This window comes from Neopsephotus bourkii, unplaced genomic scaffold, assembly GCF_033783945.1.
Source record: "Neopsephotus bourkii isolate Nb327-2 ecotype Australia unplaced genomic scaffold, CSIRO-AGI_Nbou_v1 NB_994, whole genome shotgun sequence".
Lineage (NCBI taxonomy): Eukaryota > Metazoa > Chordata > Aves > Psittaciformes > Psittacidae > Neopsephotus > Neopsephotus bourkii.
The window spans coordinates 2,822,848-2,893,401 of NW_026901486.1; the positions used below are offsets into that span (position 1 = coordinate 2,822,848).

At 41.6% G+C, this 70,554-nt stretch overlaps 4 protein-coding genes and 1 long non-coding RNA gene across 5 annotated transcripts; 1 reads left to right on the forward strand and 4 right to left on the reverse strand.

Moving 5' to 3' along the window:
• Nucleotides 1-242: 242 nt before the first annotated feature.
• Nucleotides 243-8,978, reverse strand: LOC133215667 (histone RNA hairpin-binding protein-like). The gene is made up of 8 exons (XM_061359796.1): nt 8,600-8,978; nt 8,089-8,220; nt 5,358-5,462; nt 4,765-4,824; nt 4,094-4,225; nt 3,366-3,515; nt 2,269-2,350; nt 243-1,205 (listed from the first exon to the last, which is right to left on the reverse strand). Exons 1-8 carry the CDS (start codon nt 8,833-8,835, stop codon nt 1,089-1,091), a joined length of 1,014 nt encoding a protein of 337 aa, XP_061215780.1. The 5' UTR covers nt 8,836-8,978; the 3' UTR covers nt 243-1,088.
• Nucleotides 8,979-13,576: 4,598 nt separating this feature from the next.
• LOC133215672 (uncharacterized) lies at nt 13,577-16,457 on the reverse strand. The gene is made up of 2 exons (XR_009726452.1): nt 15,877-16,457; nt 13,577-14,954 (listed from the first exon to the last, which is right to left on the reverse strand). It is a non-coding gene; the product is annotated as an uncharacterized LOC133215672 (long non-coding RNA).
• Nucleotides 16,458-17,299: 842 nt separating this feature from the next.
• LOC133215690 (uncharacterized) lies at nt 17,300-27,960 on the reverse strand. Its single transcript, XM_061359843.1, has 10 exons — nt 27,824-27,960; nt 27,562-27,684; nt 26,111-26,239; nt 24,323-24,424; nt 23,470-23,589; nt 20,822-20,971; nt 19,628-19,765; nt 18,821-18,937; nt 17,738-17,842; nt 17,300-17,382 (listed from the first exon to the last, which is right to left on the reverse strand). Exons 1-10 carry the CDS (start codon nt 27,958-27,960, stop codon nt 17,376-17,378), a joined length of 1,128 nt encoding a protein of 375 aa, XP_061215827.1. The 3' UTR covers nt 17,300-17,375.
• A 4,369-nt stretch (nt 27,961-32,329) lies between these two features.
• Nucleotides 32,330-39,787, reverse strand: TMEM129 (transmembrane protein 129, E3 ubiquitin ligase). Its single transcript, XM_061359797.1, has 4 exons — nt 39,477-39,787; nt 38,001-38,475; nt 35,539-35,698; nt 32,330-32,962 (listed from the first exon to the last, which is right to left on the reverse strand). The coding sequence occupies exons 1-4, from the start codon at nt 39,679-39,681 to the stop codon at nt 32,714-32,716; spliced, it is 1,089 nt and encodes a 362-aa protein (XP_061215781.1). The 5' UTR covers nt 39,682-39,787; the 3' UTR covers nt 32,330-32,713.
• Nucleotides 39,788-46,217: 6,430 nt separating this feature from the next.
• On the forward strand, nt 46,218-62,518 carry TACC3 (transforming acidic coiled-coil containing protein 3). The gene is made up of 16 exons (XM_061359806.1): nt 46,218-46,423; nt 46,563-46,708; nt 49,129-50,208; nt 51,364-51,451; nt 51,523-51,534; nt 51,899-52,091; nt 53,107-53,159; nt 54,035-54,168; nt 54,799-54,910; nt 55,467-55,619; nt 58,049-58,125; nt 58,213-58,256; nt 59,192-59,352; nt 60,707-60,813; nt 61,009-61,129; nt 62,347-62,518. Exons 1-16 carry the CDS (start codon nt 46,235-46,237, stop codon nt 62,410-62,412), a joined length of 2,736 nt encoding a protein of 911 aa, XP_061215790.1. The 5' UTR covers nt 46,218-46,234; the 3' UTR covers nt 62,413-62,518.
• Nucleotides 62,519-70,554: the final 8,036 nt, after the last annotated feature.

Here is a 70,554-nt window from a genome sequence, read left to right on the forward strand (position 1 = left end):
TACTCGAGTTGAAAAGTGTGTGTCTCCACTGAGCCCAACACATGTTCTAACACCATAAATTCCATTTTAGAGATAAAATCATGTGAGGGGACTTTACCAAAAGCTCCTGCATAGTGAATAGGACTGAAGTGCTCACACACACACATCCTAGCCTCTTATCAGCCCCAGATCCATGACTTTCAGCGTTTTCCTGCATTTTGTTATCCACAGAACATCACTAGTAGGAAATGAAGACTCATGAGTAAATTCAGTTCCATTTATTTTCCAGCAACATCCCATACAAAAAAAGTGATAGAAACATTCACTGCTTTCAGCAGAAAATCTGTACAGTGTGATCATTTACAACAGGTTTACATTTAAAATCCGAAAATTAAGAGAATCAAGCACTTCCCCCAGGCACTGTTGCCTTGCCTGTATTAATAAATGACTCCTGACTATTTACAAGTTTCAAATTCAGGCTACTGCTTCTTAAAGCATTATTGCCCAGGCTTTAGCACCTTGACCTCCAGTTTCTTGAGAGTATTTAGTTTTCAATTGTTTTTGAAGCATTTTTGCAAATAAAGGATCTTTTTTGTTGTTGTTAAAGGCAAGGCAGTTAATCTTCCAGCACACAACTGCAGGAGATGAGTTCAGGGGTACTAATCTGCAGTATGGTTCAAGTACCGCTTGTATTACTTCAAGTCAGATCGTTGTAGAAGAGCTAGATGGAAAAGCAAGGCAGCATACAGATGCTCAAAAATACCTCCCTACATTGTTTCTGATCAGATAATGGACACAACTGGGGGGAATCAGTAAGATCTTGCCGAACTATTTAGAATTACTTGAGGGAAGCACTGCCTTTGGCTAGTTTTCTACTGACAGGTTTGATAAAAAAGAAATCTGATATACATAAATAGGACATTAAAAACCCCACACAGATAACTGTATTTTTACATAAGCTTGGCCCAGAGAATATATCAACCCACCACAACTTCAGAGAACAATCTTCAACTTTGCTTAAGCTTTCTTATTATCAACAGCTTCTGAACCACGCAAACCTCTTAAATGCCAAAGAAGCTTCATCTAAAACACTTTTTGCATGGGACTGTTTAACTCACAGTATCGAAATCTTTAAGTGGTTCACTCAAACACAATTCCAAGTCAAATTCACCTTCGGCTTGATAGTCAACGTGTCTAACTTTGGTGGGAGTGCCAGAACAGGTATCCTGCAATACAAAGTCAGTTAATAATAATTAGCAGTTAAATACCAGTTTAGTTATGCAACAGTTGGTTTCACTTCTGTAATTCATTTAGACCACCCTCTAACAGGCTAGCAAACACTTTACAGGCCATACAAAACCCCAAGGCTAGTTTTAAGGTTAGAGATTTAAACAAAGGCTTCTGCCCATTTGACCACATTCTAAGACTCCTTTCATGTTTTAAGGCTCTATATATGCATACATTAAAACATTATACAAATTCAAAGAAACAAGTCCAATAAGAAAAACACTAGAGCTTTAGAAGGTTACTGCTCAGGTGTACTAAATGCTTTCTTGTTATAAAAGGAACCTACTTCAAAAAGCCTGAACGTGGCAAGAAAATGACATCCTACTTGAACATCAGACATTGCAACCTAAAGTAGTATTTCCACTGTATGTTACATTCATAACTGACATGCTTTGAACATATAAATGTTGCTTTTGCACTCTATGAAAAATGAGAGATTTGTCATTTGAGATGGTCACTTCAGTTCTAACTCTCCAAACTCAGACTACAGACACAGTGGCTACAGCTAGGAAAATGTCTGAATCTTATCACACAATCCCAGACTGTTTTGGGTTGGAAGGGACCTCAAAACTCATCCAGCTCCAACCCCCTGCCATGGGCAGGGACACCTTCCACTAGAGCAGCTTGCTCCAAGCCCTGTCCAACCTGGCCTGGAACACTGACAGGGATGGGGCAGCCACAGTTCCTCTGGGCACCCTGTGCCAGTGTCTAACCACCCTCATAGTGAAGAATTTCTTCCTTGTATCTAATCTAAATCTACCCTCCTTCAGTTTAGAGCCATTCTTCCTTGTCCTATCACTACATGCCTTCATCAAAAAAGTCCCTCTTCAAATTTCTTGTAGGGCCCCTTAGATACCAGAAGGCTTCTTTAGGGTCTGATCTCAGCTTTATAAACAGCCCCTAAACACAGCATATTATGGAATTTCTCATGTATTCAGGCTACTCCAAGACAGAATTCTAAGTACCAGACCAAATATTTATGCAAATGACAGCTATGCTTACATCATTATCTTGACAGCTTGTTTGAGATTCAGAATTGCTTCCAACAGATTCTGTCTCCATCTCACCAAGGTCAACAGGACGTCTGTAAAATAATTAAGACAAATACAGCTTAAAACAAATTCATTTTTTTCAGTAGGAAGTTGCACTTTGTAGGTGCAATTCTAAAAAGGATGGAATCATGGCAAAACGAGCAGAGACCCCTACAGAGATTACAGGGACAGTGGTGGCAAACTGCAGAGGCCAAACAGAATAACAGGTCAACTCAATGCAGCCCAAGTGAATTGACTGTAAGTCTTGAGATCAGCATCAGTGTTATGGAAAAACAGAAGTTTATTACCATAAAAATGCTGCCCTGATGAATTAGTTACATCTGTGTCCCCTTTATTATGTCCCATAGTTGTATTTTGGATGTTACCTGATCAGCTTTATTGCTTCCTATAGAGAAAAGTAACTAGGTGTATTATTGTACATCTTCTAGACTAGAATACCACAGAAGCTTGGACTGTGAACACTTTGTGGCCATGCTTTCAGTTTAGTGGTACCTTAAGATGAATTTACAAGTACTTTCCTCCTCTCTGTTCAAGAAACAAGAATTTAGACCACTGTTCTTGAACTAGCAAGTGAGAAAGTGTGGAGGCAGGTTCTCATACGCTGCTCTGGTACAAGCTCAATATTCATGAGATCTGTCAAGTTTGTAAGAGCTCTCCAGCACTGCTTCTACCACAGATTAATCTCCTGACTGCTCTGAAAGAGTCAGCTTGCCCCAGTGGTGTGGCATTTCCTTTTATACAGCACCGCAGAACAAGCTCAAATTTCACCCAGTGGGCATACATGAAAGAAGTGAGGGATATATATGAACACCCTTGCAAGGACACTAGGTAAGTCTAGTCCCACCAGGTAGGTCCAGAAGATATTTTGTCCGAGAAGGAAGCGAACAGCACTAAATGGGGACAAGTAACTAATGAAAGCTTTCGGCAATCACTGATTTGTCTCAAAAAGGGCTATGCTGGGTGAAATGCGTGTTTCTGTTTTCCTTTTTTAACATGAGATTTTATCTATTAATTTCTATAAAGGTATCTTGAATACTGTGTACATACATGTCTTGCAGATCGCATCCCTCTTCAGTAGGTGGATCCCAGGAATGCAGCGCAACTTTCCATAGCTTAATTTGCTGGTCCCATGACCTACGGCTGTACTTCTTAAACTTATTTGGAGTTCTGGGATGGACTCCTGGTATACGATGGCATCTATTCAGATTAGACATGAGAAATTCATTAGTGTTTTGCACACACCTACATAACATGTAGCTTTAAGCATTAAGGCTGAAGTCTGCTCTACAAACTCATTACAATGCAGCAAATTCCAATATGATTAATGAGAAAACATTAGGCAATTTCAGCACTGAAATTGTCAGCTCCATACAAATGTCTTAGTTTTTCTATCTTGAAGTCAAACAGAAAAGTCATAGGCCTGAAAACCTCATTCTGAAATTCAGAGCAACCATAGTCCGTTTTGTCTTTTAGCTTACTAATGAGAAAACTGACTGCAAAATGCAGTTTCGTTTCCTCTAGTTGAGGAGCACAACAAAGAACTTTCACTTCCATTTCTGCAGCATGAGAAATGTGAGGGGACATCCCTCATGTGCTGAGCAGTAAAAATATCTGCATCTCATCTGATTATTAGTGCGACTTAATGGTTAGTAGAAAGGTTAATTTGTAGATGCCTCCTATTTTGATGTGTCTCAGATACCAAATTCAGTACATTAACATGCTTACAAAGAACAGGTATGACTTACAATTGAATGTTTAGTTTCCCAGCAACTCACCTAGGAACTTCTTTAATGTATCTATCATATGCAATTGTGTTTTTTCCATAGTTTATCTGTTTTTGTCTTCTCATCAAAACCACTTCATCTGTTTCAAGTTCTACTGTCACAGTGGACTCCTTTGAATCAGAACTAAAGAAAAAAACACTGTTGATTTAGGACTAGCAGAAAACAAGCAACGCACAAACCAACCCACGTGTAGAAGATTATACAGAAACATGTTAAAGCTTCTCAAATGAGTACTTGAGATGTTACTGGACTATAATGTCAGAGCAGCCTGAAGACAGAATCATAGAATGGTTTGGGTTAGGAAGGACCTTAGGATCATTCAGTTCCAACTCCCCTGCCACAGGCAGGGGCACCCCACACTAAACCATATCACCCAAGGCTCTGTCCAACCTGGCCTTGAACACTGCCAGGGATGGAGCATTTACCACTGCTTTGGGCAGCCTGTTCCAGTGTCTCACCACCCTTACAGCAAAAAACTTCTTCCATATATGTAACCTGCACTTCCCCTGTTGAAGTCTGAACCTGTTACCCCTTATCCTATCACTACAGTTCTTGATGAAGGGTCCATTTCAAACTCAGCATTTTAAGAAGCCACATGGTACATGTGAAAGTTCAGGCCTATTGTCAGGATTCCCCTCAGCTAAGCTACAGATTTAACCTACCTTCCTGAGGAGGACTTCCTTTCTCTTGCAAATTCATTTATCAGGAGTTTTCTTCTGTATCTGTAAGAGTTCAAAGCAGTATTAAGAACATACATACACAAAGAGAACATGTAAAGCTGCACTGTCACAGCTCACAGGTGATTTTACTTCTCAGCTAAGCAGCAGTCTTGAAGTCAACCCAGACACTGTAAACATCTTTCTACTGTGGAATGGATGTTTCAGTTTTTCCTAAAATAAGAATTCTGCAGACTTCCTGTTTCTAAGTCTTTTCACTAAAAATTGTTTTACAGCATTGACATAAACCCCCTCCAGTAATTACTGAAAGGGCATTCAAAGTAGTCTAATCTAAGAGATTCAGGAAAATATCTCTGAAAGGGAGATATTTAAGTTATACACACCAACCCTACAGAGAGCTGCTCTGTAATTCCTGCAGGACTTAAGCCAAAGCTGACCTCAATGCAGCAGATGAGAAGCTGAGGTTGGTCTGATTTTATCACAATAGACAAGTTGAAAAATCAAAGTCCACACAGATTCTACAAGACAACTGTCATTCCCCTTCCTTTCCTCACTTCATCTTAAGCATCCATAGGTACCTTGCAATTTCTTTATTAACATTGGTCCTCATTTCATCTTCCTCCACTGCGGTTCCCCAGTCTGCACACCGGGAAAGGGGTCCAGGGCCTTCTGGTGTTGTGAAACTAGAAAGAAGAGGGGAAAAAAAGGAGAAAGTTTCTACATTAAAATTCTATCGTATTGTATTTCCCAGCCTAGCATCTCCCTCATTCACAGCTTGATCGTTATTTAAAGTATTCATTTACAGGACTCACAGTGGCTGTGAAAATCTTGTATTGTTCTATTAAAACGTCATCACTTCAAATTAAGCAGTTTCATATGAGACAGAAGTTAGAATACAATTAAATTTTACAACTAATTAAAATTACATGATAGCACCAGGAGTTTCTCCACTTGCAAGCACATAACTCTCTATATAATACAGAACACAAAGGCACAAAAAAGGGCAATTTTAGCTAGTAAACTGAGATTTGCTATAACTTTGCAAATCGGTATTTAACAACTTCATTGTAGCCCATTAACATGACAAGCAGATTCAGGCTGTTGCAGGGGAATAAGTTTATATCCCTTCCCAGCTATCAACAGTTGCCCAAATTCAGATTATTTCATGTGTTTTCCAGTTTCTGTCCTCTGATGACCACTTACGCTAAAATACAAACCCCAGACCAGTACATCTGGAAAGGCTTTGCAGGCTTACCAGGATTCTGTGCAAAGATGTCCCTTGAAGTCAGGGAATTAGATTAACCTGTGCTATAACTAGTCCCAATGCCCTGCTTCCAGCTCAGAAACCAGCTTACACTAGTTACAAGTTTCTGTTAAATTCAAACTGAGAGTTCTATTTAGATGAAACCCAGTTATCAGCTCAGAAAAAAAAGAAGTCCAGAGCAAATCAGAGAATGGTCAGGGTTGGAAAGGACCTTAAGATCATCCAGTTCCAATACCCCGCCATGGGCAGGGACACCTTCCACTAGAGCAGGTTGCTCCGAGCACTGTCCAGCCTGGCCTTGAGCACTGTCAGGGATGGAGCATTTACCACTTCTTTGGGCAACCTGTTCCAGGTCCCTCTGCAAGCATTTGGTCATCCCCCAAGGATGTTTAGCATTTCCTGATGTTGATGTCCAACTGCAGAAAATGACGGCCACATTCAACTATTGCTCTCCCATGATGATGGGATAACCCAGAAGTGATAGGTCAGTCCCACCACCTCAGCACTTTCTTCAACACCTTATCACCCCTTTCTATACTTGACTCTTCATTAGGGACTGTAGTGATAGGACAAGGGGTAATGGGTTCAAACTTAAACAGGGGAAGTTTACACTGGATATAAGGAAGAAGTTCTTTCCTGTTAGGGTGGTGAGGCACTGGAATGGGTTGCCCAGGGAGGCTGTGAATGCTCCATCCCCGGCAGTGTTCAAGGCCAGGTTGGACGAGGCCTTGGGTGCCATGGTTTAGTGTGAGGTGTCCCTGCCCATGGCAGAGGAGTTGGAACTGGATGATCTTAAGGTCTTTTCCAACCCTAACTATTCTATAATTCTATGCACATGGGAGCACATGAGAGGGTCTACAGCTTTTTCTCTTGACTAAATTTGCTCTGGTGCCAGACATACTGACCTCAGCTGTCTTTCTCAAGACTCTCATCCCCATGTGCCATTTAACACTTGGTGAGAACCTCTGGTGCTGTGCTGGGACTGCAGAGGGTTCTCAAACCCTGCCAAGCGGGCAGAAAAGCAAGGCTATAAGCACCACCAGTCTGTTGTATGATCCAGCCTCCAAACCTGACCCCCTTTCCATTTTAAAAACCTTATTTTGACAATGTTGAATTGCCATAAGCAATGAGTAGCTTCAGCACAGGAAGAGAACAACTTCAATCAGAGGCGAGTCCAAACTAAACCAGGGAGTACACCCGGTCAGTTCAACACTGAGAGACACTCAAAAGCATTGCTTATTTAGGTTGAATCCGATGAAGTAGCCTGTAAAGTTTCTTCCTTGTATTCCTATTCAAGCACACTTTCTGAAATTGATTTCATTTATGCTGGATATCATCATTTGAGCTATCGGCCAATGTCTTCCCTGCTTACTATCAGCACAGAAAAATCGGTAGTTGTAGTTAAACATCTTATTTTAGATTAGAAATCTAGATGCCATCAACTGGGTGGCAGCCACAGCTCCCATGCACTGATAAAAGGGACTAAGGGGACTGTGGCAGGAATAGCTCAGATGTAGACAGTGATACGAAGTAGGATCCTTTCCCTAAACTGAAGCTCATCTGTGCTGGAAAACAAAGAAGCAGGAAGCAGCACTATGAGCAGAGTGAGTGACCTTGGGGGCAGAGCACACCACACATGGGCTTCAGACACTTTAAACACAACTACCCAAGGCAGTCCGTGCCCCATTCGGAAACATGAAGAGATGACTTTTAATACTTAAATATTTAATTTGCCATCTCCTTTGATTTTGCCACAACAGTATGCACCGTCTATATCCACAAACACGTATAATGGGCTTCTGCAGTTACTGCTTAGTGATAAATGACTATAAGCAAACATGAAATAGGTCAGAAAACAACAAAGAATGTAACTCAGGACCTAAGAATGAAAAAAGGTTAAGGAGCTCCAAGCACTGGATCCTTTTCCCTCCTTGAAGACCAGCTATTTATGGTCGGCAAGTGATTTTTATAGACAGGGACTGCAAACCCAAGTACAACGGTCAGCTCAGCAGCTCTCGATGAACAAAGGCGCTCCTATGCCTTACCTGTCCAGCCTGCCGTCAGAACCCCCGCATTTGCTTTCATCGAAGACGGATGACTCGGGTTCGTGCTGCTTTCTCCGCTTCCCATCGGCGCCACGTTTCCTTCCCTGGGACCAGCGAGGCGGGGGCTGCGGGCTGCAAGCGGACAAGCCAAGAGGTGAGCACACCAGGTCGCTTTATCACCCTCCTTGAAGCACCGCCGCGGGCAGACAGCGCAGTTTACCTGCCTTTACTTCCACAAACACCAGCGGCTGCGGCCCGCAGCGGTCCCACACGGAAGGAGCCCTCGCTGTTAACGCCACCCTCCATTACAGACAAGGGAACCTCACCCCGCTCCTCTCAGGCGGGCCCGCACCTCCCCAAGGGGCACAACATGGCGGACACCGCTCAACGGCCGCACCGGGAGCGGGGAGGCCACGCAAAGGTGCGCACGGGCCGCCGCTCCCATCCGCTCCCCCCCCACACCGCCTGAGGTACCACCGGTACCGCTGCTCCTGGGGCACAGCGGTCCTACCTGCTCGTGGTGCTGCCGTGCGGGCTCCTCTGGCGGAAGGACATGGCGCCGGGTGTCTCCGGGAGGGCTGCGGGGGAGAGGCGGGCAGCGAGAATGCCGCAGCGGGCTGCACGGAAGGGAGAAGCGGTGAGGTACGGCGGCTTTCCTTCCCGCTCAGCCCCTTCGCATCTCCCGCCGGCGCTGACTGACGCCGCTCGCCCCGCCTCCCTGAGGGGAACTTGCGCCGGACTCTCCATTAGGACAGGTATGCGGGGGGGTGAAGAAGGGGAAAGCGAAGCCGCCAACCGGAATCCTCTCCCCTCATAACCCCGCCGAGCAGAGCCCGCTGCCGGGCATGAAGCGAACACGCTGCCAGCCGCAGCGCTCCCTCATAGACAGCCCCAAAATCACCTCCCATACTCTCCCTCCCCCGGGGGTGCAATGGTTTAGCCCGCTCCCCCTCCCGGCCCCGCCCCTCCACGGGGCGTGTTGGCGGGAGACTCAAGCGCGGTGGCGCGCGGTTTTGGCGCGCTGTCGGGGGGCGGGAAGGCGGCGGTGCTTTAATTAGCGGGGTTTGTTACCGCACACGCGTGGCGCTTGCGCAGAGAGATCCTGCCCGTGTGAGAGATGCGGTGTGCGCCGGGTTTTACATCGGTCATTTGGGAACAGCCTAACTCCTGCGGTAGAGCACGCACCTGGACCAGCGGGACACCTGAGGCATGTACGGCTGAGCAGCGTTTTATCCTTCCGGACTCAGAATCACAGAATCATTTAGGTTGAAAAAGATCTTTAAAACCATAAATCCAACCGTTAACCCAACACTGCATGTCCACCACTAAACTGTGTCCCCTAGTGTCACATCTACCTGTCTTTTAAGTACCTCCAGGGGCAGTGATGCTTCCCTGGGCAGCCTGGTCCGGTGCTTGACAACCTTTTCAATAGATATATTTTTCCTAGTATCCAGTCTTAATCTTCCCTGGCACAACTTGGTCATTTCCTCTTGTCTTATCACTTGTTACATGGGAGAAAAGACTGACACAGACCTCAGAGAAGCCTCTCTTGACTTCTAACTTCATCACTACCCCCCCTAAAAAGTCAATACTGGATGGTAATCTGAGGGCTGTACCAGGGATAAGAAACTTTCTCCTCACATCTTTAACCTGGGCCCCAAGGGAGGCAGCAGACTTCCTAGGAAGTGGGTTCTGTCTGCTGCATATTGGGCCTTCTGTTCTCTGCAGATGGGATTCTCCTATGACCACGACCCCATCTTCTTTTACGCTGTGGAAGCAGTTTTGACACAAACGTGAAGTGAAGCTAATTGTCATTATTTTGTTATATATTATATATATATTTATTGTATATATATTTATTGTATATATTATATATTTTTTGTTATATATATTACTGTTACTCAAATAGAGCCTCTGAGAGGCTCTATTTGCATAACACTTGCAAGATTGGCAATGAAATGTATTGAATGAATGGCAGAAGTAGCAAACAAAAGTGGTGTTGGGTATTTTCTGAGCAGCAGGTATTTTCTGACAAAAGCAACTACGAAAGCCCACTAGTGAGAAGTGCCATTTACAGGTGGCACTTGTTTTCATTTGATTTTATGAAGATACTTCCTGCGTCGCAAGGTTGAAGTAGATGCTGAAAAGGAGAATTTGCATCTCTGCTGGTGAAATGGAGCATGGTTTCACAACTGCCATGTAATCAGTTATAGAAATGAAAGATGCCTGCTACTTTGGCTTGTGTTTCTGGTCATAATTTACACAGATTCAGAGCTCCTGTTGTCCACAAGCTGCACAGAAAGAAGAGAAGCACCAAGCAGGGTGGGTGGCAGTACAAACCTTTGTGCACTAGGAAGAATGAATTGCCTGTACAGCATAACTGTAGCTGAAACTAGTGTTGCTGCACACTCCAGTATGCAATGCATTTTAGTATTTCTGCCTCTCTTCATCACATGCTCCCATTAACTCCAGGTCTCTAGACTCAGATCTTGAGCAGTTCCAGGAACTTCTTCCCATTTCCTGATTAATCTTGAGCATTGAACAGAACAGCCTATAGGAACATTTCACCTGAAATGTGGCAAATAACTAGTCCTTCTTAACCCCTTTTCAGTTTGCAGATATAGAAGGGGGCTTTATTCAAGACAGTACAAAACCATACAGCACAGTATCTACAGCTGTGTTTAACTCTGGGCATGAGAGCAAGGGTAAGGCGGCAGATGAGGGTGCCAGATCAGCTCAGTAAAACCTGAGTTTTCTCCTACCAGAGATCACTGCAGTGTTACACATCTGGTCTTGAAGGTCAAGAGGAAGCACCTGCTGCTCAGTGAGGCTCAGGATCACTCAGATGTGTCGGAGATCCTCTTCATGGTGAATTCACAAAGCTCATTGCACATTGTCGTGTTAAAAGTGAGAGAAATACACACTTTGTTCTGAAAAGGCACAAGATAAAGAAGCCATTATCAGACTGCTCCCTGCCAGCCTGCCTTGGGAAATGTTCCAACAATGGTTTGCAATGGCTTCAGCATTTGAGCACTAGTGGGGTCTCACCAGCTGGTTTACTGTCTATTGTTTTTCATTACTTTTTCCTCAACTTTTTAATAGTTTTACACTTTTTCCCCCCACTGAAATGTTTCACTTCTACAAATTGCATCTGCATTCACGTTATGTATGTGCATCTCAAAGACTCCTAGTAAATATGTGTTTGGAAATGGTGTTTTCCTGCAGTTTTTGCCCCCGAGAGCTCTCTAGTAGGGTATCTCCAAAACCGCTGTCTCTGGGTGGTAACAGTCGCTGGCTCTATGCACAGTGAAACACTGAGATCTGAAAATGGTAGTGTAAGAAATTATCTTGGGCATTTGATTCCCTTTGCCTGTAACTGTACAAACTCTCACACCTTCTGTGTGGCATCTGCATAAACACCCATGCTCCAGCAGGGATGTTTGCTATGCTAGCACCAATCCTTTCCCACACACTGCTATGGAAAACAGAACTGTGTTGCTGCACCAAGGACATGCTGGAAGCACAATGTAGGCTCAAAACACGTAGGAACTCCCTTTCCTCCAGCCTTGCTTGCAGATAAACTGACTTAACAGCATGTTTAACCCAAACACATCCAAGCAAGCCAGAGAAAGGACAACTCCAGCATGCGCATCACACAGTACTCTTAGCATATTGCTACTTACAGGTAAAATTCAGTTAATCCAGAACTATCCACTGTAAACACATCCTAGGGATTCCAGCTGCCTTCCACCTTGCCATCCTTGTCAGCGAAGAGAACCCTTCAAAAACACTTCACAGTGGGAATTTTAAGGGGAGGAGGGAGATACCCTCATCACTGTGACCCCCAAAGAGCAGCTTTAAAACCAGAACAAAGTACACATAGCAAATGTCATTCCAGAATTGCTAGGGAACGACTGTTCTTACAAGCACAGATAGCATGTCACCTGTGAGGAGATTCTCCCAGCACAAGCATGCCAACAGAAGATACATGGAAGAAATTTCAAGCTGGCTGATGAAGTTCAGAGCGCATTTCAGCTTAATTACGAACTGAGCACAGGTTTATGCAAAGTAGATTTAATTAAAACGAGTATCGTGGTTTAAGCCCAGGCTGTAAATCAGAACCATGCAGTTTACTCCCCCCTTGCTTCCCCCCCACCTGCTCCTGGAGGGACAGAGAATCAAAAGAATGTAACTCCCACAGGTTGAGATAAGAACAGTCCAGTAACTAAGGTATAACATAAACCACTGCTGCCACCAATTATAATAATGGTAAGGGAAATAACAAAGGAAGAGAATACAACCGCTCACCACCCATCGAAACCCAGCCCGACTGCGCAGAGAACGCGCCCTTTCGGGTAACTGCCCCCAGTTTATATAGCGGGCATGACATGCTGTGGTATGGAATACCTCTTTGGTCAGTTTGGGTCAGGTGTCCTGTCTCTGCTTCCTCCCGGCTTCCCCTCCCTGGCAGAGCATGAGACTCAGAAAGTCCTTGGTCAGAGTAAACATGACTTAGCAACAACTAAAAACATTGGGGTTATCAGCTCTGTTCCCAGGCTGAAAGTCAAAAACACAGCACTGCACCAGCTACCAAGGAGAAAAATGACTGCTACAGCTGAACCCAGGACAATAGGTAACATTGATGTAAGGCTATCAAAACCAAGCTGGGGGCAGAGTGACAGACTTCAGCTTTGCTTACCTGTTGTAAGCTCATCTCAAATTGCCTTGGATAGATAAGCAAGTGGAGGGACTGCATTCCAGTTTTAACTGCTCTGTTGAGACTGATGTGGTTACTGCTACAAATTAGATGTGATGATGGCTCTACATCTACAGCATGAAATGATTTCAGCAGACCTCAAACCTCATCTGCCCAGTTTCACTCCTCTGCTTTTGCTACCATAGCTTGTCCAAGTGTACAGAACCTAGATTAAAGAGTAAAGCTGCCACCATTTAACTGCAAGTTTAACTGCCAAAGGCAGACTGGTTATCCTGTTTCTAGTTTAAGTATCTTCAACCAAAAAACACAAGATCTCTTAAGGACTGCTGAATAAATCCTATGGATTTGTCCATAAATCCACTTCAGGCTCCACCCACAATAGGCAAAACCTTAAGGGCTCTCATATTTAAACTGAGCTTAACTATTTCACGACAGCCTACTACTGTCACCCAACTGCTCCATACTCTTGAGGAAGACATCTTCCTCATGGCAGAATGAACACTATGGCTTCAGCTGCTCCCTTCCACTAGGTTACAATGCACCAAATATAACTTCATGACAAGATACCAAAATACAAACTGAGGGGTTGGGTACAAACCAAGGTGTGAACTCCCTTTAAAAGTCTGACTTAATCTCTGAAGCATCCTCCTTCCCCGTTTTGGCAAGGGCTAAAAACCAACCCCAAATAAACAAAACACCCTCACACAAAGAGGACTCCTGAACCCACATATTCCTTTTATAATGGAACTCAATGTAACAGCAAAAGCAGAGTAACAGGAATTTTTAAAGTCTTTAATTCTTCTGCATAAAGACAAAAATGCCAAACCGTACCATTCCCTTATTTACAGTCATCATAAATCACATGAGAGCATGCACACTGGAGCAAGAAGGTGCTAAATATTACTTCTTTAAAAAGTGCTGTACAGGTGTGTTCCTTGTATACACACACCCCATGCTCTGTGGTGTGCAGCTGAGCCCCCCTTGTGCTGGGACACTACTGAACCCCATGCCCAAGCAGCCTGGAAATAATGTTTTGGAATGAACTGGGAGTAGTTTTGGGGAAGCAGCTTAGTTCCACATCAAGTAGCACAATGGGCTTTAGGGCCTTGGGTACACTGCCAGCCCCAGAGCAAGGCTGCTGTGTGACATCCCTGGCACTGCCATAGCTCTGCAGTGGCCCTGTGAAAAGCCAACCAAACTCCTGCAAAGAGCCAATTCCCAGGTCTAACACATTTGTGTCCCAGTACATGCTACATAAAATGCCACGCCACAAGGACTGTAAAACATTCTTGTAACTGGCATATGAAGCCGGTCTGAATGCCATTATAGGCACAGCCCTCAATGAGCACAGTGCTAGGAGAATAAAACAAAGTAGAACCTCTGTCAACACCATCACAATCCTTAGTCTGGATAAGAGCAGCTCTAAACCTGCAAGTACTGCTGCTCACCTCCAGTTCCTCTAGGAACAACAGGCACTGAACTCATTCTCTTATACACTTAGCAGTAGATCGGCTCTTAGCATTAGGCTGCAACACACACAAAAACAATCCCAGGTATTTAGACTGTGTTGCTGTTCAGTCACTCATACCCCTTGAAGAGAAGGATCCGATTTTGATAAATCATCTGCCTTTCCTTTCTCTTCTCTCACTAGCATAGGCAAATTCTAACTTAACATATCTTATGTCAGAGAACGGTAAATAAGCCAAACAGAGGATCACCCAATCCAAAAGCTAAGAACAGATTGTCTTTAACAGCTGGAAAAAGGTTGAAATTATCTACATTCTTTTGAAACAGTTCTTCAGCTTGGATGTACAATTCTGGTCCAGTAGAGGAAACAGGGTTTGAACTCCTTGGTTTAAGGGGTGACATTCTTCAGTTTAACTTGACATTGGACCAGTTCACCAGCGTAACACCAGCGCACTATAAGTAGCATGATCTCCAAAGAGCAACAGCAGGATCCATCAATCGAAGCAGCCTTTACAATATGATGCACGTCATCTGCCAACGCAGGTACAGCAGAAACATTCTCACAAAAGCTTTAAGGAACATCCACCATCATTGTAGCACAGGCTTAATGAAATCAGAAGTTTTACACTTGAGGCAGAGGTTGCAGAAGAAGTATAATCTATCCTTAAGGATCTTGAAAAACCTAAACAAAAAGATAGATAACAGTGGTTTATAAGTACTATATATCAGAATCATAAATTGCCTAGTCATTAACAACACTTTTAAGTTATAGAGTTATAGTCTGGAACAGAGCACTGCATATGGTGAGCTTAAAGCATTGTATGAAAGAAAAAGCCATACTGCCCATATTAAAGAAAGTGTTACAGATAGAACGGACATTTTGAGAACATAAGTCATTGGAAACACAGAGTACTACATACCCTACAGTCCTAAAGTATCTATCAAAGCAAAGATGAAGCAAGCGAGCCTATCCTTCCCAACCCCTCACATCATTTTCACATCATTATTAATTCATAATACACATTTTTCTCTCAATTCTAATTAACATATTCTTGCTATATCTTAAGTGTCCTACTGACTAAGGTTTTTTCTTTTAAAAAGCAGCCAGATATATTAAAACTTATGGACATTTAATTGGGCTTTAAACCAGCCACACTGATTTTTCCTGCTTTAGATAGAAATTCTATTCTAGCAAAAAGGCAGGTAGCGTGGAGTTCTACCACATACCCACTATCTGGTTTTCAAGCAATATTCACCTTCCACGCATGAACATGAAGTTTCTGCCATCTGAGAGTTAGAGCTCATCGCATCCAAAAACCACGGTTAAAGGCAGCATCTCTCTAAATATTGATCTTTGCATCCCAGGAAACCAATGTGCTGCTCTACAGAGAGGCTACGTAAGTCACTTAACATTACTTTACATTTTACATGTCACAAAGACCTATTTTAAATTCAAATAAGTGATTATGAACCCACCAAATACATACACTCCTTAACAGAGCCTTATTTACAATGAAAACAACTGCAAAGCACCTACACATCAACTAGCCAGAAGATCAGAAAGGCTCTCCTAACTGTAATGTGTAGAGAAATGCTTCCTTTACCTGCACATTTTGCCTTATGTTGATTGCACATATGCTGACTGTAAATCTCTTCTTCTTTCAGTGCAGACCATATGCGACTGCACCAGTTTTCCAAGACTTGATCAGCTCACCTCAGACTACATCCCTATCCTTCAAATCATTTTCCATCACAGGAGAAAGTCCTTCTTCGATACTTCTATATACAAAGAGAGACTAGATAGTTCAAATACTGAATTAGCACTTTAGGAAAATGAATTCCCAAGAAGTCTTATTCATGCTCAAAGAGTTTAAATTTAAAATATCAATAAAGTCAATAGAAAAATGCCATCTGCACGATTTAAAGGCTCTGCTTTTCCCTCTAATTGCTAGAAATCAAAAATCTATAGTGTAAAACTAATTGCATGCTATATTCTTAATGAGTTTTGTAATGTAAAAATATTCCAAGATCTCTGTTAAACAGACATTTATATCCAAGTCCATAATGCTTCAGAGCCTGTCTTTGATCTACATTTAATGCAATCAAATTACACAAAATGCTACCTGCCAATAAAAGCTGCTTGACTCAAGATTAACACCCATCCTAGGAATCCATACAGGAATCTAAGGTCCAAGAGAAAATTTTCATTTAAATCTACAGCTGCAAATGCACAGTAGTGACTTCATGATAAAAATATTAAAAGGCAGAAAATCTGTTACTGAAATATCTCAACCTGGTGCGTTGCATTTGGGTGATAAAACACATTTTTTTTTCTGGCTGAACAGGTAAATATTTCAGTTTACCAAATCTGAAGTATTAGATCTTTCAATTAAGGTGATGCATTAAATACAAGAGAATGGGATAAAATACTAATACATGAATAAACAGAGAAACTGATCTGCTTGAACTGAACAGCTGGATTCCATAGAATGATATTGCATATGAGCTACTGAACCAGAAGGTAAAATAAGTAGTCAGCTTGAACTCACCTTGGTATTTAAATGTTCTTCCTCATTATTCTCTCTCCAGCACGTCCCCATCCCCTTTCAGGGTATTCTGACTGATGTCCTTCCAACAAGCCGCTACAAAGTTTAAGCCTACAGATATAAAAACCCCCCGAGACTGAGTGACTTTCTTATGGCAACCTTTTTATACTAAATACAGCTGCAACCTCTATTTACACTAATACAGACTGCAGTGTGAGAATGTGACAGAATTTTAGCATGCAACATATAAACATTAGCCAACAGATCCGTAAGCAACATAGGGGAAAAATACATACCTTTATACTAAAATCTTGGATTGAAATACAGCAATAATGCAACTATGCTTCTAACCTTCATATGCAAAAAAAGCCCCCCATTGATGAGCTGCATTTTATACCTCTCAAGCCTGCAGTCTGTATCTCTCCAAGTTTTGCTGTCAGGCAGAAAAAAGTTGGGATTTTTCTGTTTCTGATTGCTCCATCCTGAAGAACAGCTGGCTGGAATTGGGTCACTGCATGAAGACAAATAACTGTCATTGTGGTCAGCTACAAAACAACTTAATCTCTAGGGAGACAGAGAGGAAGCTTTTAGCTCCTAGGCTGAGGAAGTGAGAGGCCACTAAAAACAATAGGGACCAATTCTGTGAAATGCCATTGCTTTCCATGCAACAGAGAGGGTGAAAGGGGCTCTTCATCTTCCAGCATTACTTAACGGCAGAATTGGCAGGAAGCAATAGATGGAGTTGGACTGGAAAAAGCCAAGTAAACTCAACAAAAATAACCAGAGATACCACATGTTAGAGGAAATGTAAGGGGAAAAAGTAGTATTAAACAGTGAAAGAAAAAGATAAAAAAAGCAAAGGACAGGACATTCACAGCATAAGCAATAAAAGGAAAGTCACAATCATAACAGTATTTACCTTATTTCAATACCATGTTGTACTGTCATTACTTCATCGTGTTCACCAAAAGCTTCCCACTCTGAGCACTTTGAAAGAGCCTCCTGATCTCCTGATTCAGTAAGACTAAAAAGAAAGTGAAAAGGTCTGAAACCATAGACCTCTGTAACAGTTCCTCTTAATTCTTCTGAAGCGGGGTAAGCAGAGAAAGAAAAATACACCTCTATAAACATTTTTACTCAGACTAGTGTGAAAACCTTTCAATCACCGTTCCCTTGGAAAAGCAGAGCTGACAAAACTGTATAGAGTTAAGCCATGCTTTCCTCCAAACAACCTATCATTTCTCAATTATAGAAAGATTTCCTATGCAGCAGCTAGGAAAGAGAAGCCTAAACCACTCGACCCTTCTGTTACCAATTTTTGAACATTAACGTCACTTTGATCCAGTCCCAGGCTGGGTGACCAACTTCTTGTTGTTCTAACAAGTATTTTCTTCCATAATATCTTTCATAAGGCAAAGAAAAGCTTAAACATACACAAAGCTTCTTTCACATCCCTTCACAGATACATATTCTCTGTAACAACTGTAGCAAACATAACATGGCAATAGGTAGTGAGTCTCAGTATTTGCTGACCAACTTCTGAGGGCACACTGGGCTCCATTCCCTTATTGTAATGTTCATCGACTTGTACACACTCTGTCTGCCAAAAAGCAGAATGCAGTGCATGCAAAGCAGAATGCAGTGCATGGATGAGGTATGAGAAATAACTTGCAGATCCCTAACAATGTCAAGAATTACAGCCTCTGAAGCAGAAACTAGATTTTGTGAGAAATCAAAACCAATACATTAGTATTGCCTAAACCTACACACCCAGAATTACCTATGTTGTGTCTTCTGACACTCCAGTATCTTCACTTTTGCAAGGGACCACTGTAAGTATTTGCCATCATATAACACAATTCTGGTATGATATCCCTTCCTCATTAAATTACATGCACATTTAGATACAGTTAAAGCTATTAATAATTTGAGGGATAAATACGAATCATATTCCAAAATTCAGTTCATGGTATCATTCTCCATATGGAGAATCATTTCATACCTTCCCAGTGTGTGGTACATCTGCACATAATGGTTTTTGCTCTTTGAAATCACGGAGGAGTCAGAATTGTTTCTTTTTCTGCGTTTCCATACAGGAGAAGAACCTGGAGAACAGGGACTATGAGAAAAGACAGATTTTACACACAAAACAATCTGTGTGTCTATCAGTGTTCTGCTTATCAGGGCTTATCAGTATTCTGCAAAATAATGGCACGTGCTACACAGGAAGACTTTTTTTGAGGTATGATTCTTCAGTCATAGCAGAGAAATAAAGAAAATGGCTCAAATTCTGGTAACCACATCACTGTATTTTGGAAACCAAACTCAGTCACAACCACAGAAGAAACTTTGAATCAGAGACCATTTCAACTCCACAAACATGCCCCCGGATCAAGATATCTCAGTGAACAGGGAAGCGTGTGAGGTGCTTCACTGTCAGTCTCCTCACTGTTCTGTGGATAGGTGTAATACTGTTAACTGAGTATGGTGACTCTTGCTTCTGAGAAAGGTTTCCTACTTTCAGCACTTGCCAATAGTGCTTAGAGAAACCTCAGCACTCCGTTGTATGAACAGAGGAGCTGAAAAACAACTGCTGTTTTCTGCTGTTTATCATGCAATTCTGCAATGCCCCTAATTCTTCCTCATTCAATGCTCTGTACCAGCGATGGCTTACATTCCACAGCAAAAGTGCCAAACCCTGAAGTTGACCATTAACTGTCCTCTCATTAAACACTTCCTACAAATAACTGACAGCATCAACACGTATTCAACCATTCAGTAAGTTAACCATAGAAGTTCTCTCTCATACCTCCCTGGTGTGTAGTCAGTCTGTCTGCACTCATCTTCACACTCATTTTTCTTCTGCTTTTCATCAAAAACAAAGGAGCCAGAAATATCCTGATCCTTGCAGAACCATTCCTGGGAATTACCTGAGGGTTCTGTACTACTAAAATCAAAGAAAAAAAAGAAAGGATTTTAAATACCAGCCATCTGACATGCAGTTTAAGCTGCAATAATAATTAACAGTTCAACTCATATGACATCCAAACGGTGCAAACAACTTCAATTTCTACCACAGGTCAACTACCCCACAGCTAAAACTATTTACACAACAAGGTTACAGAGCTAATAGAATTCCATTCACTCTTTTTCTCCCCATGTAATAGTCTAAATCTTGCAAAGTATTAGGTGGCATCAATTTGGGGAGCTAGCCTTGTTACAGAAATTCATAGTTCCAAAAGGTAAGAAATCCCCCAATTTCCATCTTGAACACAGTTGCCACTCTCCTGTAGAGAGAACACGGAAAGCTTTCCTTAATATTCTTACACTTTCCAAACTCTGTAACATACTGTTATTGCAGGAGAAAGGGGGTTCGCAGACATCAGTAGAAGGGAAGATAGACAGGTTATCAAGTTCAGGTAACAGTAATCACTGATTTCCTGCTTCTGCCTATCCTTTTCTAGTAAAATATTTTCTCGCTTTGTGCTCATCACTGTAAACCCACAGGGGAAGGGAGTGTGCTACTGCAGACAGACCAAATGCATTCCTCCCCAAAGCACCTTACGGGAGATGAATCTAGACTAAATAATGGGAATATCTCAAAAGACTAACAGGAAAACAAGGCTTTCAAGGAGACTCCCATTTCCGAGCCTGATAGCTTCTCTTGCTCCCAGTCAGCAATACTCTAAATGAAATACAGGGCCCTCCTGTGAAGTAAGAGACATGCTAATTTAATTCAGCCATGACTTTAAACAGAAAGAGGGTAGATTTAGATTGGATATTAGGAAAATACTCTTCACTATGAGAGTGCTGAGGTGCTGGCACAGGGTCCCCAGAGAAGCTGTGGCTGCCCCATCCCTGGCAGTGTTCAAGGCCAGGCTGGAGGAGGCTTGGAGCAAAGTGGTATAATGGAAGCTGTCCCTGCCTATGGTAGAGGACTGGAACTGGATGAGCTTTAATGTCCCTTCTGACCCAAACCATTCTGTGATTCTGTGATACACACACAGGCTGGAGATCCCAGGTTTCTTCAGTAGGAGGATCCCAGGCATGCAGTGCTATCTTCCACAGCCTGATTTGCTGGTCCCAGGACCTACGGCTGTACTTCTTAAATTTGTTGGGAGTTCTAGGATGAACTCCTGGTATCCGCTGATTCCTGTAAATATACAATATTTATTATTTCAGAACATGATTTTTATTCTTAAAAAAAACCCCAACAAAACCCAAACCAATCCTCAGTCCATCAGATCACACAGGCATCAGTGGTCTTGTAAATAAAATGCTCCTATTTTAAACTGAAATGTGTATACTGTAGAACACTGTCAAAAACACAGGCAACAGCTAACAATAACAGAGTCACACCAGAAGGTCATCCAGTCCAGCACTCTGATATCTGCCAAAAGCAGACCTCTACTTCCCATGGACAAATACGAAACAAGAAGCATAACTCATACTCCTTCCATAGTGTCCTAGCCTCCAGCTACTTCTACCTCAGTGTTCCTGAGTCAAACTTAGTTTCCCTGTATTTAGTATTGTACTGAGTCTGGCTGGGATGGAGCTAATTTCCTTCACAGCAGTCCCTGTATTGATTTATGGCTAAAACAGTGCTAATAACACTCTTAATTTTTGGCCACTGCTGAACAGTGCTTGCACAGCTTCAGGGCCTTCTCTTTCTCCCATTCTGCTCTGCCCCCTTCTGCAGCTACTAAGCTGAGGATGAACAAAAATTTGAGAGGGGAAACTACTAGGACAGTTGACTTGAATTACCCAAAGGGACATTCCACACCAGATAATGTCATGCTCAGCAGTAAAAACTGGGGTGGAGGAAGATGTGTCTTTCAAGGTGGCCATTGCTCAGACTGTCAGGGCACCAGTCTGCTTGTGGGAGCTAGTGAGTAATTGCATTTGCATTGCTTGGCTTTTCCTTCCCCATTTCTTCACCTATTAAACTGCCCTTATTTCAATCCATCACTTTTCTCGCTCTTGCTCTTCCTATTCTTTTCCTGTCCCACTGGGGAGAAGGAGGGAGCAAGTAGCTGTTTGGGTACTTGGCTCATGGCAGGGATCAACCCACAACTATCTTCAGTGAACTTTTATTTCACCATTGTCCATGCATTATCACAATGGGGACTGCTGTAATTCTAAACAGCACTTGCCTCTTGGGAGTATAGAAAACAAAGCACTCCATTCTCTGGATAACATGCAAATGATACCCCTTCCCACCGAAAGGACAGACACTGTAACAATGCTGCTGTCTGGGATCATGCCACGGCAGGAAGTGCTGTTTCTCAGAGGCTATCTCAAATCTGGACCCTGAACATCAAACATCACCAGAAAGCTCACTTAAACTGTCTCTTCAGAACAAACCAATCCTGTTTATAGTGCTACCATACTGGAGTCAGCTTTATGCCTGGGAGGAAGCTTACTACAGTAAGGTTTTCAATCACACCAAGTACTTTGGTCTCAAGTGGTCCCTTACCAGCTTCACAGATCAATGTTCTTAGCCATAACACTTTTTGCAAGACAGAGATCCCTGTTAAGGAGCAGTATTATAAACTACCCTGTTAAAACAGCACCCCGACAACTTGTTTTTCTGAAGTTTATCCCATGTTTTTTTTTTTTAACACTGTTCTCACCCTTTCCTATTCTCCACCTGTGATTCAACTGATGATAGCAAAGCTGTGCAAGTGCCAGGCATCACCCTAAGACTGGCTGCAGTCCTACCATTGATGACAAAATGACAAGCAAAACTAAAATTCACAAAGCAAGCCAAGGCTCTTTGAAGAAAGTGTTATTAAATATATAACCATGATACCATGTAGTATCTGATCATTTACTGCATTTGTTGTTGATTTTTAGTCATTAAATCTAGTCTTTCAAGTTTTGCTCAACAACACCCTTGCAGTGTCCATTGTACTTAGCTGCCAGTTTTCATAACAGATTCTTACAGGTAGAATCCATAGAGAACTAGCAACTATATGTAGCTAGCCACATGTAAAAAACACCTCTAAAAATAACCCTCAAAACAACAACAAAACCCACACAGACCAATCAAATGAGACCCATCAACCCCCTGCCCCCCCCCAAATGCACATCCACACAGTAGTACAGACTAGCTTCTGAATCTTGACAGCTCTGTAGTAAGCAGAGGGGGCTGGCTAAAAAATCTTGCTTAAAGTGCCACAATTCACAGACTCTGAAGCCCAAAGTATAATGACAGAGAAAGGGAAAAAAAACAGGTTTTGATCTGCCAGTTACTGATAAATCACTGAAGACTGGTTTTCCTTACCAATACTTAAACGCAAGGCTTTGCTCAAGCCTCATTCAAAGCTGACATTTCTTGGTAGCAATTAACTTCGCATTGGCCTACCAAAACAATCACAAGAAACTGGGATGATAAATGCAGAACTTATTTAAAGCATATTTGCTATTAGCAACAGCAATAAACAAAGGAAACATTCAGCTTTGAATTTTCCCTATCTAAATTTGCTCTTACGCAGAAAATACACGGCTTCTCTTTCATAGAAGTCGATTATGTTTTCATCACTTACTGTTCATACAATTCTAAGTGCACTGAATATGTGTGCTGATCTATACAGATGGCAGGAAGAAGTAAAGAGTTTATTTAGAAATGCGAAATGTAGTGCAACTTACTTTGGAACTTCTTTAATGTATCTGTCGTAAGCAAGAGTATTCTTTCCAAAATTGATCTGTTTTTGTCTTCTCCTCAGAACCACTTCATCTGTTTCCCTTTCAGCTGGATTAGCAGAATCACTTGAAACAGAATTTAAAAGCAAAAAATTAGAATTAAGTTGAAAAGAACCTTAATAGCCTTGCAGCAAGTTATAAAAACACATACTCTAGAACTGCGTTTATTCTTACTCTGACAGACAGTAAGCAAAACTCTTACTTTATTAGTGAAGTGAAAACTGTGCTAAGCAAATTAATCACTCCATGATTAGGTTTTGCAAGTTGATGAAACTGCTCAGGTTTGTAACAGGTAAACATACATCTGAGGGTAGTGGTGCTAGAGCTGCCTTACTAGAAGCTTACTGCTAATTCTACAACAAGCAAATCAAAAGATACATGATTTTTGCATGTATGTGTAACAACCTCCTAATACAAATATGAAAAAGCTTAAACTCAATAAAACTAAGATGGATAATATAAAGGAGGCAAGCTTGAAAGATCTAACAGCTACTTCTCTCTCCTAGCTTCAGTGGCTGGTTTTCATTTGTCCTTTCACTATTACACTATTTTCTGTTATGGAAAGTTGTAATGAATAGGCAACCTAAGCTGAAAAAGAAGAGAATCTAAATGATCAAATAAGTAGCTTTTGAGATAAGACTTCTCAGTACTACTGTCTCCTTAGGGTTCCTGCAGGCTTGAAATCAAACCACCTGGCTGTTTTTCAAGTCCTCATTAATGCATGCAAAGTAGTCAGAGATCACCAGATGGCTATTGCTAAAACCAACACAGCAAGAGTTAATAATTGTCCAATACCCACTTTGTCACTTTTTTATTTGATGTTTTCACAGCTTTGCCTTCTTCAATTCCGTCTTCCCAGTCAGGACAAGAGAAAGTCCTTGAATGTTCTGGTGTTGTAGAGCTGGAAAATAATGGAGAACTGAATATGAACATTTGTTGCTTGCAACATACTTAATGAGCAGAAACTTCAGTTGTGGACAAAACCAGTTCCACAGCTGTAAAACCCTGGGCATGCCCCTACTCTATTTCAGTTCAAAGTAAAAAAAATTAAAACCTTTCAGTGTTGTGATGCAAGATTATCAGTTTTACTTTGCAGGTAAAGAAAATGATCATGAATCTCCTGTCAGAACACAGACCTGACTATCTCCTAATATACTCAAGCTCAGTTAATGCAAACCCTTCTCCCTACTGCTTGAGGACCTCCCCAAAGAGCACAAGTCATGAAACTACTTGAGGTCAAGTAAGTCTAGTTACTGCTCTCTCCCATTAGCAAAAGACTTTGTAAAGGACAAGGTTGATGATTTGATGCTCAAGAAACACAGAAATGCCCATCACATGAGCAGAACTCAGATTTTGCCAGACACCATCATATCCCAACACAATCATTTGAAGAACGTAAACTGTTGCGTAAAGCCAAAGATGGAGCCAGGAAGCTCTTAACTAATCAGCTGGATCACTGACATTCTCCGAGTGGAGAACTGCCAGGTTCTTCATTAATTTAAAAACGTAGTAAGTGACAGCTGTACAATGCTATAATATTGTGAAGCACTGAAAACTTCTTTCAGTCTGTCCACTTCTTTCAGTGCCAGTGCCTCAATATTCTGTAAGTAATACAGAAGTAGATTTAGCTTACAATCTTACATTCCCTAAACAGTTTCACACCAACAAATGAAACTATCATCCAATGCTGTCAATGTCATTTTAACACAGAACAGATTCCATACTAAGAAGGAACATATCCACTTAGCAGAAAGAAACACAAAATGCTGCTGGCACATCCAGTTTGACTCACAATCATAACACAGTGTTAGTATTTTTTAATGACAACAATAACACTGAAAACACTCCTGAATACAAGGGCTTTTGTAAGCTCTTCAATAGATTCATTAGCTAAAGCAATATTAAACTTGCCATCAGAAATGACAATCACCTTCATTCAGGGTAACACACAGAGATGTATAAATCATATTAAAAAAGTTTTCTTGTGCCCTCACTAAAACATTTCACCTCTTCTAACTTACGTTCTACCACAGTTTTCTGCACATATCCAAGCACTCACAACTTCTCAACCTTGGACTATCCGAAAAAAAAAGTATCTACTAAAACTGTAGTACAGTTGAATATACCAAGTGCACTGTGAAGTAAAGAGACAAACACCATGGTATACCCACATTTACACATAAAGATGAGTAAGCAAAGTGTAGAAGTGCAACAGCAGAGTGGTTCAATGGACATTTTATACTAACACTGAAGACCAGCAATTAAGGCTTAAACCACAGCCTCGGAATATGCAATTTCTCTCATTCATATGGAATACTTCCTAATATTATGGCATATATTTCAATTAGCCAAACTGTATTACAGAATCATAGAATAGTTAGTGTTGGAAAGCACCTTAAGATCATCTAGTTCCAACCCCCCTGCCATGGGCAGAGACACCGACTCCTGCATAATGCAGATAATAATTTTCTAACTGTGCTACTGTGTTATTAGAAAGCCTTCAATTATATCCAAGGTTTTGCTGGATTCCTAGAGAGAAGAGCCCAGCAAAGAGAAGGTTTAAACAAATTTCACATTTATTCCTTACCTCTCCAACCACTGGTCTAAATGTCTACATTGATATTCATCCAACACCAAAGAATCTGAATCATTCCAGCTCCTACATTCCTGTTCTTGACGCCAGCAGTGTGGTTGCACAGAACTAGAAACCAAGAATTTTCATCAGAAATCCAAGTTACTGAACACTGTTTATGCAAAACAGATACGGACAATCTGGGTACCATGGTGTATTTTAAAAATGCTGATTTGGCATGCAAATACGTGATTTGTGCCACCTTATCTGAGCAATACTAACTTACCAGAGGTGTCAGACAATGCAGTTTTGTCTTTGCCTAATGCAAATGTCTTTGCCTAATGAAACTTTTAAATAAACCATTAGTATTGAGGTAATTTGCAAACGGAAAAGAGAAAAAACCAACAGAGGGCTGCCAACACTGTTTATGGAACTGCTGTCACATCAACACTCACAGAATGTTATCTGTCAGCAACACATTATTTGACAGTTATATACCATTCTATCCAGTACTTAACTTGCAGAAGTGGTGAAACAAAATCAGCACGCCTAAGAAGTAGGTCAAGCAGTTATGTGGAACACTTTTATACGCAAGTAAGCATGGGAGAAGGAGCTAGACTAGGGCTGCTTGCAACATGCTGGAAGGACAACCAGAGATTGCTTTAAAATTAATAAGAGATATCTTCATTTTTCTCCTCAGATCTGGAGCAACTGAGGAGGAGCTCTGACATTTTAAATGACAGGTTACTAAACACAGCACTGTCACAGCACCTACTAACATCAGACCTGGTTTCTGGGCTATGGACCATACCTGCAGGTCCACCTCTGCCTGCCTGAGAGTATAATCCTGTATTACAGACCACAAAGCAAACATACTGCTGTTCCTTCAGTGCAAGTGAACACACTGCTCTGTGTATACAAGATCTCTGCAGGTTTTAAGTCAACAAGTGAGAGAGAAGGAAGGTTTTGGTTATTTTAATCTTGCATTTACAACTTATGTTTTCTTTCCCTTCCTCCTTCACCCTGACTGGCTGCCGAAGTTTCCTGGTACGGACAGACAGTGAGCTCAAAGTTGCAAACACGCAGCACAAATAGCTCACTTCCAATCACGGACCTAGGCAATGGGGCACTTTCAACACATTTGGTTTCTGCAAAACTTAAGTCACTGGATAAAAACCCTTCTCTAACCACCCTCAACAGTAATCGCTCAATTCAGAGACTTGAAAGAAAAGGGGAATGGGGGGAAACACACAATACTTACTGTGCCTTAGGCACAACACTGAAAACCTAGAGAAAAATGCGAGCCGAAAATTATCCCTTTTAAGAAGTACTCCAACCCGCCCGCTTCAGGGTCACCCAAAAAAGCAGCCCCAGAGACCCCCAGCCGGACTCAGGGCATCTAATCGAGGTGCACACACCGATGCCTGGGCTGCGGCCTGCAGTACACTCCGAACCCAGCTCCCTACCCGCTGCCAGCAAAGACCAAAGGAGGCTCTACAAGGAGGCTCCTCCACTGAGGCCGCCTGCCCGCGGGGCCCAGGAGAAGATCTTTGGTAGAGGACGACAAGCGGGTACCGAAGAGGACGAGGCTGAAGCGTGGGGGGAAGGCGGAAGAAGCGCACCCTGCGGCCTACCCCCACAACAGCCTTCCCCACAGTGCTACAGACGCCCTAAGAGACCAACACCCACCAGACCCCGGCCGCCCCGTCTCTCCGCGGTGGCTCCTACCTGCGCAGCCCGCCTGGCTGCTCTCCGCCGCCTCCCTGGCGCGGCAGGCCCCGCTGCCCTCCGAACATGGCTGAGGCGAGCGGCGCCGCCGCCGCGGAACATGGCTGCGCCGGGGCGCGGAGAGAGGCAGCGCGCATGCGCGGGAGTCCTGACCCAAGGCGGGTGTCTGCACATGCGCACAAGCTGCCTGTTTGTGGGGACAGCGGGTGTGCTGAGGTGAGGGCTGGAAGGGGCTGTGGGGCGTTAGGATCATGAACAGGCTTCGTCTCAGGCCACGTTGGTCTGTCTGCTGGATGTTCTGAGGTAAATCAGCTCCGGAAAGGGGTGTACAGGCACCGCAACATACACCCCTGAGAAATGGGGCCGCATTTTATACTGTTAATGGCATACACTATGTTCTCCTGTAGCCTGTGCTTGTTAACATCCCTTGTCCACGGTAAAAGAATTGTTTTATGTAGGAGGCATCATTGCTGTATGCTAGTGAGACCCCGAAAAGACAAAAGTCATTGCCCCTACTGATTTTATACCATTCGGTGTTCACTCCCTTCCCCTGTTTGCGCTTTCTTAGTTGGTGGTGTTTTTTTTTTTTGGTTGTTTTTCCTCAGATACACAGATTTCACAGACCTTCCATTTATGCCACCCTCTGCATTCGGGTTACAGTAGGAAAATTCATCAAAGAAGGCATTATCAGGTGCGCCTTCACAAGGATTTAAGCCCACTTTGTATTCAGCTGTTCTCAGCTGAAACGTATAGTCTGATTCCCACCCATATGAAGTTATATAAACTGGCAAAGGTAAATTTAAAATGAAAAGCAGAAGTCATACATAAAATCAACTGTATTTTTATTCAGCTCTTCAGAGACTTTTAAGATTAACTATAAGTATTCATTAAGCCTTTTCCTTAAAGGCTATCCAAATAATTCTGTGTGTTTTAAAACAGGCTAGCTATCCCGGTAAAAAGCAAAACAAGAATAAAACAACAAACCCTGTGATACATCTTTGGAAGAAAATTTATTGTAATGCATGTAAAAGCTTGACTATACCTCAACTCCTTAAATACCTCAAAGTCAACATCTCTTAAGAAATGGCACTCAGAACTTCAGTCAGTTATGTCTTGCTGAGGTGCAGCCTGACTGGAATGGTACATAGCTGCAGTTGACCAAGTTTCAACACAATAAAAATAGACTGAAGAAATAATATAATAAGCTGGTATTTTGGTTTCAAGTTATGACAAGCCTTGTGGTAAAGGACTGCATTAATCTAATGGATCCAAAATACATTGTGCTTGGTCAAAATGCCTTTTTTTTCTTTGTTTAGCAAACTATGTTAACCTAAAAAAAAAATCAATGGATAACATTTTGCCAGGACTTTCTGGAATGCTACGATTAAAGAAATAACACAACTGTAAATAAATAATACAGCCACAGCCCATGTTTTCAGAAACACCTCTTCAGCTGCAGCACATGGGGACATTTGGGCTCTACATGTATACACACATATGGAGTATTTATACTGACATTGTGCACCCACATATAGATTGTCTTACTGTAATGACATTACATTTATGTAACATACTTCAGATTACTAACACTGCCCACCTACAAGTCAGTGATGTGGAAAAACATATACACAGCTGAAAATACAACACTAAATCACTGATAATAAAAATCTTTTAAGAATTTTACCCCATCACATTACTTGGTTCTTTTTTTTTTTTTTCTTAGAAAGTGCTATAAAAAGACCAATTCTAAACCCTCTTCTCATGTTTAAGAAAATGTATTTCTTGTTACTGCAAGTAAAGATTTTCTCTAGAAACAGTCCTATATGTATATGTGGTTCTTTAGATGATGATCTGAAACTACCATGAAGATAAATGTCTATTTTTATACTGTATTATTTTCATATTCAGTGATTTATTCAAGATATTTATCACATTACTCTGCAGGGAGAGGTCACAGTTCCTCCCTCTGCTGTCTCTATGAATATGGACTTTTAACAAGGTGGGTTTTTAACACAGCCTTGAAGAAGCTTACAAACTTTGGAGGCATGCCAGATCATATTGAGAATTTAAACTTGGGGGAAAAATGATTGTTTTAAGGAATTTAAGCCAAGCACTATTATTAGCATAAATCATAATTTGGTTTTGGTAATTATTACTATGTTTCAAGAGGCACTTCTGTGTATAGAGCACTACCATTAAAAGATGCAAGCGTAGTATACATTTATGGCTGTTACTTTCTCACACTGTTATACTGGCAAAAGAAATAAGACGAGTAAAAGTAAAGTTCCACTGAAATGAAATCTTCCAATTATTTCAAAGTAGATTTCTGCAAAAACAAGTCCACAGCACAAGAAATCAGCAGACTAAAGCTCATATTACATGAAATACTATTGGAAACAGACCTGTTTTTCTTGTATAAAACCATCTGCAATTACCTGTATCAAGAATCCGAGCTTCTCAAGGCCTTTACAACTTTAACTTCATTGATGTTTACAATAGATATTTTTATTCCAAATAGGAGAAGACCTCTAGGAATTGAATGACTGTCAGTGGCCAAACCACAGCTCCAGAATCCTACCCTCTCTTCTGCAGGTGCTTCAAGGACAACAGCCCTTCTATCTGTGCCAAGTTATGTGAACTCCCAAGAAGTAATGGGTTCAAAATGCTTGTTTGTAAAGTCTGCTGTGTGTGAGGAGGTGCATGTCTGATGACACCACTCAGCCCTGCAAGAATCAGCTCAAGGTTAAAAAACTCCGCAGAGAACATTTCAAACTTTCAAATAACCTTCCCACAGACAGAAGTACCGGAAAATATTTTAAATTAAATCACAGACCAGCTCCTTGATTTTTTGTTTAGTTTTCAGGCTTGACAACAAGTCCATCTGAAACTCAGGAACTCAATCCTATCCTGTTCCAAAGGGACTCTTTGGGAAACAGACACATCCACACTACCAGTCTCATGTCAAATTTTCACTCTACACAATCCAAAAGAACACAATATGAAAAATCACTGTTATTAATAGCTACTATAGATAATTCCATAGTTGATGTTCAGTATGTAACAACTGAGACACCCTCAAGCAATTCCATGTCCTTGAACCCAAACAGTTTGAACTTTTAAAAGTGCATATTATTGAAAAACACCAACACTAGAACATATCTCAAATGATGCTGTCAAATCTGTTCTCATTTCCTCATCCCTCTCCAAAACAATGCCTGCAGCCACATTCATAACCATTTTCCATCTGGCTGGCTCTGAGTGCAGTTTGGTATGTTCACCACACGACCTGTGGCTTGGCTGAGACTAATTACATCTTTCATGCTTCCAGTGCTTGTACAGTTTTTAACATCCTGCCTCGTGCCTGCTCAAAACAGTTTCCTGCTCAAAACACCTTTGCAGTCAAGATGTCTTCATGTAATCACCTGCCAATACCTAAGGCAGGGGCCTATAAAAAAGCTGGAGATGGACTTTCTGCAAGACCTGAGGCAATTTACTAAGGTGATCCTTCTGACTATGCAGGTGAAAGATCTTAGGCTTTTATTCTCTTAGACCAAAGCATCAAAATGCTCCTTTCTCTATTTGACCCAACTGTTTGCCTGAGGTTACCAGCCTGCTAAGATGGACAATCAAAGTAAGCAAATACATGTATCTTGGCCCATGCAGTGCACAGGGCAGTGTAACAACTCCCATTCTCTAGCAGCTTGAGGCTTTCCCCCATGAAGTATGCCAAAGAATTGTTCACTTAAGGGTAAGACGGATAGCTAGAAGACGAAGCATTGCATTTAGGTCTAGGAGTAAGGCTCTCTTAAATGTATTGAAAATGCTTTGGGTTTAATTTTCAGAATACTCTGATGCAGATCAGATCAAGTGTACATCAGTACACCGTGAATATTAAAACCAGCAACTACTGCTTATGATCAGTCCCGGAGCTGCAAGCCTGAAAACCTTTTGCTAATGATAATCATTCTTCAGGCATCTAGCATGTCAACTTCTACCTTTGTGATCCTGACATTAATTTTAGAGGCAAAATTACCCCTCAGAAAAAGCTTATGGGCTTTGGAACAGCTGAGCATTCTTTCAGAGTATTTAGATAGTTCAGATGTTTGCTGCACTCTATTCAAATGTATAAAAAACCCCATGTCCATCACCTAAAGAGCACCGAAACCCTAAGCTATGCAGCTTCTAGCAGCCAACAGATTTCACAAAGCATACCATTAGCAGTGTAAGTAAATGGGGAATGTTTCCAACTCCTTCTGTTGTCTGAAACAAATACATCCATAAAAACATAAGCCAGAAGCAGATTACTGGAATAAAAGGTCCCGTGGGAGTTACACACTTCAGGGATTAAATTCCTTAGCCTACAGAAAATGGTCCCCCTTCTTAGTGGAGGGGAGCAGCACAAGGAACACAAATGGTATACTTATTCAGTGAATACTTCTAAAGATTAATAAGAACTTTACAAATGGATTGAAGAAGAACAAAAGTATCAATGAAGTCTAACCAAAGTAATTTTCTCAGTTAGCCCTTTATTAAAGGATAAAAAACCCAAGTTAAGTTTAAAAACTGAAAGAATTTAAACTACGTTGAAACTTAAAAAAGAGGACAGTACTGTAAGTGTAAAGGTATATCCTTATTCAACCCAAGAAGAAAACAAAGTCTGAATTAAATAAAATTCCATAAACTGACATCTAGGAAATAAAACCCAAAGATACAAGTGAAAGTTGAGAGGAACTGAAAAGATTTACATCTATTTTCAACACTATAAAAGAAAGCTTTGGAGCCTGCACCTTTGTAGAACATGAAGTCTCAGAAACAAATCTAACAGGCCTTTTAACCAAACCCACTCTGAAATAATGAAGTTTAAAAAGTTAAAACATACCCATGTATTACTCATCGTATTATGCAAACATCTAAAATGCAAAATTTGGCTCGGCAAGTCGGACAAGGCACTTGGCTTGACAGCCACGTCTCTGGGCGCTGCTGATCTTGTCGGCTGGCAAACCATTTGCCCATGCAGGTGAGGCACCACATGGGACGACAGTAGCACTGCTGGCACTCCCCTTCGTTTGGCTCCTGGCAGTTCTTGATGAGCTTGATGTTAGCAATAGTCTGCATACACCCTATGCATGGCTCCAGTTCCTAGAGAAAGAAGAAAACCTCAAACCCTGACCCATGGAGTGGGAGGCCAGAGCCTCAAGAGTTGGGCAGAGCCTCAAGACAGAACTGCCCCACCAGAAGATATCACATAGTTTCAATCTCCATAGTTTTTTTTTATTAGAACAATTATTTTATTAGAATAAGGACAAAGTATCTGTTTAAACAAAAAAACCCAGAACTGCTGCATGAGACTGAATAAATGAAAATGACTGAAAAACCCCATTCTTTCTCTGAAGAGCCCCACCTGCTTCCAGAGCACAGCAGCTAAGGCAAGGTAAGCAAGTAGCCATCTTCATCACTTAGACATACTGTTTTTCAAAAACATATCTATATAAAATAAGGACAATAAATAAAGCAAACAGTTCTTACCACTTATTACAGCAAATGGCTGTTCCTGTCTTCCACCTTTCTAAGAGACGTAAATAACAGAGGAATTCAGGGCTCTACTCAACACAATGGGCACTCATCTTGAAGGACCAGAAGTTTACTTAATTTTTCTTGGCTAATATTTGGAATAATTGCTATGTGCACACAGTTAACTATGCCACATAAACTTGCAGTTGCATATAGGGAGGTAATTTTGCTAGGAAGTGTTTTATAAATAATAAACAGTAATTAGCATTTCCCATGTGTCTTCCAGCCAAACCTCTCAAAGAACTTGACAAAGTTCAAAAGACAGCACATTGAACAGGCATGGAGACCTGAATCTTATTCATACTGCTACTGATGTAACAAAAAGCTGCTTTGCTTTGTGGTCTCTAGTTCCCACCTCCAGTGGCTCTTCCCTTGTCAGCTCAAGTGTCTGTCCCACCACACTGGCAGCTTGCCCATGGAGCAGATCCAGGTGAAAACCAGTGATACTGCTTTTCACCTTGATCATCTCTCACAACAAGGTTCACTGCAGACAAAGTCTTGTGTCAACATGGGATGAGAAGTGTGCAGGAAGCAGGCTTGCTTCTTTTGGGATCTGAATCAGCTTTCACTTGTGAAATTACTGTTTTAGTCTTTTTAGACAGAAAAAAACTCTTAGCATAGAAAGGTTAACTATGTTTTCCAACTTACTCGTAGAGCTTCAAAACAGGGTAAATGCCATGTTGTATTTTAAATGTTCATATCAGTTTCTGATGTTATTTATCACTCGGTGTCAAATCAAAGTTCAGTAGCTCAGCTGACACATAAATGTGTCACAAATGAAAAGGCCTGAAAGAAAGCGGCTCTCACATTAATATCTTCTCTCTATTTTGAACATCTCTTTTCATTGTACACTGCTGCAGCTACCAAAATGCACAACTACATTACACGCAGACATATCTGACCCAGTTTGATATTAGCTAGTTCATGTAACCAGACAGTGAAAACACCACGCGAGCTGCATAACACTAGTAAAGATATCAAGTGCTCACTCCATGAGCTGGAATCCCTCACACAGACTCACCACAAGGTCACCAGAACTAGTTTAATTAGTTATCGTTGATATACTGAACAGCACTCTAGTCACACTTCTGACTGCTGCACAAGTATAATAATGACCAGGTCACAAATACTATAGCAAGGAGGACTCTGGCATTATTTACAATTAAAGCAAGGTCCAATTACGAATCACTGATTAATTTCAGCACAAGATCCAGCAAAACCCGGCTATCTGGAAAAGTAAGCTGCAATGGAGCAAACTGCCTAACGAACAGTAACGACAGCTGTTATTCTAGCTCCCATAAACCTTCTGGAAATGTAACCTCATCATTTCCAAATGATGGGAATTATTATACGGGACTTTCTTCCACTATGCTATTTATCAAAAATGTCATGCTCACAATACAGGTCATCTCCTTGCAGAAGGAACAGAAGAAGGAGCCAGAACTATATTACACGTTTACTGAAATGAAAGGTGAGCCCCTGTGACGGCTGCACCCAGCCCAATATGTGAACAGCATGATGGTCCAGGCACCGCCGAAGAGGAGGCTTGACTGGAATCAGCCCTGCTGTGCAGACCTTGAACAAGTGTGCTAGGCCAGACCTTCTTAGCATGTTAACGCATCTAGGCCATGTCTTATTAGGAGCTAATGGTGCCAGCCTAATATGAACTAGACAAAACTAAAACGGCTGCAAATGCCCTGAAAGGGAGTTTGACTATGAGTAGTCACTTTACACTACAGATATCTGTACCCCCAAGCCCATTTTGCTATCTTGTGCGGCAGCGGGCTGTATCTCCCCTGAGGTACGACATCTCTCACAATTACTCCTCGAGGTTGAGAGATCCCCTACCCAGCCTGTTATCTACAGCAAGGTAAGCAACATTCTGTATCAGATCTAAGGCATATTGTATAAAGGCTAGCTTAACTACTAGAAGTTGAGTGTTTGCTGTTTAATTACCATTTAATTACACTTTGATTAATTACCATGTAATAATTATCATTTAATCATCATACAACCACAAAACCTTTTGGTTAAGCCCTTGACAATGACTTATCTTAAAATTTGCCTTCAACAGCCCTAAATTATCAATGACACAGTAACTGCAGGCTCAGCTACATTGAAAAGTATAATGATTACAGTCTCACCTGGGTGCTTGGAACAGAGTATGTCTGGTTAATTTCGACCAGAGACGTAAAGGTTTCTAGAAATAAATCACTAAGGCTTTGATGGATCACAACATTAGCTGCATTGCTGATGGGAGCACGGAGCTTTTCTCGGAGCTCCCCATACTCTGTTGAGTTCAACCTGAAGAACAAAAGATGGAACAAAATGTTACCACGATTATCCATTCAAATTACCTTGATAGTACATTGCAGAGGTCACCAACAGAGAAGTGAATCCACACAAAAGCTATTTAGGTTGGTACACACTAGTCAATAAGCAAGTGTTGACTATTTTGTTTTCTTTTGCTTTTTAGTTGTTGTTTTTGACACAACACAACACACTGTCCTCCTTCATATCTGACAGGATATGCCAGAGATTAACTAAAACATACAAAAAATAAAGGAAGGGTTTGAAATTATCATCATGAAAAAAAAGCAATACAGGTACCTAAATCATGCATTAACTGTAAAATGCCTCATGCTCAATTTCTGTCCACCGTTTTAATTCCATTTTACTTGTACTACACCCGAATTCTAATTTATAAATTCCTGAGGACAGAAATCAGAGTTGTATCATGTGGCATGTATCACAAGGTGATACACAGTACGTAGAAGTATCAAAAAGAATATCAGTCAGTATCAGTTTCTGTGGTTTTATGATTCAATTTTAGATGAAACTGAAATTTCATGATGGCTACAGAGAGCTGCTGAATGCAACTTACACTTTGAGTTAAGGCTGTAACAAGCTGCACATCACAATAGGTTTACTTCCGCTAAGTGAGGCCCACAGACCTCAAGAGGCACATGAGACCTTATGCAGACCCAGTAGTGACACATTACTGTTGTAACCGCTTTTTATTGAAATGGTTCTGAACTGTATAGTAAGAACTCCCCATCTCCATGTTTCCACTCATTAAACAGCTTTCACAGAGAAGCCCTGGGAGCATCGCCCTAAAACTCCTTGTTCTTCCTGGAGCCCAGTAAAATGAGATGCTGGCTTAGCTTAAGCACCAGGTGGTCTCCATTGTTTCAACTACTATAGGATATTGTTGTTTGTTAACAGATGCTATTATCTGTGCAAATAACAGAGATCATTCTATGCAGAGGAAAAATTCACACTGCACACTCAGGGAAATGTAGCCTGACTGCACAAAAGCATTTTTCTAGAAACATCCCACTGCATGCAACCTGATTCTGGATATACACAATAATCCTTTATCCCTAGTAGGGGAATTCTGTCCTATGGCACTTTTCTTAAATCCTGTATGACTGTATTCTAGCAGAGACTTGCTATTTCTGACACATCTTATTACAAGAACTTTTAAACACTGTTATCAGTGTAGTTCTATATAGCCACAAAATAAAGCTTTGGGGGTTGTGTTTTTATTTATTTTTTTTCCAAAAAAGGAATTGTCAAAAAAGCCATGATTTTCTGAGCTGGGGATGTAGATTTATCACCCTGACACTGAAGCACTTACAGAAAAAAAAATAAATTAGTTATTTAGTACTTATTTAGTCACCACTCCACAGGTCTACTCAGGATTTTCACGCTTACCTCTCATTCTGAGCTCTGTTTACCTGGGTATCTCATGCAACCACGGCTATGCCTTATGCATGCTTGCCAGGACCCCTCTGCTCACCTACAAGTAGGGAGATCTGACTACTTCTAGTTACAAACTAAATAAGTCCTGCTGTCATGCAACTTCACTGCGAGCAGACACTCAAAGGCCTTTTCAAATATAGTTTTAGAAGCACTAACATGATTTTGTGTACTCAGTTTAATGCCAACTTTAGAGACTTTAGCATCCTTCTGTTCTGCAGAACTTGTACTTTTGCCTAGCTCCACAGAGAGACTGCTGAAAAAAAACATCATGTGCCTTTGGAAAACAAGCCCTGACAGGTTGCAGCATGTTTGCTATGATTTACTGCTATGAGAACACAGAAATAGACCAAGATTACTTCCTTGCTTTAAGGAAATTGGTTTGCAATAGCTCAAAGAGAACTCTTCTGAGCACTGACAAAATTATGAGCCTTGAGCAGACAAAAACAGTCATGGGTGAAAACCAGCCAGTTAGTTGTAGACAAATGACTACTCCTTCCCTAAAATTCGGAAGACCAAAGATTCTCCCTTTCATTCCTGTTCTCCATCTTTCACCCAAGTTTTTCCAGTTCTTTCTTTCTGCATCCAGCACAATCCTCTTCCTAAGAAAGGATCAAATAGGGCAGTCCCTCTGTTTAACCACTGTGCTTTCAATACTGTACTTGTAGAAATCCTTCTAAAAAACCTTTCTTCACAGCACTGTGTGGCAGAACTGCACACGCAGCATCTTTGAACACCAGGCAGGGACCAAAAAGGAAGGGACAAGACCTTCGGAGTCTTCCGCCACAAAAGCATTTCATTATCACCATCAAATTGCACAGATACAACAGCGTAGTTGTTTTACCGGATATCAAATGCCTTCACGTAGGGATTTATACTGGCAACACGGATGGTGAGGAACTGCACAGGCATATTTGAGTCTGGGGTGAGCTCATGCTGTCTGGAGTCTGTCACTGTCAAATGAATGTCCTGCTGCTGGGCAACATGTAAACAGTAGGTGGTCACTTTAATCACCCATGTGTCCGTGACAATCACCCTTGCTCCTGGGGCTCCAGTAGCAAATTTGTCAATTCTCCTAAATTCTGTATTGATGGAAGAAGCTACTGCCCTCCAACCTGACTGCGGGAGAGCATAAACAGCGAGCGTTCGGGCTAATGGATGATTATTCCAACCTTTCCGTGACCAGTAATATGCCAGGGCACTGGTGACCGCTGGAAAGAGAACAGCAAAAAAGAAGAAAGTTTTCCATCCTTTTGAAGCCAGGTAGAAAAAGCAGAGATGTTTTTCAGGTGCAGCAAAGCACATACCAAGGTAATAACCTGCAAGGAAAAAGACTTACTTTCAGAAAGCAATAAAGTACATACATAAATACATACCCTGAAATCACAGTTATCTAACCAGTGAGCTCATCTACAGAAGAGCTGCTGTACCTCTGGATGACAACTCAAATTCAACCCTCTTGTCATAAGCAACCTAAGGTAAATTGTTACCTGTCACTTATTTTAACCAGAGTTACATAGCTAAATTAAGCTGATTCAAATTTAATAAATTATTATTAAGGTTAAATTAATTAAGGTTAAATAAAATTGCCTATAAAATGACGCTTTTACCAGAAGTATACATCTTAAGGAAGCTGATTTGAATTTGCTGGTTGAATACATTACCTGTAAGATGCCATACAGTTTTAGCAGAACTGTATGGCTAAAGGAAGCTGATTTGAATTCACAAGTTAAATAAAATGCTACTTCTCTATAACTGCATGCATTCAGATGCAGCCAACTAGTTAGAAAGCTCACTGTGTACATCACAAAGAGGTGTGAGCAATACTAAAACAGAATTACAGAATGGTCTGGCTTGAAAAGGACCTTAAAGCTCATCCAGTTCTAACCCCCTGCCAGAGGGAGGGACAACTTCCACTAGACCAGGTTGCTCCAAGCCCTGTTCAACCTGGCCTTGAACACTGCCAGGGATGGGACAGACACAGCTTCTTGGGAAACCTGTGGCAGTGTCTCACTACCCTCACAGGGACGAACTTCTTCCTTGTATCTAATTTAAATCTCCCCTTTTTCAGTTTAAAACTGTTACTCTTTGTACTATTCTACATGCCCTTGTCAAAAGCCCATCTCCAGCTTTCTTACAGGCCCCCTTTTAGGCTATTTCCACTATATATATAGCGTGACCGACTGACCCACGCCTGCGAGCACCGGACAGGTGGGCACTACTGAGGACCCCCCGGCTCCCGCCGGACACAGCAGGATCCTGGCAACGGCTTTTCATCCCCCTCCACCCCGGTGCCTCCCCTGCCGCCGCTGGTGCTCACCGAGGGGCAGGAGGGAGTGCGCCAGCAGCGTGCTGGTGGTGCGCCGCAGGTGGTACTGCACGAAGGCCGCATCCTCGCTGCCCAGCCAGGCGGCCAGCAGGCTCTGCACCGTCAGCCCCGCCGAGCGCACCTCGTCGGGCGGGAAGACGAAACACACGGAGAACACCACGTAGGCCAGCGTGAAGGTCACTGCCGGGCTCTCCATGCTGCGCCCCGCCGGGCCCGGCACGGCCCGACCCACCGCGGCCCAGCCCGCGGTTGGCTGGGAGCTGTAGTTCCGCCGTGGCTCCGGATGGGCGGCCGGCAGTTCCGTTGGGGCGGAGCCGGTAGTAGTCGGGGTGTGGGGGGGCGGCCGCGGGGTGGTTGGGGTTGGTGAGGGCATCCTGCCACTGTTGGCCTCTGTACGGAGCTCCGTGGTCGCGGCTTTCACAGTGGCGAGCCCCGGGGCTGTGGCGCCGATCCAGCAAGGAACAAACCATCTCGCTTAGCTCCGGTCTCTCCAGGGCTGGCCAGGACTCGCATCTTCCGGTAGCCAGCCCTCCCCGTAGCCTCAGGCCTTAGAAACGGCTGGCGACCTGTAAACTAAACTGAAAGAGCCCTGTTGGATGGGGCTATCACCCTTCTAAAGTAGGGAAACAGCCCGTTTTACTTACGAGTCTGAAAAAGCCTCTTCCTTGTTTCTCCTGGTGTATTTTATGTACTATTTTCTTCAGAGAATTACTAAGACAGTGATGTCTGATCTTAAAAGGCATTAAAGGGAGACATCTTAAGATCATGTTTGTGCACTCACAAACGCAGTAAATGGAGAGGCTTGGCTGCGATCTACGGTTACTACTGAAGTACAGATAACAGCCACAATAATCACCATGTCTCTTTAAAATGCAACAAACCCCTCCTTGCACCCTGTAATCACCATAAATGCCATATTGGTCTCTTAGAGAATGGAGAAATTGCACAATTGGAAAAGCACAGCAGAGGAAGCAACATGTAATGTTACATGCTGATACTGATGGGGAAATGTAAATAGGAAATGCTACCCCCAGCATGTGAAATCCCAACAGCTGGCAGACGGGTCACGTGTCCCTGTTGTTATCAGTAACATGTATTATGAGGACATACTTGGGGATGCACAGGGGACGGATGGGTGTATGTTTGAGGGAGGGAAGAGCAATAACATGCTCTAACAGCTATGTGGGACAGTAGTGCAGAAGTCCTGAACATGGTGGAAGTTCTTGTGGTTTTATTTATCATTATAGATCTCTGAATGGAAACAGAATTTAAATGTGGACCTCAATCTTTCCAGCTTCTAAGCATTAATTTCTATATCAGCAAATTTCATTTCCCTTGAAGAGTCCTCATGGTATCAACATGATTTCATAAACTCATACAGGACTGACTCTCAGGGGGGCATTCTAAGTTTACTTACATTCAAAGAATCATAAAATTAACTAGGATGGAAAAGACCTTTAAGATTATCAAGTCCAACCATTACCTCAGGACTGCCAAGACCACCACTAAACCATGCCATTGAGGGCCTGTTCTACGCGCTTTTTGAACGCTTCCAGGGACAGCAGAAACTTCCCTGGGCAGCCTGTTCCAATGCCTGATCACCATTTCAGTGAAGAATTTTTTCCTAATATCCAGTCTAAACTTCCCCTAGTGCAGCTTGAGGCCCTTACCTCTTGTCCTATTGCTTGTTACTTGGGAGAAGAGACTGACCCCACCTCACTACAACCTCCTGTCACGCAGTTGTAGGGAGCAGTAAGGTCCCCCCTGAGCCTTCTCCAGACTGAACCCCTCAGGTCCCTCGGCCATTTCCTATCACACTTGTGCTCCAGTCACTGTACCAGCTCCTTTGCCCTTCTCTGGACCCGCTCCAGCACCTCAGTGTCGCTTTTATACTGGGGGACCCAGAACTGAACACAAGATTTGAGATGCACCCTCACAAGTGCCCAGTACAGAGGGATATACTGACCTCTTATGAATATTGTGTAGGACATAAGCACAATTCCTCCATAGCAGGCACCCACAAGAATAATACTGAGGTATGCATCTTAAATTCTGGCCCAGTTTTGCTTTGCTTTGCACGGAAACCTGTGTGTGCTACAGCGTAGAGCAGTGAGGATGGGTCAGTGACTGCCAGGGCTTCCCCTGGCCACAAGGCACTGCAATAGTGAGGTGAGTGCCCATACAGGGATCCAAATGGGCCTGCAGCACTTCATCTCATGCCTCTTATTCCACTCCCTTCTACTGCAGAAGGGTTTGGGTGTTGAAAAGTTGCTTTAATAAGATTTCACGCCAAAGGGCAGCATTATTTACCCCAGGATTTGCAGACACAAATCTCTGCCCCTAGAGACAAATAAAGTCCAGTGGGGCCTGACTGCCACCTCAGACCCTTCACGAAGAACACCAAACAGGCAGTTTTCTCCCACAACCGGTTTGCGCTTCTCTAAGCAGAAGGATCCGAAGCGGGTCTGAAGCAGGGTGTCGCCACGGGCCGCTCCCGAGCTCAGGCGTTCAGCCGCCATGCTGGACTACACACTACGTTACCCAGCACCCGTCGCGCGGCCCACACCAGGGATCGTGCCTGCTCCCACCCTCCTCCAGGGCGCTCTTGCGATTGGCGGGCTCGTCCCAATGCCGCTTCCTCATTCGCTGGCCGCGGCCGCCGTTGGAATTTGAAATCCTGTGGTGGCGGCAGGGGGGCGCTGCCCAGCGGTGGTTGTAGCGAGCAGGGTTTCTGTCGGTCCGGTTCTTCCTACCGCCGCGATCCAGCGTCCCCTAGGCTTGGTCCTGGGCCCTGTCGGCAGGTAGGGGTTCTTTGGGGGGGTGTGTGTGGTAGCTTGATTGTCTATGGAGGTGAGGGCTGTTCTGGTAAGGTTGGGTTGGTGGGCAGTGGGAGCGTGGGGTGTTGTAGGCCGGAACGAGGGGAAGACACAAACAGCAACTATAGGTTTGGGGCCACCTCTGTGAGCCTGGGGATGTTGTGGGGCGGGGAGGGGACGACGACAGGCTCTGGATTGCTGCCACTGAACTTGAGGTATCATAGAACGGGGACACACATACATAGGCACACACGGACGGGCTAGGGGACCCTCTCTGTGATCTTGGAGTGGTGTGTGGTGGAGCAGCTTCTGTCGAGGGGTCTCGGGGTCACTTTTGTGCTCTTAGGACCAAGATACTGGTGGGGGGGACGGACGGGATGGCACGGCTTTTGTGAGTTTAGGGATGAAGCAGAGCTAGGAGCTTGGGGTTATGGTTGGGGGTGCTGGGGTGGAGCTCAGCGCCTCGGAGTTGAGGGGGGCTTTCAGGAGGATCTTGGGAGCATCTCTGTGCGTTTGGAGGCTGATGGGGTCTCTGGGTGCCCTTTGACAATGGGGAGGGGAATATACATGGGTATTTGTGTGAACCTGGGGGCTTTAATGGGGCTGAGGGAGGTTCCAGCAGTCTGGGGGTGTGGGGATTGTTGAGGACACCCCATTGCATTTCTAGGACAGTGATGGGGGTCTTCTATGGCCTAGGGTGACTCGGGAGCATTGTGGGGCTGGGGGAGGGTTGCTGTTCTTTTTGGCTTAAAGCATAGTTTTAAGGTGCAATGATGGGAAGTGACCGTGTTTCCTCCGAGAGCCTGCAAAGCCTTCTCCAGCCCAGCGTGGAGGAGCCCCTTCGTGGCTGGCTGCCACTGAAGGCCAAGGGCATATTTTGTTTCTCTGCCATGAGCTGCAACCTGGTGCCCTCAACGGGCTTTCATGGCATTGGCTGGCCTGGGGCTCCACATCTGTGGCCTCCAGAACTTGGTTTTGGCTAAAACTGATGCAAATTCCCTTTCCTCAAATGATCTGTTCAGGGAAGGGTTGTGATTATGAGTCAGTTAACCAGGAGAGTGTTTATTTCATAGAATCACAGAATATTTTGGGTTGGAAGGGACCTTAAAGCTCATCTTGTTCCAACCCCCTGCCACAGAGAGGGACACCTTCCATTAGACGAGGTTGTTCCAAGCCCCATTCAGCCTGGCCTTGAACACTCCAGGGGTGGGGAAGCCGCAGCTTCTCTGGGCAACCTGTTCCCAGTGTCTCTCCACCCTCACAGTAAAAAGTTTTTTCCTAAAGTCTAATTCTCACTTCTGTCAGCTTAAAGCCTTTCCCCCTTGTCCTGTCACTATATGCTCCTGCAAAAAGTCCCTCTCCAAATTTCTGAACTGAGATGTTTGCACTGAATATATACATATGAGATGTTTGCACTGAATATATATATATACATACCAGCTCTGCATTAGGTTGTATGGAAGTATTCACAGCACATACTATTAGTTTGTCCATGAGCAGGTGCTGTGCATCTGAGCTTGTAGAAGTGTTCAGAGGGTAATTAAGTAGAAAAATTCCATCTTTGCCCTGCATGTTCAGTGGCTTATTTCGGTATTTGAGACCAGGATGTTGTGACCCAGTGCTCATTAAACAACAGGTAGTTGCCATGAAGACCACAATCTACAAATGATAGGTACCAGAAGTTTAATTATCTGATGCCATTGAATTTATGTTCATTCTTGGATACAGAATGAAAGACTGCTGCTTGTGCCTGGGTAAATATCATTCTGAAGCTAGGAGAAGCTTCATTTTTGTGAGCTTTGATTTGCCATAGTGGGAAATTTGCTGCCTTTCACAATACCTGTATACCATCACCACTGACCTCTTTAAACAAAAAGATGTCTTTTGTAAAGACTCCCTTCCCCTTTCAGCTTAGCACAAATACTAGCTAATGAACTTGTGAAATACAATTTAGATCCTATCTTGATTATGAATGTTTTAAATAAATGTGAAATTACTTTGATTTAATTGTAGAAAGGCATTTGGTTTTTAGTTCTAATATATAAAATGCTAGGCAAATGTCTGTCTATATGGTGTCAATTTATTGGGTATTTTAATGATCAGAATCTGGTTTACAGTGGTGCAGAAATAGCTTAATGACAAACCTCCAAACAAACCTCCCCTGCTTATGAAGCTTGTTTTGGAAGGTGTTGACAACTTTATGTCCTAGTCTTCATTTCTAAAGTAACTCCAACAAACACCTACAGCTTGTAGAGGTTCACATGGTCTGCTGTCTCAGTGTTGATTTGGAGTAAAGGAAAGCAACAAAGTTCACTTCAAGTTCTACAAGTTAATGTAAAAATACTTTATGTATAAATTAACCTGGGCTAAAGTATGAATATGATAAAGAGTAAAGGACTGAAGACCTAGCTAATATGGGCATGCTTTGCTTGCCATTGCTTCTGTAGCCATTGTTTGCATTCCACTGCTGATTAAAAATGCCTTGCAGACAAAGCAGCTGAATTCAGTGAAGAGTAGAAAGCAAACTTTCCCATAAGAATTTATGTAAGAGTAGGGAAATGTGCGTGGAGGATTATATACAGAAATTTGAATACATGAGGACAATGAGATTGAAAATGTGACTTAAAATTTTCATTGGGAGTGTTCTTGTAACCTCTTTATGACAATGAACACAATCGTTTGGAGCCTTTCTCTGCTGATTTTCTTGTTTAATCTTGACTGCATGATGGAGGATATAAAAACAAGCTAAGGATTAGCTTTTTGGTCAAATTGAGCATTTGAGATCACTTGGTTATCCGTTGCAGAAAGCCAACATCTCTTCCACTCAATTAGTGATTATCTTGCAGAGATGGTACAAGGTAACACATCAGTTCTTACAAAAGAAATTGCTCTGTTAGTGGTGTGTCAGGTAACTGAGCTTCTGGGGGTCATCCTTCATGGATGGTGCTTATACCTAGATCGGGCCTTCTGAGCTCTGGTACTTTTTGGGGTTTTGCCTCCTGTTTTAAAGAAACAGCAATGGCATCACTGAGTATTGGTTGCTAAACCTTGAACAACAGTGGAGGCTCCAATGGGAATAAAAGGTAGACAAAGTTCAAGTATCTGTAACATGCTGACTTTCCTTGTGTACTTCAAATGTGTTCTTTCTCTATTTCTAGTTTATTTTCATCTTTAATCTTAGTTGTGATGTAGGCTGTAGTTTTAAATCCTTCACACTTGAAATACCAGTAAGATTAAATCAGCCTATATGGTTTACAGAAGTTTGTATATGTCTAATGCAAGTACAGTATTTAAGAAATACCTTTTTAATTACAATTTTTTTTCAGATTTGCATACCAGTAATGTCTGTGCTGCAAAGGATTCTTGAGTACTATGTGTCTAAAAACAGCAGGAAAAGCTAAATAATTTTCAGCACTCTGACCATAAACACTCCAACCAACCAAATCTGGGTTTGATGTCTGCAGAAGTACAATGCAGTAACTAGACCATGTGAATAAAATAGAGAAATGATTGTCATCTGCCCCTTGCAAAACCTGTAATTTTGCTTAGCTAGATGCCACCATTACAAGAGGCATGACTGTGTCCCCGCTGGCTCCAAGGGGCTGGGAATGAAGAACCTACAAATGACAGAGCTCCCTTTAAAGGATGGGCAGCTTAATTAGTAAAGGAAATAATGCTAACTGTGGAAAGTGTAATGTCAACAACTGCTCAGACCCCTAACAAAAGGAGAGGGCTATGCAGTGCTGCATGTAAATGCTTTCAGAGCCTTCTGTGATACACCTTTTCATATGAAGGGCTTCAGCACTTCTGAAACTTCTTTTGAAGCTGTTAATATTTGTTAGCCTGTGCTAAGTTCTTTGTTATCTGAAATTGCATCTGGCTGACCACACCCCCTCATTCACCATGCGACGTTGTATGTGTTGATATTCTAGAATGAGTCTGCAGATTTTAAATGCAGAAAATGCAGAAAACGGGGAAAACGGAGGGAACGTCAAGGATGACCTAGCAGCGGAAGACTGTGGCTTTTTCTTCGTACCACCGGAACCTACAGGGAGACCTTCCATTCTACGCCTGTCCCAGAAAGAGAACTTGCCACCAAAAAGTGTGGCAAAAGCTATGAAGGTAAACTTCTGCTTTTATATTGATTATATTCTTTCTCCTCCTATGGTTTCTGCTACTGAAAGCAGATATTATTTTGAGCTTGAAAGTACTGTGGTATTTATGTTCTTCCTTTCCTTCCCCCCCCACCCCTTTCTTAAAGGTAACCTTTCAAACTCCTCTACGAGATCCTCAGACTCGAAAAATCTTAAGCCCTACTATGACGGACAAACTTGACACTACTTTTACACTTGATGATTGCAGTGAAGACTTGGTGGATGATGTTTTATCTACATCCGTCAATGCTGAGTAAGTAATGTAGTTGCTGCTAGTAGTATTAGTAATGTGGGACATGTTTAAGTTAATTTTTGCCTATTATAAACCTGTATAGTTAAAATGTAATCTTGTATTTTATAACAAGATGTAAACTGCACGGAAGGACCAAAATTAATGCTGGCTTTGATGCACAAACTCTTTCAAAGAGAATTTTATTAGAAGTAGTGATAATTATCTTGGTGGTTATATTGAATACTGACATCTATTTCTGACTCTTCAGTAACTGATTTTATGGAGATGACTTACGACATGGATAAACAGTTTGAGAAAAGAGGCACATTAGGTAGAGAATATAAAGCTGTTTGCCACAATAAGGTTTTCATGTGACACTGCAACTGTTCTGAATCTAATCCTTAAAGCTAAGCCTTAAAATTTCTTCTGTCTTAACGAAAAAAAAATCTATCCTCTGAATTGACACCTTGAGTCAATGAGTATTAAGATTAAAGAAAATCTAGCAACACAATGTGAAGATAACATCAATCCCAAGTATGAACAAGTTTGTACACCTTTATAGTATCGTAGGCTGAATCTCTAAGGTGGCTCAGGGTAGCTGTCTAGAGAAAAGCATAAACTCTGCAGTGTCCCAGTTTGGGGTTTTGCAACTCTGCTTTAGTAGAAATATTGTTATAATTGTACAATAATACAGTGTTATTTAATAAGTTTCAATATGTATTTATGTTACTGACTTTTTTTTAGCCCCTTTTAAACTTGTATAAACATCTGATTCCTGTAATTCCCAGTGTCAGCGAGTCTCAGATCTTAGCTTTGTGTTCTGCAAAAGACAAAGCTTTGGTAGTTTGGTTTTTTTAGCTACCAAATACTTTAATTTGACCCCATTCTTGGCTTTGGGAGGGGGAGAAGGGAAGAACATTAAAGAACACTTAAAGAACATTTTCTTCAACTGTTAACTTACATGTATGCTCTATTTTGGATGGAACTAGATGATCTTAAGGTCCTTTCCAACCCTAACTACTCTATGCTTCCATGATTTTACAGAAGTACTGAGCTAGTCACCACAATTGCTTAATTGCATTTATGCCCCAAACTTCTTGCTCACATAAATAAAGATTTAGTACATACAAAGTTCAAGTGAGTTAAAAGGGCTAGCAGGGAATTGATTTTAGTTAAGGAATAATTATGTGGCAAGACATTGCTTTCAGTGTACACATCCTTTCTACTTTTAAAATGTAAGAATTTGTAGCACATAAGCTGCACAACTGGGTGCTGCTGAAAGGCGTCACTTCAGACTAAAGTTTCAAGCAGGTGTTTTGCTCTTGACTGGCATTTATTAGGTTAAATACTGGCGGAGAATGGGAGGGGCTTGATTAGTTGAAGGAGCCTGGGGCTGAACTATTGCAGGGAAGGGGCACTCAAACCGGGTGAGAATGACTTCCTGAACTCTTTACCTTTGCTTGTGCTTTCGGGTTTATCAAAGTGGTATTTTTAGTGAGATGGTTTTAATCTTGTTCTGTTCTACAGCAGATAGGGGTGGCATGTAAGAGTAACTTTAATAACTTTACGAAGGGAAAACAATGGGAGGAAATCCTGTTGCAGGAAGTAATGGCTTAACTCTCTGTAGTCTGAGGCTAAGCCTTGAAAGTTGAGTAGAGTTTGGGGAATAAAGTGGGAAGCAGTAACTTGTGGAATACTCAGCTGTAGGGAATACACAAACCCTTTCTTTAACCTGTTTCTTCTGCTGGAGAATCTCTAACTGGAGAAGTATTTTCTTGTGTACCACTTTGCTCTTCAGTTTTGCAGTTGCACAGAGTTTAGAGTGCCTGAAGTCCAGGTTCTGTTTTTGTATGTAGGCCCTCACAAATGAAATGCTGGTGCATGTTTTCAAGGGAAAAAATATCTGGCAGAATCACCAGACAGAGTAATGACTAGAATGGGAGAAACTGAATAATGTCTCAGTTTGGTCGCAGACTTGTGAGTCTGTCATGACTCATAGAGGAATCTGCATGAAGATATACTAGTTGTGCCTGTGTTTGTGCTGCTTACTGTTAATAGTGCTTCCTAAGCAATGTATATTTCACTGTTCAGTGAAATGGAAGTGTCCATATGCTGTAGTGACTAGAGCAGTCTCCAGTGATGACTGGTAGAAGCTAACACAGCTGTATAGAACAGATAGCTTAAGAATACTGACTAGCTTCAAGGATTGATCTCCCTATAGTTCATGTGTACCAGAGCTCATAACTTCTGACTATTCAAATGACAACTGAATTTTTGCTGTTACATCCTTTTGCTGTCAGCTGCCTTACGTCGAATAACCCCAGATTACTCTGAGCATGCAAAGCTACTTGTGCAAGCATCTCTCTAAAGATGATTTGAAATGATGCCTATAATAGCTATAGTACGTGTGATATCTTTATTTTTATTTTTTTTAAATGCAGCACATGTCAACAAAAGACTGAAGCTGAAGCAAACAGTGCAGTGATAAACAAACAAATGCCAGAGAAGGTCAGTGCAGCTCCTTACCCAGATGATGAGATGCCAGTGAAGAGTCGAGGTTCCTACAATCTTGATTTTGATAACTTAAATGACATTAATCCTTTTCAAAGTTCAGCACAGTTGCAGCATTCTCCTGGAAAGCTGCAGAAGTCTCCTCCTGTGAAATTATCTAGCAGCCCTGAGATAACTCCTGAAAGAAGTAGTGGTTCTCCTATGCTGGATGATACAGCTCCTTTGGATTCAATCACAGCAAGTACAGAGCGCTCAAGTGAAGAAGAGAAGACACTTGTATCTGGAAAAGAATCTCCCCTGGGAGAGCTGGAGTCTGACAAACCCGTACTGTTGCCTAAGCAAGCAGTCAGTGAAGCTGTGCAGGATGTGAAGTCTGCTTCCACAGATGTGAGCCAAACTGGTAAATCAGTGGAATTAGCAGAAGCACCTACACCTGCACCATTATCTGACAGCTTAGGTCCCAGTAGTTCAGGTTTTACAAATTCTTCCAAAACTGGGGAATCAAAACTCCAGAATGTTTCAGTAGCAGAAAAAGCCTCTGCAGAAGAGCTGGCTATCTCCAAAGAGGAACCTGCAGAAAAGCCTGATGTCATCAAGGCTGGACCAGTAAAACTGGAATTTGACTTTGACAATACCACTGCTAGAAAGCCACCTCCTAAGAAGCTAGGTAAAAGACCTGGAATTAAGCCACCTTCCAGAAAAAGTCCTGTTACCAAACCAAAAACTGAGAATACTGAAGTACAAAATAAAAGTAATGTGGAAGATGAAATCCCTGTTCCTAAAGCATCTTACAAGGTTGACTGGGACAAACTTGATGATCCAAACTTTAATCCATTTGGAGGGGGTGCTAAAATTTCCACCTCACCTGAGTGTTCTGAACCTAGCTCTCAGGAAGCTCACTTGCAAGAGGAGCAGGATAGTACCTTTGCAGAAAGGGAGCCTCTTCCAGTGGAGCAGGATAACAGACTGAGTACCAGTGAAGCTCTTGAGAAAAGAAAACCCCAGAACCTGTAAGTAAATGTGTAGCTGAATGTAGAAGCACCTTGAACTCATGTGAGGGAAAGATAGATGGTATGTCTAACTGCTTGTTTCTTACCTCCTTCCTCCCTGCGAGGTTGGTGGAGCCTGTTGCACATTGTATTAACAGCATGTTGCAACAGCAAAAATCTCACTGGGCAAACCATCTCAAGATGGCTAGCTCTGGGCAAAAGGTGTTCTTAAACCTGAGGAATGGGAGGAGCAGGCTTATATAGGAGGACTTCTAGTGTCTTGATCAAGTGGCTCTTCCCACTCCTCCAAGATCAGAGTAAAATGTGGAGAATTGTGTGACTGCTGCTGCCTTTTAAAAAAGGAGACTGAGCAAAATGAACAATGTTGTATATCATGCAGCATGTGGAGGGACTAGGCAGTTCTGTTCTCTTAGTGTTCCGGCTGAACCCTCTGAAGTGCTGTTTCTTCCCTGCAAGTTCTTGATATCTGAATGCTATTTCCAATAAAAAGGCCTGTCACTGAAGCTGCATTTTTTCGGCACCACACAAAACCTTGTATCTGTGAGTGGGATATGTTGTGTTGCCTTTCCTAGAAATTGTCAGCATTAGTATAGATAGGCAGTGCTTACCAGAGCTAGACTGGCACAACATGTTCACTTGACAGAAATGTTTGCTCTTTTGCTCTCTGTGTAACATGATCAGCTACTGTTTACCAAGGTGAAAAGTTAAGTTTGTGCTATCAGCAGTAAATAAGGTATTGTCTTTCTCTAATGAAGTTGTGTTTTCTACCAAAAATCACTGCATTACTTTGGACAGAGTAGCAGGCTGCTTGAGAGTCTGTTCTTAATTAAACAAAAAACTTATTTTTAGTAGGAAAATAGCTTGACAAATGGAAATAACCGTGTTAAGTGAGCAGGGATAAGTGGTATTGCTCTGACTTTCTGCTTCGCAGATAACCCTGCTTTTGGTGGTGGGAGAGCCTTCTGTCATTTAAGTTGTCACTAGGCAAGGCAGTGAATTTACATCCCCACCCTCTGTAAAGCTTCCTGTACTGTGGCAGAAGAAACTCTCAAAGAAGCTTACTTTGTTCAGTGCTTCAGTATATATTTGTGATTGCATAATTCAGAACTGCCTGTCTGACTTGGATTTTGGGTTGTTTGCTTGTTTTTTCTTTAGGGAAATCAGCAAACAGAGTGTGGTAAAAGACAAACCAAGAACTCAAGAGGACAAGCCAGGAGTTCAAGCAGAATCTGAACTTCCAAGAGTGGTAAGGTGTATAGGAAAGATGGCCAGTTCTTTGAAGAGCTGTTCCTTGAAACAGAGTTCTTAGACAAGTATAGCACATTGGTTTGACAAGGTTAAGACAAAGAACTGGTGTGTTTATGCATCTTCAGCAGCTCTGAATGAGTATCAACTGCGCAGACTAGTCTTTTGAAGGTAACATCAGAGACAGCCAAATTGGTAATTTGGTATTTAGTATCTTTTTTGATCAGCAGTCACATATAAGGACAAATATAAGGGTGTGGATGCTAAAAAAGCAACTCCTATATAATACAAGCTGTACTCAGTGTTGGTAGTTTAGTTCCTATGCCTGGAAACTCTTGGTTTATTATGTTGGCTGCCCAGCTAGTTTATGGCAAACCGATTTGATCATTATTGTGTCTTTAATCATTACTTTCACAGTAAAAACGATTGTGTTTTTTCTCATCAGGAAAAGCAAATAAGCCCATCTAAAATGTCTTCAGCTAATGTCCCCTCTCAAGACAATTCGATTTCTGCTGACAGTGGAAAAAAGTCAGTGTCTGCAGAAGAAATTAAGCCTAGTTCCCAAAGCACTGAAATAACAGCAGATGGGCAGACAGCTAATGCTGAACCTGAAGAAATCTTCAGACCGTCATCAGAAGGTAAGGGCATTTCTTTAAAACAGACAGAAAAGATAGTGCTCAGGAACTCCTGTGTATGTGTTTCTCTACTTCAGTTTTGACATTGATTCTACTTTGTCTTTCATTTTGCTTTTCTGAAAGGACTGTAAAGGCTGCAATGACTAGTGGGAAATATATCTAGATGTATTTTTGACTTTGGATTAAGCCAAATTGAAAAAGCTGGCTACTGGCATTTGGCTGCCTGGAAGGATGAAATTTAGGTTGATAGAGGGTCTTCCAAGAGTTTCAGTGGTAGTTCTCTGTGTTGAAAAAATGCTTCCTTAAAATCATTTCTAGTATTAAGGGCTTTCTAAATGGAGAGCACTACAGCTATGCAACTAACTGCCTGTATTTGGGAGTCTTGTAGATTGCTGCAGGCCTTCACACTACTTGAATACTGATTTCATATTGCAGTTTGGATGGTCTTTCTGCACTTGTGTGCCTGTGTTGAAATCTTATTACATAGCTGTGACTTAACCACCTGGAAGGGTTATTCCTTGCAGGACTACAGTGTGGAAGGATGAGCAAATGGTTTGACTGCAGTGCAATCTGTCACTTATCTTAATATTAAAGTGAAATTGGTATATTGAGAAATGGCTGTAACTTCATTGTTTACATCTGAGCTGTGTGCTAATTTTAATGGTAAGATTGCCAATCTTCCTTTCATTTTTTATGGGGCATTGTATAAAAGAATAGAATATCTGAGTGGTTGCCACTTGAAGCATAGAACAACAGAAGTTCCTCAACTGTGTGAACTCCACATATTGTTTATAGGTATTTGGAGAAAAATGGAACCTGTAAGTTCTTCATCTTTGGCTGACTTAATTTTTCATGTCTAGATAGGAATACCGTATTTTTAGCAAATGAAAAAGTAGAGCTCATGAGAGCAGTGATTTATTTCCTTTATACATGTACTTATTTGTCTTGCAGTGAAGTACCCACAGACAGAAACAATGTGACAATATTGTATTTTCACTATCACTTGCTTCTTTTCTAGTTCTAGGTATGGACATTGAAATAGACTATCTGGAACAGTTTGGGACTTCATCAGTAAGTATGACATTGAAATGTTTTATTTGCTTCTCTGGCAGAGGGGAGAGAAAAGGAAAATGAAACTGTCAAACCTTAAGTATTTCCATGAAATAGCTTTACTTGGAACATAGGCACAGAAATACAGGTTCTGTTCCAAAGGCTTGTGTTGGCAAGGCTGGGCAGGGGATGGTCATGGAAGGAAATGTATTTTATTGACAATTCAGCTAAGTATCAGAGGTCTTTTTGCTTTCAGTTTGCAAAGGTGCTCTTTCTCTTTAATAGTGCTGACTGAGATGGGTGACGTTTCATCTCTCGTTGCCAAAGCTGCAAGAACATAATGCTTTGTGCTAGAGCACTGTTTTGAAAATACTGTTTTCTAAAGTCTTTTGTTTTATGGGCAGTCACTGGAAATCTATCTCCAACTTGGGCACGTAATGTTTTGATCAGTTCATTTTAGTTACTCGTTTTCCTTAGTTATTCATTTGGTCCAGAAGTCACCCTGAAGGTACAGTGAATACACTGAATTGAAATCGGTTTTTGGTAATGCTGGGTCTGTCCTTATTGTCATAACAGCAAAGACAGAGGATGACATACACTGCTCATTCAGCTTACAATACTGTCTTTTCCTTTCAGTGCCTTCTGCTAGTTTTGAATAGTTCATAAATATTTGCCCTTTTGGTTCTGTCTGTGAGCAGATTGAGTTCATTTGACGTTACATAAGGACTTAAGCATGTGGGCACTGAGTTCTCTTATGTAATTTTTCTCCTGAGAGCAATGCTCTGACCACTGAAGAATAGGTTTGCCCTCTCTCCAGAGGATTGTTTATGTGTGTGTGGGGTGTGTGTTATGCTATGAAGCAGCGTATCTGCCAGTTTATGCCTCTTTCCTCTCAGTTCAAAGAGTCTGCCTTAAGGAAACAATCGCTTTATCTGAAGTTTGACCCTCTATTGAGAGACAGTCCGAGAAAACAAATTTCTACTACTCTTGGGAAAAACATGAATATCAGAACGGATCCTCTTCAGCATGGGTAGGTATTCACTTAGTCAAGACTGTAGTACGTAGAATCGTTTAGATTGGAAAAAACAGTTAATATCGAGTCCAACCATTAACCCAGCACTGCCAAGTCCACCACTAAACCATGTCACTAAAGGCCTCATCTACATGTCTTTTAAATGCTTCTAGGGATGGTAATTCAGCCACTTCCCTGAGCAGCCTGTTTTGGTGCTTGACAGCTTTCGTAGAAGACATACCTACTAATATCTAATCTAAGCCTCCCCTGGTGCAACTTAAGACCATTTCCTCTTGTCCTGTCACTTATTACTTAGAAGAAGAGACTGACCACACATTGCTACAACCTTTTTTCAGGTAGTTGTAGTGAGGGATAAGGTCCCCCTGAGCCTCATTTTCTCCTGGCTAAAACAACCCCAGTTCCCTCAGCTGTTCCTTATAAGGTTTGTGCTCCAGACCCTTTACCAGCTTCATGTCTTGTAGTAAGGGGCCCAAAACTGAACACAGTGTTTGAGGTGTGGCCTCTCCAGTGCTGAGTACAGGGGGATGATCAGTTCCCTGGCCCTGCTGACCACATTACTGCTGATACAGGAGCCTTACAAAAAAAGGCAGGACTTAAATATAATGGTGTGTGTTTGTTTATTTTTAGTCCTGTTGCTGATTCAAGTAAATTGCTTGAGAAAGCTGAAAAGCCTGCAGTCAGTCTTCAAAATGAAGAAAAAACAAAAGGAATAGATCTTCTGGGGACATTTACAACTTCTGTAAGGGTGTTTGGAATGGTATTGGGTCTCATTTTGATATTTTAGGAAAGGAATGGAGACTAATTACTGGACTTCTACATAGATATTTGCAGGATTGCAGAGTATTTAATGCTTATTTAAACTGTTAGCTTAAAACCCAGGCTAGATACTTAGATCAAAATTTAACTTTTTTATTAGACTTTTCTTTAGTAGTAAAAATACTTACAGCCTACAACTTACAGCTTGAAAAGCTTTTTATAAACAGATCAGCACATAGCAGTTCATCCTGAAAATTGTGTAGTTTTTCTGTTACTGCTGGGGAACATTGTGGTGTCATCTGCTTTTGTTTCTGATAGATGTAATTGCCAGATAGCAGTTTATTATACCTTAAAGATAACTACGTAGTTGTAAAAGACACCTACAAAATAAGGAAGTTCTGGTAACACAGTTATGGAGGTGTTTTGGATGTCTAAGTAAAATACATTGAGTTAACACTGAATAATCTGCATGCAGCTTATCAATTGCATGAAAATAGGAATTTATTAAAACTCTTACATTTCCTTTCCTCTCCTCACAGGACACAGGTCCCTTAATACCAGGTGCCCTGATTAGTGATGATCCTTCACTCCCTTTTGTTGCTTCTGCAAACACTGCAGTGGATGCTATTATAGATGTGCTAAAATACAGCCAAAAAGACATGGATGCAGCTGTTGAACTGGTTAAGAGAGAGGTATGGTGACCCTTCCACAGCAAAACTTTGCATAGTCCTGAAAGTATCTTTTGTTTTTATTATCTGGTATAAATCTCTATACCTGGTAATTCTTTCTATGATATTTGACATAAGTATCTCTTTCAGAAGAATTTGATGTGCACTTGATAGGAGCAGCACGTATAGAATCATAGAATAGTTTTGGTTGGAAAGGACCTCAAAGTTTATCTACTTCCAACCTCCCTGTCATGGGCAGGGATGCCTCACACTACACCATGTTGCCCAAAGCTCTGTCCAGCCTGGCCTTGACCACTACCAGGGATGGAGCATTCACAGCTTGTTTGGGCAGCCTGTTCTGGAACTCTTCAGAGGCAATATCTAGGGAAATATGGTAGGTAAACTTCACTAGTAGTTAGGTTCTGCCTTAGAACTGGGCAGTATTAAAAAGCATCTGTTATCAGATGGAATGGCTAGGCTTGGTATCAGTGATCTGAATGCTCTTTATTAAACTGGACAGTAAATTTCTCTTCTTGCCAGTAAGAGGGAGAAGCTGCTTATGTAATTATTTCCTTAAGATGAAATTAATGCCAATTCAGTGCATTGATCTCTCTGTCCAGCTAATAAAATAGAGATGCGATCTGGAGTTCACTCTGGAGAAGAAAATCTGTAGTGGAGGAGAGAGAAGTAGTCAATGGGATTTCAAGCACATACTGTATACTATAAGAATTGCTTTTGAACCTGCATCATCTTAGTGATGTAAGAAGAGTTGTGTATCTACTCGCTTCAAAAATTGCAGTACTTGATTCATTATGGCTTCTGGGTTTTGTAACCTTAAAATGATAATGTAAGAGGAGTACTTAAGCATAAATGTCCTTAAAGCTAGTTGTGACACTTCAAAATTAACTTGAGAAGAAAGTGGAGCATTCAAAATTACTGAGTAGTTCTACTGCAGGCATAGTGACACTGAGGACACGAAATGAAGATGAACTATGATCATTTGCTGCTTAAGTTATTCATTTTCTTTAGAATACAACAGTACTAGCTTCTCAAGGAGCAACTTTTGCTTTCTGTTATTTAGGAAAACACTTTTATCCACCATATTGTCTAGTACAGAGAAGCAAGTACACCTTTGACAACTCTTAATTCATTGATCTAAAATGAAGAATTTCTATAATAACAGGGGGTAGAGCTTGTAATATCTAAAAATTGGTGCTCTAATCTCTTATTTCAAAGAATACGTTTTAAACATACAAACATAGTTGTAGCAAGACAGGTGTGTCTGAATGACTCCAGCTGTGTGTCTCTTCAATAGAAATGCTTGTTGTTTTAACCTGAAAGGAAGACAGGCTAAATTATAAGATTACTTTTTTTGGTGAAACAGTCCCAAACTGGGAGAAGGGGGTGGGAGGGAAGCCCAAACTTTTCCTTCTGGGCAAATACAGCACTATATGGAAGCATGCTTCTTTGTGTCACTGAACCATTTCTGTTGAGTTTGAAAATGAAAGTTTCTAACCAGTTTCCATTTTTACACACCTTTGCTTTTGTAACATTTGTTTCTAGTCTAAATATTGTTAATTCTTTCTTTTTATATGTTGGTAGACTTTTTTTACTTTGTCCCACTTCCTGTCATTTGAAATGTTGTAATCCATTTAAAATGAATTTAACTACTGAAAATCAGTGTACTACACTGTACTGTGCAACTTTCAAGGGCAAATCAGCAGTAATAATGTGCTCTCACCTTCTTTTGGTTAAAATTCCAGGTTATTTTACATATTTTGGGCCCCTGTTGTCATTGTAGGCCTCCCACTGCAGTCAAGTATCAGTGTTACAGTTCTTAATAGAAACCCTAAGACAGAATTAGAGGTACGGAGTTTGCACAAGCATTTAGCAGAGACTGCTTATACTGCTCAATACTGTTCTCTGGTTTAGTTCAGCTGATGCGAAATAGGTGTAGTTATTCTTTTATAAAGGCAAAGGCCTTTAAACTTGGAAATATGTTAGGAGGAGGATTGAATGTTGAATATAAACTCCAAACAGCAATCTGATCTTGACTAGATGTCTGGTATTTGTGCGTTCCTGAGTTAAGACTAGCAGATTTGTGTGGCTTTTTTACTATACCTCATAAATATTCAAGAGAACATAACTGACGAAGCAACAATGACCTACATACATAATGAGTGAGAGGTTGGCTGAATTGGCCCTGATCTTGCTATTTGAAGAGGTATTAGTAACATTGAGTGGAATCATGTATGCAAAATCTACACATAGTCTACACCTTATTTGACTTATATTTATAATGAAACACTTGATTTTGATCATGTTAAGCAGTTAGAACTTTTTCTGCATATGATGTTTTAAGTATACCTAATCTGCCCTTTAGACTGCTTGGAGTATGAAATCTTGTATGTCTTCCTTTGCAAGAAATAAAGGTTTACTTTTTCCCCTCAAAGGTTCAAGAGAAACAGTTGGAGGCTCAGGAATGGAAAAAGAAGTATGACAAGCTTCATATGGAATACAAGGAAATGGGGTATGAATGTGTCCTGGCTTTTATATCTGCTCATTTATTCCAGCTGCTTTTTCTAACTTATGTTCAATATTTCTTTAATGTTTTTAGAAGAATAGTTGCTGAGTTTGAAAATACCATAACACAAATCATGGGTAAGTTCCATATTTAAACTTGGTTCATGGGGGCAGGGGCATGCTTAGCCTAAAGTTAATAGCTGAAGTTACTACTCTTTCTCTTCTGATAACATTATTATTTTAGGTGCTTCCAGGGTGTCAGGCTGCAGGCAGGGTAGCTAGAGTAACACTTTATGTTCATACAGACATGATATCACTTGATAGGTAATGATGACTTCCTGAATCAAGCATGAGCACATCTAGCTTTTTCTTAGTCTCCAGTGGAGTGTTTATTAAAACTGGCAGATCCACTTGTCTGCACCTTGTGCTTGGCTGTTTATTATCTCACCTTACGTAAGTGATGTCAGTAGGCAAGCTTGTGGCTTCAAACCTAGGAAGACCTTCAGTGGAACTTGTACAGGTCTATTCTGCTAGTTCAAAGCTGAACAGCCAAATCTGTGCCTTGCTTAAATTTAATTCTTTAAGGAGACAATATTATGTCAGCTTTTTTATGCTTCTTTAAGCCTATGGGAAGCATAGCTCAGGTGTGTTAACAAAAACCTTCTGAAAGAGTTTGCTGTGCTAGTTTGGCTTGTTATACCAGTCTCCAGGACCTCCAGCTGTTGGGTGTATTGAATGAAAGCAAATGTCTTCAGGTTGCTTCTATCACATTTGAAGCTCCTGGTGTGGTAAACACAAGCACAGTATTTTGACTACATTGCAAGAGAAACAGTGCTTTGGGCAAACACCTTACAATAAATGTTTAATGGTTGGTGTGCAGTACTGTGTAGCATATAAAGACAATATGACTGCTTCCTTAAAAGCAAAGATGTGTTGTCCTTTCAGAGCAAAGGATACGGAACCCTTTTTTGCTGAAGAGGAAGAATTGAAAGTGTGGGGGTTATCTGTCTCTACTATGGAACTAGATATATGCTAATGCAATGACTGTAACGAGTTAACTCCACTTTCTTTAGAGGATGCTCAGAAGCAGAAGGAAACCTCAAGTAAAGAAATTCAGAGGCTAGTGGAAGAGAAGCAACAAGCTATTTCGGATCTTAACTCCATGGAGAAATCTTTCTCTGAACTCTTCAAACGATTTGAAAAACAGAAAGAAGTACTAGAGGGTTACCGCAAAGTAAGATGCCATAATGCAAATCCTGTCCTTCCTAGATAAATGAAACTTAGTGGAGAGGAAGTGATGCATTTCTAGAGCAGTCATTAATTAGCTAGTATAGGCACTACCTGTAAAACCAGGTGCTAAGTTGTTGTTTGTGTAAAGATGTTAAAGATTACTGGTTTGTTTTTAGTGGCTGGCCTAAAGTATGATGATGATCCCTGTTAGAAGCCAGAGTTTCTTCAAACAGAAGAAATTATATGTATGCATATAACTTTTTTTGTGAGACAGACTTGAAAGACTCACATAGCAACTGCTGCATAAGGGCAGCTTGTTTCCCGTACGTGTTGAATGGATGCTGAGGAGGATTTGCCATTATAAGTCAAAATGGTAATATTTGGGTGTTCTTTAGCTTAAAACCCCCCCCAAACCCAACCTGGTAAAGTCAGGCCTTCATTCTGCAGCATCTTCAGAGTAGGACTTAAGCTGTGGTTTCTTATTGTGTGAAATGAATAAAAACTGATCCAGTCAGGGTTTAAAAATGCCTTTGAAATTTTTCCCTCAGTTATCCTTTTAATGTCCCCTATTTACTTAGGCTTAGAACTAGCCTTCTACAAGTTCTGTGGCAATCTACGTTTGGGAAACAGGCATGATGTCTGTGTTAAAAGTTAAGTTTCTGCTTCACTAATAAATGTCATGCTTCCTTCATCTTGTCTCCAGCTCTTCACCCTAAATTCAGAAAGCGTTCTGTTAGCACTGGGTTAAATAGTCAGTTGAGAACACTGTTGCTAAATTCAAGAGCTGGAATTAGTACGGTGTCTTAGCACTTGTTTCAAACATTTCAACTTGCTCTCATCATAGCTAGTACAGTAAGGTGCCATAGTGTCTATGTACCAATGTAACTTTCTTGCTGTTAATGGATGAATTTACATCCGTGTCCAAAGCTTGAATCTTTCTTTGGTTTCTCTGAAGTAGTTGGATTTCAACCTGTTCTTGGGACAATTGCAAGCTAAAACAAAGCTGATTTCTTTATTTAAACCTGATCTCCTCCTCTCCAGCCCCCCCAAAAACCCAGAATATGCAAAACCGATTGGTGACTTTCGTTTCAGTAACATTTCCACTTTAAAGTTTGCTACTAAATAAATAGTGTACTGGGAGGGAAATGGGGTAAATAAATCTGTTTGAAGTTAAGACAGTTGAAAGGGGGAGCTTTAGTTTCTGTGTAGGTCTGTGGGGCTTTCACAGCTGTTCCTGTTATTCTGATGAGCAAATACAAATACTGACACTTTGGTGTAGTCACGTAGCCCATTTGTGGAAAGCCTTCCATCTACTAGCACATAAAAAGCTAACTAAGATTCTTGGATTTTTGGGGCAGAATGAAGAAGCTCTGAAAAAATGTGCCGAAGACTATCTGGCTAGAATTAAAAAAGAAGAGCAGAGGTATCAGGCACTAAAGGCACATGCAGAAGAAAAGCTGCTTCGGTAAGTACCATGTCAGGAAGCTAGGTACTGGGAGGGAAGTACATGGTTTTCACACTTGCTGCAAAATGTTGTTCATTGTTACCAAAACTTGGCTTAAACCTTTTTAGTTTGGGGATTAATCCGAAGTGTGATTCCATGAACTATTTTGCTGTGCTGTCTGAAGAGGATATAATTACCATCTTGCTTCCATTTCAGAGCAAATGAGGAAATTGCCCAGGTAAGAAACAAAGCTAAATTAGAGACTACAGCGCTACAAGCCAGTCTCCGCAAAGAACAAACGAAGAACCAGACTTTAGAGGGGAACCTTGAACAAAAGGTAGGTCAATGCCATGGGTGAATTTCTTTAATGTATTGCCTTAAGACTAACTAGGTCAAGAATTAACTTGTACTAGTGCCAGAAATAGCCACACTAACTGCACTAGCTTTGATAGCTGCTGGGAAATAGACACTGAAACTTAAGGCATAACTCTGTGTCAAAACTCATCTGTATGTTTAGACTTCATTTTGTTTCTGAAAAAGGTTTGTTCCCATAGGTGGGCTGCAGAAGTGATCAATCCAGGCTACTGCAGGGAGGTTAGCTAAACTACTGAAGGAGATAATGATCTAAAACTTAAGCATATCCTAGAGCAGAATCTGGGAGTAAATCTTACTGTCTGTTCAGCTTGTTCATAAACATGATTTGTAAGCTACTGGCACTAGTGCCAACTTGCCTTGACTGAACTCTTTCAATACTGTTCAGGACGTTAATCCTTGTATTTCATAATCCTTATATTTGATATTGTTTCATATTGCATAGGTCAAGTCTTCAAATGTTTTGTAAAAGCAGACCTTTGTTAGAAGCCTTCAAAGGAAAAAACTTTGTGGGTTAAAAGTCACATGCTGGAAACGCATGCTATCAGTTTTACTGCATCACAGTTTATCTTTGCCAGCATCAAAGACACAGAATGCTGATGCATTCCTGTTAGGGAAAAGCCCTGTATTAGTGTTCATCTTCAGGCTTATGGCTAAGGTTTGAGTAGCTAAGGCAGCAGTAGGCCTGTAACTGGAGAGGTGAGAAAAGCCATTTAACACAGAACTAGTTTTGTTCCTGTTTAAATACAGTGGCATTTAATGTTAGGAACTCTTACTAAAATTGTTTGACCATGTAAGGAATTATACAAACCATAAACTATTGCCACATGTCATTAAAGTATGAAAGCATCCTACAGTGTTGTCTGTCTTGTGAAGATTAAAGTCTAAATTGTCACTATCTTGAATTTCAGTGTATCTAACAAAGACTGAGTCTGAAAAATCTTTTCCCTTGATCAGTTGATCTCCATGTACCATGGGGAAAGTCCATGCTGTAGAGACAATGTAGTGGATTCTGGCTCATTTCCTGACGCTCTTAAGGGTGCCATGTGACCTTCTACAAAGTAGACTGTCCTTTAGAGTCCACTTTATTAGCATATAAATGGAATTTCTAGTCCATAATTTGGCAAGTGTGACTTGTTTCAGTTCACTATAATACCTGAACCTCACTTCTGTCTTTAACAGATTAAAGAAAATGATGAACTACTGAAACTCTGTGATGACTTGATCTTGAAGATGAAAAAAGATTGATAGCTTAACTGTCACATATGTATGTGTAGTATCTCAGCTTCCTGTCTTGTGTGTTCACTCACTTTTAATTATGTATGTGGGGAGAAAATAAAAGTCTTGATTTGCACTTGTCTTTCATGTAACTTTTGTAGAAAATGTTAATAAACTGAAGTTCTGTTGCTGTTTCCAGTCCATAATGGTGTCTTGCCTAACTTTTTTTCCTTTGAGCAACATATAAAACTTTAAATCGTCTCACCCTTGCTTTCTCCCTGGGTAAGAACATGAGGACTCTGTACTCATGACCTGGCTTTGCTGGTGAAGGTCAGTATGGGCCATGTCTCTATTTTGCACTTCCTGCTCTCTCACTTCAAACACTTCAGAGTTACAAGATTGTAGTAAAACATGACCTGTTAGAAATGCTATGAAGTATTTAGGGATGTAAAAGAATAGTGGAACTTCAGCTTTTTCTTCAGCTGGTAGTACTCTGATATAAATAGCAGGACAGATTTCTTGCTATTCTCTCCGTGGTTTCTCTCATATCATTAGTCTGGAGCTATTTGACTTTCCAGTCTCTGGTCAAAAGCTCCCTGCCACTTATCTGTAATAGAAAGCCTTGAGTGATGTAGACTGCAGGTCACAGGTTCTGATGAAGTCAGCTTTAATTAGGGCAGTAGCAGACATCTCAGATAATGTCTGTTAGCTAATAACAGTTTAACAAGATTGTCTCATTGCCAGCTACAGCTTTTTATTGCCAGTGTTAGTGGGAGGTCATTCCCTCACTTGCCTGACCAATAGCTGCACCTTTCTCCCAGAAGGGCTGTTGCTGCTGTGTGTGCTCTTACCTGTACTTGGAGCTCTTCCCTTACATATAATCTGCCAGGGTGGGTGGAAAAAATGACTAACTGTGGTTAGTAGTAGTAGTGCTGAAGCAGTCTGAGGTCTACTCCTTGGTTAGGGGACAACTGCTGAGTGTTAAGTGAATTAGCAACTGTAAGTGGCAGAAACACATTGCAGAGCAGATCTGTAGTTAATTAACAAGGTTCAAGTTCATGGTATATGAGGCTTTTGATTTCTGCACTAAGCTGAGAAAGTCGGTAAACTTCAGTAATAATGATTTGACATGCCTCGCTCCTGCAGGAGTTTTGATGCTCTATGTTTTCTTTAACTTACAGGTTAGGGAAGTGTCAGATGGTAGCAAAGAAAGTGTCAGTTGTAGAGCAGAGTTGTACAAGAAAGTTTATTCCCTACCTCAATTTCAGATAGCAGGGATTACTCCACATTGTGGTTCTGAATGTTCCTTTGTGTATAGACTTAACCATACATATGAGAAATCTTGTACTTGATGTAATTTGTGAACTCTTATCCATGTGTGTTTAGAAATAATAACCAAAGTCCTCAAGGAGCATTGAGGTTGCAGGCTGCTATTAGCCTACAATTGGATAGGGCTCAGCACACAGCCACAAGGGTTAGAACTTTCTTCCCTGGTGGGTAGTCTCAGTGGTGTGATGAACCAAACTGGTGTCGGGGAGTGGGTGTTGAGTGGATGCAGCTGCAGTTTTACAGTGGATCAGTGTGCTGTGCAGGTTTGCTTTGTACATCTTGCACAAAAAGGGGTAGAAAAGAGCAGAGCATTTCAGCTAGATTAATCACGGGCTAGTTTAATGCAAAGATGAGCTTGCATTGTTAACTGTAGCAACTCAAACTATTAGCAATAGTTGAATGTGAGGTGTGAATTCAGCTTCTCCTTAGGGTTAAGGTGGGCAGATGTATTACATTTTGAATTTGTCTCCTTCCCAGGACTCCTGTGATTCCTGTTCCCTTAATCCTTGTTTTTTCTTGTGTCAAAGAGGAAATCCTTGTTAATTTATCGCTTATCCTGCCACAGAGTAAAGCTCGAAGGGAGCTTCTTGTTTGGAGTCATTTGCCATCAAGAAATACCATATTGTTCCTTGGGGTGTCTGGCTTGAGGTTGGAAGAGTTCTTGTAGGAAAAAGACAGTAAGATGGAAAAGTAATAGCAAGATTGGCTGCTCAGAAGCTGTGGTTGCCCCATCCCTGGCCATGTTCGAGGTCAGGCTGGGCAGGGCTTTGAGGAACCTGCTCTTGTGGAAGGAGTCCCTGCCCGTGGTAAGGGGTTGGAACTGGATGAGCTTTAAGATCCAGCACAGCCTGTTCTATGATTCTATTAGGGATAAGCCTGCGATGCTAAATCTTTCCACAAGGTGTGGCTGCTGCTCTTTGAAACACTGGCTGTAGGAGGCTGTGCTGTGCTGTGCTCCAGTGCTTTGTGGAGCTACAGATTGCCCCTCACTTCTCCAGCTGTGCTTAATGCCAATAAGACAATTACTTGCATGGGTTCCTGACGGAAAGGATAAAGACCTGCAGGGTGATGGATGCCAATGGACTGTGTGTAAATAGTGACAATGCGATCTGGAGCTTTTTTGCTACAAGTGCCTAAAGTATCACCACTGCATGTGCCTTTAGACAACTGCTGCACAAGACAGGACTGAGATCTTCCTTACCTTTCTCTATTATTTCAGAGTAAAATGGCTTCCTACTATGCAGAATATCTCTGGTCCAGTAGTTTGCTGGGTGAAGGGAGGAGAGCTGCTTAGGTCTAGAAAATAAGGGAGACTTTCAACCTGTTTTGTTCTGTTGCTTGAATATAATAACCTTACAGGCATTGTTGTTTCCAATCTGATGGAGGTGGATACAGAAAAAGTCCAGTAGAGACCAGCTTGCCAGATACATGCGCTATGGTAGTGTTGGTGCCTGGTGTAATACTCATTGGGTCCAATACCACATAAGTTATTGAGACATACACCTTGAGTGGCTAGTTACTGCCTGTTGATGTTAGATACTGGAAACTGCACTTCAAGCATAAGGAAGGATGCATTTTATTTCACAACTGATTTGGATGGTTCAAAGGTACTGCATCTGCTCTCATGATCTAGCACGATTGGTGTGTTTATATCAAGGGCTTCCACAGGTCTGTGCTTTTAATGCCTTTTCAGGGCATTTCTTGGGTTCTCCAGGAAGTCTTGACGATATGCATCCTTTAGGGTGTCCAAAGTCACCTTCTTTGCAGTCTTTTCCACTCCTGTTCTACCAAAACCAGTTTTCAACAGAACACTTGTCACGGTCCAAGCACAGACATTAGTCTGTTGCATAAAGACTTTGGTTCAGAAGCCATAACTTAAACCATGCTGGATTCAGGGAATGTCTCCAGATTGATCTTAGAGTCAGGGGGTTCGATTCTGACCAATTTTCTACTTTTGTGCTGCTCTGACAGCACAGAGTAATTAAAAAGGTATCATAGCTTGACATGAAGGAATATTAAGGGAGTCATCTTGGTGTGAAACTGGAACCAGACAATGGCTGAATCAAACTTTAGCTGAACATCGAATACAGCATCACTTGTAAGGTCACAATTTATACTTCCAAGGCAGGTATAACTCATCGTTTTTGTCAATTGCATGGGAGAAACCAGAGAAATAATGGACCATCTCCAATTTTCCTCAGTTTGGAAGATGAATTTATTACCTGAAACAGAAAACAACAGAGCAAGTTAAAGCAGAAAAGGGAAATTAATGTTCTTGTTCTATTATAAAACGGGTTTAAGTTCAGCATGCTGGTTTGGGCTGTCTGAAAAGCTCTCTATCTTTTCCAAATTCATTAGCTTATGACATGACTAATCTTTTTATGGTTTTGAAAGACCCATCTGGTTTCGGCTTTGTCAGGTGCATTGATCACAGCGTCTATTTTTTACCGATTTCTTTTCCTGCACACCTAATGCAGACAACCTAAATCCCCTGGAGGAGTGAAGGGGAAGGAAGTTCCTTGTGGGATTTGTCCTATTTTTGATCATAATACTAGTAAATTTAACTGCAGTTTATATCAGATACTTGCTTGTCAGTGCTTGCTGTCAGGATTTTGCCAATGTCTTGCTGTTTGAAAGTCTTTCTAGTAGTCTGCAAACTCAGAACCTGTTTCAGACCCTCATATTTCTCTGTGTTGGCAGAGAGCCTCCCAGTGGTGAAGTTCTGCTGACCTTAAGAAGGTTATGGAATAACTTCATCTATCTCCATGGAGTCCCTCCTGCCTTTTGGTGTGTGAGAGTGTGGTCCCTTGGCTGGTGTCACCTGTCAGAGCACTACAGGAGCTGGGGACCAGCTTTTCTGACTGTATGACAGGTCTCATGGCCCAGAAACACCTGTGACCATTTAATGGGGCTAGCGCATGTTATGGGTTGCAGCAGAGCACCAAGTGTGCTCACGTGTCCTATGGCTTGTTAGGCTTGAGGAAAGACCCACAGGGGAAACAAACGTAGTGAATCTTCCTCTCTGCATCTCTTTAAATACACTTAGACTTGCAGTGCAGGACTTGGCAGGGGGGAGATTTTCAAACCCTTCCAACACTTTTATGTTGCTTTAGTTCCAAAGGTGGTGTCCTTTTGTACAGTGCCAGGGTTGACTTCAGACTGATGGAGGAAATTGTAAAGGATGGCACGGAGCTATTCAGTGAATCATTTAAACTTCTTCCTTTCTTTCTATTTTCGAAGCTTGCTGAGCAAAATTACATCCTAGAAAGCAGGCAACTGTTTTACTTCTGATTTTTTCATTCCTTTTAATGCCTTAGAAATAAGATTGTTTTATGTTGTCTGATTTAACTGGATCCTTGAAGAAATAGTTTCCCTGCAGTGCCAGGCCATTTCTTTAATCTTTATATTTTCCAAATCAAATTCCTATATTACTCCCTCCCAATACAAGTAACTGTTGTGCTTGTCACATTCAATGAACACATTGAATTGTGTGTAGAAGTTCTTCAAGCCCATTCTCCATTATTTCCTCTGGGGAATGCACAGCCAAAAAAGGAACAAACCTAATAAAGGTGATGCTGGCTTTGGGAAGCAAGCAGCATTTATTAATCACTATGAACGGACTTTGCATCCTGGAGTGAAGGAGGGAGTCAGTCAAGCTCAGGTGGTAAGGGAATACAGATGTTTTCTGTGAATTTCCTGCCTGGAATTCACCCTCAGTTTAAGGAAGCAAGTCCCATAAAGGCAAAACAAAACCCAAACCAACAATGGATATTAGACCAAGGACTTGAAGGTTATTTGGGAAGTTATTTATGCAACGTGTCATCATGCAGCATCTTCCACCACTTGTCTGTCTTTTGGCACTTAAAGCAACATTCCCTGCCCTTCTTTCCATTAGCAAAGCCAACTGGTCTGTGTTTGGGAGGCCTAGCCTACATTGAGCTGTGTAGGAGCCTCTGCCCAACAACTGATAGTTTTATTTATAATCGTGGCACCACAGTTTGCTGTTCCACTTGAAAGCATTGTTGGTATTGCAAGGGAAAGCTGTGTTTGGGTTGGAAAGGAGGTAAATATGAGTCTAAAAATAGATCCTCAGCCTAGCTCCTAAACTGAGGAGACAGGGATGCGATGGCTGCTTTGTCTTCCCAGTCAGAGTTGTCATCTGTTGCTCCCCTGATTTAATTGCTGCTATTCACTATGGCCCGCAGAGCTCAGATGCAGAAAGTCATTGAATATAATCCATAATATCAATCAATAACATTGTTTATTGGATCTTGTGGTAAAGATGGGGTTTAGTCCATTGCAGGGTGTAAAAGTCTAGGTGATAAGAGTTGAATTTGAGTGCTGGGTAGTAGTGTGCTCTTGGAGAAACCACTTTGGTGCTCTGTGCTCCTGGTTCCACAGTGGTGGCTAGAGGTTAGCAATGTCTGCTGCGTTAATACAATGCACTTGGAGGTTTTCAGCTCCAAAAGCTGAGTGTTAGTAATATTTTCCATCTGATGGGCAGCCTGGAGCTAGCACATCAATTTTAGCTGCCCAGATCTCGTGATAGGAACACTGTTGTTCCGATAGATGAGCTAATTAACAATGAAGCATCACATCTGGTTAAAGAATCTCTGCTGTGGTTTCTATGGGGATTTCTGTAAATAAATAACATCCTTTCCAAAACAGTATTTTGATCAGCAGTTGTTTCTAAACAATGGAACTTATATCTGGGTCCCAAATCAGAAGTCTCCAGCCGAGATCTAGTCCCACTGGAATCTGGGATATCAGGGCTGGAGGATTTGCTGTGGATTTAACTCTTTAATGTAGGTAGTGTACAAGAACTTCTTCCAATCAGAAACCTGATTTAAACTGATCCAGTGCTTTTTGCATTACAAGTGATGCAGGAGCTGTCTCTGTTCATAGTGCAATGGTACCTCCAAACCAGACAGTGAAGTAAACATTACCTATTTATAAGGAGAAAATATGCTGTTTCTATATAAAAATGGAAACAGCCTTATGCTTCCTGTAAAACAAGGGCTTTTAAGGAGTCTGCAAGTGGTGACTGCTGTTAGACCACTAGTGGTTAGTGCTGGGAGCAAGTGTGGCAGTGTGCTCCCACCCCAACCTGACCTTTAGTTCCCATAATCAAGTGAACCACCAGTGGTGGTTGTAATAGATGCTGCATCCAACTCAAAGTGGATTTTGGAAAGACAGATAACACCACAACAGCTAAGGGCTGATCTGAACAACGTGTGCCCCCTAACCATAGTGCTGGTCAAGGTCTGACTCAAGCCAGGTTTGGAAGAACCTAACTTTTGTTGTCGGTGTGCAAATGTGACAATGAATCAATTATTTCATTCCATAACTAGTTGACAGACCAGGGGCTGTTGAGCTGTCCTGCATGGCAATGGGCTGCATGGCAGGGTCTCCCTTTGAGCAAGGACGCCTCTCAATGTTACTGCTTGGGTTTGAGAGATTCCTTGCTGCAGCAGAACCTCAGTAAGTGATTAATGGCATGTTAAACTTTGAAATCTTAGCTATCTGATATAAAGGATTGATTGCACATACATAATCCTTTAGACATAAACTGTTGAACAATTCTGAGACTAATTCTGGATCCAGCTGCACCTAAACTCCCCTCTGAGAAGGACTTTGGAATGCATGGAGTCCTGTCTGAACCTCATGACTCAATGGGAAGGTCTCCTTCACAGTTCTGTCTGACCCTGCCCTCTGCAGTAAATAATAAGTGTACCTGGCCATCAAATCTTGTTAAACCACAGTCATATTCATTATCAAACCTTGTTAAATCACTGTTTTATATCAATGAACATATTGCTATGTGTTTCCTGTGAGTGAAGTATGTTACTCCATCTATGACAGTGAGGCAGAAGCACCTCATGGGCATCCAAGCCCATTGTGGAGCCTGCAGCAGCTGGTATGTTATCACATACCATTTATTTAGGTGGCACTGACAAATCCATAGCTCAAACTTGTGACGTTTCAATGCTTGCAGTGACTCAACACAGGTTCTGGTTGTTATTAACCTCTTTCTGTGCCCAAGGTCCTTTCAGTGGCAACCATGCAAGGTGCAGCTGGAGTCAGTTTGTCTGCCAGGGATGTGTAATTCACTCCTTTGAGCACTGCTCTCATCTTTTAGCATAAGGCCCAACTGAGGAGCCCTGGAAAAGCACATGGATAATGACAGAGTGCAGAGGCTGAAGGAAAGTGCTGGTGGTGTGGTACAAGGTGACTGAGAAATGTCTGTGATTGATCAATAGCTGGATCAATGTACCATGAGATGTCATTGGTATGGACTGAGGATATTGTGTCCATTCAGAGTGCACAAGAAAAAGTTAGGAAGTGTCTATATAAGGAAGATAAGGAAGATACAAGGAATAAATAAGGAAGAAATTCGTTACTGTGAGGGTGGTGAGGCACTGGAATGGGTTGCCCAGGGAGGTTGTGAATGCTCCATCCCTGGCAGCGTTCAAGGCCAGGTTGATTGAGGCCTTGGGTGATATGGTTTAGAGCGAGGTGTCCCTGCCCATGGCAGGGGGGTTGGAACTTGATGATCTTAAGGTCCTTTCCAACCCTAACTATTCTATGATTCTATCTGTGTATACTCGAGAGTGAACACTGGTTGTGTTTGCTGGCTCCTGAAAAGGAAGGATTCCCATGCGGCAGGAAATGAGTCTCTCAGTGTTCTTTGCAATTAGGGCTACCTAATCTTAATTTCCAGGATCCATAACCTGAGTAGGAAAAGAACTGCAATCGGAAATGTTGGCAGCATTATTTGTCTTTTTCCATTTACGTATGTATTTATATATAGATATATATGTGTCCATATGTATGCACATCTCT

Coding starts and splice junctions, on each gene's coding strand:
- LOC133215667 (XM_061359796.1), bottom strand. CDS start 8,835: ATGGAGAGTCCGGCGCAAGTTCCCCTCAGGGAGGCGGGGCGAGCGGCG. Junction 5,463..8,088: donor TCTGACGGCAGGCTGGACAG/GTAAGGCATAGG, acceptor TCTTCTTTCTAG/TTTCACAACACCAGAAGGCC. Junction 4,226..4,764: donor AGGAAGTCCTCCTCAGGAAG/GTAGGTTAAATC, acceptor TTTTTTCTTTAG/TTCTGATTCAAAGGAGTCCA.
- LOC133215690 (XM_061359843.1), bottom strand. CDS start 27,960: ATGCGCGCTGCCTCTCTCCGCGCCCCGGCGCAGCCATGTTCCGCGGCG. Junction 20,972..23,469: donor TACATTAAAGAAGTTCCAAA/GTAAGTTGCACT, acceptor GTATATTTACAG/GAATCAGCGGATACCAGGAG. Junction 19,766..20,821: donor ACCTGGGATCTCCAGCCTGT/GTGTGTATCACA, acceptor CTTTGATTTTAG/TAGTACAGAACCCTCAGGTA.
- TMEM129 (XM_061359797.1), bottom strand. CDS start 39,681: ATGGAGAGCCCGGCAGTGACCTTCACGCTGGCCTACGTGGTGTTCTCC. Junction 38,476..39,476: donor GCACTCCCTCCTGCCCCTCG/GTGAGCACCAGC, acceptor TTTTCCTTGCAG/GTTATTACCTTGGTATGTGC. Junction 35,699..38,000: donor GTGAAGGCATTTGATATCCG/GTAAAACAACTA, acceptor TTTGTTCTTCAG/GTTGAACTCAACAGAGTATG.
- TACC3 (XM_061359806.1), top strand. CDS start 46,235: ATGAGTCTGCAGATTTTAAATGCAGAAAATGCAGAAAACGGGGAAAAC. Junction 46,709..49,128: donor TCTACATCCGTCAATGCTGA/GTAAGTAATGTA, acceptor TTTTAAATGCAG/CACATGTCAACAAAAGACTG. Junction 55,620..58,048: donor TTGAACTGGTTAAGAGAGAG/GTATGGTGACCC, acceptor TTCCCCTCAAAG/GTTCAAGAGAAACAGTTGGA.